At 52.0% G+C, this 66,772-nt stretch overlaps 3 protein-coding genes across 5 annotated transcripts; all 3 read right to left on the reverse strand.

Moving 5' to 3' along the window:
* Window positions 1–3,863: 3,863 nt before the first annotated feature.
* Window positions 3,864–6,986, reverse strand: Smim41 (small integral membrane protein 41). Its single transcript, XM_029470122.2, has 2 exons — window positions 6,536–6,986; window positions 3,864–4,262 (listed from the first exon to the last, which is right to left on the reverse strand). The coding sequence occupies exon 1, from the start codon at window positions 6,911–6,913 to the stop codon at window positions 6,644–6,646; it is 270 nt and encodes an 89-aa protein (XP_029325982.1). The 5' UTR covers window positions 6,914–6,986; the 3' UTR covers window positions 3,864–4,262; window positions 6,536–6,643.
* Window positions 6,987–9,719: 2,733 nt separating this feature from the next.
* Window positions 9,720–16,782, reverse strand: Atg101 (autophagy related 101). 2 transcript variants are annotated; one of them, XM_021183431.3, is made up of 3 exons: window positions 16,511–16,782; window positions 13,308–13,621; window positions 9,720–10,391 (listed from the first exon to the last, which is right to left on the reverse strand). In XM_021183431.3, the coding sequence occupies exons 2-3, from the start codon at window positions 13,557–13,559 to the stop codon at window positions 9,987–9,989; spliced, it is 657 nt and encodes a 218-aa protein (XP_021039090.1). In that variant the 5' UTR covers window positions 13,560–13,621; window positions 16,511–16,782; the 3' UTR covers window positions 9,720–9,986. The 2 variants fall into 2 exon arrangements, with proteins under 2 accessions (XP_021039090.1, XP_085687662.1); XM_085831536.1 differs by having other exon boundaries at window positions 16,630–16,779.
* An 8,891-nt stretch (window positions 16,783–25,673) lies between these two features.
* Window positions 25,674–46,127, reverse strand: Nr4a1 (nuclear receptor subfamily 4 group A member 1). Of its 2 annotated transcripts, XM_021183084.3 has the most exons (8): window positions 45,950–46,127; window positions 41,641–41,761; window positions 29,511–30,397; window positions 28,571–28,700; window positions 28,132–28,283; window positions 27,533–27,735; window positions 27,259–27,437; window positions 25,674–26,458 (listed from the first exon to the last, which is right to left on the reverse strand). In XM_021183084.3, exons 3-8 carry the CDS (start codon window positions 30,393–30,395, stop codon window positions 26,202–26,204), a joined length of 1,806 nt encoding a protein of 601 aa, XP_021038743.1. In that variant the 5' UTR covers window positions 30,396–30,397; window positions 41,641–41,761; window positions 45,950–46,127; the 3' UTR covers window positions 25,674–26,201. The 2 variants fall into 2 exon arrangements, with proteins under 2 accessions (XP_021038743.1, XP_021038742.1); XM_021183083.3 differs by lacking the exons at window positions 41,641–41,761; window positions 45,950–46,127 and adding an exon at window positions 33,253–33,390.
* Window positions 46,128–66,772: the final 20,645 nt, after the last annotated feature.

Here is a 66,772-nt window from a genome sequence, read left to right on the forward strand (position 1 = left end):
GCCTGGTCTATAAAGCAAATTCCGAGTCAGCCAGGCTACAGAGTGGGATATCTAAAGAAAAAAACACTAAACCACCATTACGTGTGCAGGCTCCTTTGTTTGAGGCCATGAGATAAGAGCTCAGATAGGCGGGAGCCTTCTGTACTGCCTCCCACAAAGCTGCAGTCTTTCCCAGACCTGCTGGGGATGTAGAGTCTACTGGCCAAGCCCCCAGTTTCCAAGATCCACTCTTTACCAACACAGAGCAGCCCCTCTCTCTACCCCAGTTCTCTAGCCCTCCCTCTTCTGCCTTCATTTAGGTGATGGTGCACTAGGCCTGATCCATGCAACCTTCATGTGTGACTCTAGCAACATGACAGCCCAGAATTCTCTACTAAGCTCCAACCCGGGAGTTGACTGTCCCTGAGGTGTCTCGGGGCTGTGTGTGACACCTTTGCCTGTGTCTCATCTGCAGCAGCCAAGAGCCTCTGCTTACCCAGGATTGAACCAGCCCAGATTTGATGGGAGACGTGCCCCTCGTGCCCCTGCTTTGCATCCAAGAGTCTGCGGTGTCTTGCAGCTTCAAGTCGAGCAGATCCTGTGACCAAGCTCTGGAACATTCTATACTCTCCGTTATCACAGTGATTCGGTTCATTCACGACAGAGACAGGGCTTGGCCTGCATCCCTTGGAGATGATTTCCCTCTGTCCTGATAGATTTGAAGCCAGAGCTGAGGCCACACGTGAAGGCAGCACACAGAGGGCATTCATTCCTTATCAGTGTGGACTTCCTTTTGTCCTCATAAAAATAGCATGAGCCACGTCCCATGTTCCTTGGTCTGAAGATGGGGGAGGGAAGGAGGGCAGTGCACTACAGAAGACAAAGAACCTCCTCAGGCCACATGTACTGCTGGAGCGCAGACCCAGACAGCATGGGCCCACCAGTGCTCTGACCGCTAGCCCACACCGCCCAAAGCTGACCTTGTGGCTGACTGAAGCAAACAGAGGAACAGATGAAGCTAGAAGGAGAAAGGCAAGCCTGTTCTCATGGCTCGGGCTCTAAATCAGCTAAGCTTGAGTTCAGACTCCTCAGCCTTGTCTCTCAAATGGGTTTTAAAATTCTCTTCTTCAGCTGGAGAGATGATGGGCTCAGTGGTTAAGAGCACCGGATGCTCTTCCTGAGGTCCTGAGTTCAATTCCCAGCAACCACATGGTGGCTCACAACCATCTGTAATGGGATCTGATGCCCTCTTCTGGTGTGCCTGAAGACAGCTATAGTGTACTCATATACATAAAATAAATAAATCTTTTTTAAAAAAAGAAAAAGAAGAAGAAGAAGAAGAAGAAGAAGAAGAAGAAGAAGAAGAAGAAGAAGAAGAAGAAGAAGAAGAAGAAGAAATTCTCTTCTCTGTAAGCCAAGCAGTTTGTTTTCTGTGGATTCAGGCCTGAAACGTCCTCATTGTGCAAGCCCATCGTCTGAGTGAGAGGCATAAGGCCACAAGCAGCATCCACCTCTCCTGTCTCCCCCATCCCTCACAAGCATCTGCAGACTGAAGCCTGAGATCCAAGCTCCGGCTCCGCCCACCTGGCTGGCTTATGACGTCACATGCTCCCACTGTTCCACCCTCAAAAGTGCTCCAGCCCGCTAAGGTCCAGACTCGCCCCCGCCCCCGTCCCCGCCCCCGCCCCCACCCCCGCCCATGCCCATGCCCATCACCCTTCTAGGGCCTCTCTGTGTGGCTGCGCCCTGCCCTCTCTCCACCCGGTGACCAATGCTGGTGAAGCACAGCTGCCCCTCCAACCCTAACCCTGAAGCGGCCCTCACCAGCCCCCTATCTGGGGACTCCTGCTTTCGGCACTCTCCACGACCTGAGCGTGGATCGTGGTCTATTTTATAACCTCAGTCTTTGGACCCCCACACTCAGTGACACTGAAAGCTCCCTGAAGCAGAACTTTCTCCTTTTCTCCTCACGTCCACTTTCCAGGGCACATCGAATGTCAGCACAGATCACTCACAAAAGACAAAAGATCACTCACAAAGAAATCAAGTGTGTCCCTAGGAGTCCAATGGCTCCTCCCCTCCCCTCCCCTTTCCTCCTCTTCCCTCCCATCCTTCTGCTTCCTTCCTCTCTGGCTTAGTTCCTTCTCTATTTCTAGGGTAAGTCACCATGACCAAGGCAACTTCGAAAAGAAGGCATTGTGGGGCTTACAGTTTCAGAGCGTGAGTCCGTGCCCGTCGGGATGGGGAGCCTGGCAGCAGGCAGACAGGCATGGTGCTAGAGCAGTAGCTGAGAGCTGACATCCTGTGACACATACACGAGGCAGATAGAGAGAGCTAACTGGTAGTGGCCTGAGTCTTCTGAAACCTCAAAGCCCGCCCCGCCCCCCCCAGTGGTATACCTCTTCCTCCTCCTCCTCCTCCTCCTCCTCCTCCTCCTCCTCCTCCTCCTCCTCCTCAAACAAGGCCACACCTCCTAATCCTTCCCAAAGAGTTCCACCAATGGGAACCAAGCACACAAACATATGAGCTTATGGGGTCCATTCTTATTCAAACCCTTGCCCTCTTTCCCTCTCCTCCTTTTTCTGGAAATGGTCAGTATGGTGATCTGGAGGAGATGTCCCCATGGTCCTGGACATTTAAATCCTTGGATCCCTAGTTGGTGGCACTGTTTTGGAGTCTTGGGAAGTGTGACCTTGTTGGAAGAAATATGTCAGAGGCAGGCTGCGAAAGTTTAAAAGTCTCCCACCATCTCTTTGCTTCTTGTTTGTGGTTCAGGACGTGAGCTCTCAACGCTGAGCTTCCAGCTGCACCTGCCATTCCAAGCTCGCAACCCCTGACATCCTGGACCCTAACCTTCTGAAACTGTAACCCCAAAATAAACATCTTCTGTAAGTTGCCTTGGTCATGATGCTTTATCGCAATAGAACAATAATTAACACAGCCAGGCTTGGGGAAACAGTGTCCCTTAGTAATTGTAGTATACAAAACCTTATATAGTGATGGGCAAACACATTACCTACTGGGTCCACACTCACACTGATGGTCTCACTTCTATTTCAAAGATGAGGGCAAGGTTTACAAAACCCACTCTCAGAGAAGTAACTACACACACACACATACACACACATTCACACACATGCATACATATACACACACTCACATTCACACACATACACACTCACATACATGCACACACACACATGCACACACACGTGCATGCACACTCACCTCACACATTCACACACATGCACACACATACACACACTCACACGTTCACACACATGTGTGCACACCACACAGGCTCACACACATGTGCACACACGCACACACACATGCATACACATACACATACAAAGCTGTGGTTGAATAAAGCCAAGCTCTTGGTCACATTGACCAGTGGGAATCACTCCCAGTGGGCATCACATCTACCCTCCATTCTAAACCAGCTTTGGCGGGCCTGACTATAATCCCTGAGAGGCTGAAGCAGGAGGATTGCCGTGATCTCAGGTCCATCTTAGAGTACACAACTAGTTTCAGGTCAGCTTGGGCTATTGTAAACCCTTTCCTTTTTTTTAGTATTATTTATTTAATGTATATGAGTATACCATAGCTGTCTTCAGACACACCAGAAGAGGGCATTGGCTCCCATTACAGATGGTTATGAGCCACCATGTGGTTACTAGGAATCAAATTCAGAACCCCTGGAAGAGCAGTCAGTGCTCTTAACTACTGAGCCATCTCTCCAGCTCCTTGTAAACCCTTTCTTTAAAAAAAAAAAATCTACTAGAAGCAGGCCAAATTGAGGGAAGATGAGGAAGGAAACCAAGATTCCCAAGGGTCAAGGGCTGGAAACAGACCACACACTCAGAACTGCGTTACTGGCCTATTTAATGGCAAAGCCATGGAAAGCGATGGTGTGTTGCTGGATGGCTGACGCAGTCTCCAGATGGGAAATAGTATCCCAGGTTCTCAACAGCAATAGGTCACTGGGTTGTCAGATACCGCATCAGGCAAAACAGGAGCTGCACTCGTGTCCACAGAGCTTGGTGTGCAGAGGGCACACTCGTGTCCACGCAGTTGGGGTGTAAAGCCAGTGCCCATGGCACAGGGCAGTCACCAAGCAGACTCACTTGTTCTGAGCGGGAGTCTCCTGCGCCCACCCCAGGAGTGTCGGGAGCAGCTCGGAGACAGGATGAGGAGTCACCGGTCTGGTGTCTTCAGTCCATCACCACAAGCACAAATAGGGTGCGGGTGGGCGGCAGGCGAGGGGAGATGTCCAGCACCTGTAAGACAGGGTGCCCCTATCTTGATTGGAGGGAGCAGTCAGCTGAGGAGACCAGATGGGTCCTGTACACAATGACCTCAGACCAATGGGTTAGCCCAGACTTTGCCAGGCAGGCTCAGGCCAATACAGTACAGTGAGATCCAAGATTTCTGTTTTCTCTGGTTCTCAGATACCCCTCCCCCAGCCCACACCTCTCAAGGAGGCAAGCACAACATCTCCTCTTCCATTTTCTGAATCCCTTCATCCTCACCCAAGCTTAACAGCCTTGACCAGAAATCTGTAGCAAGTTTTGAGTATAGTATTTTCCTTGCCTCCAACACGTAGGCCCCGGACACCACATAGCCATTGAGCCCAAGGGACATCAAAGGCAGGAAGTCTGATGAAGAAACTGGTGCCTCCCCCTCTCCCAGCTCTTAGTCCTGTGTGAGCAGACAAGATGATGCTGGAGACGCACCCTTCCTGCCACCACACGTCTCCAACGCCACAGGGACTTGGGTTTGGATCCTCCCCATCTGTGTCTACTCCAGCAATCCTCTGGGCCTCTCCCCAGTTCCCCAGGATCAAACCGGGCCCAGCTGGTGAGGAGCTGCTAGCTGCTGCCTGGCATCTGGAGACTGTTCTAGAAGCAAACGGTATCTGGCATGGTCACTGAGGAAGCAGGGACAAGAGTGGACAGTGACCGTGAGCCTTAGGGTTGCGGTCCCTGATTCAGCCTGTGCCTGGGTCGGTTCTCTGATGGGGATAGGAGGCCATGTTTTCTACCAGAATCTCAGACTGCCGGGAAAGCAGAAGGAAGCGTGAACCCAGGAGACTGAGCTTGGGATTGAGAGCCTACGGTTCTGCTCCCGATCTGCTTTTTTCTGAAGTGTGTCACCTGTTTGTCTCTTTGAGCTTCACCTTTTCTCAAAGTTTCTCTGGGCATACCGGATTGTCAGTGAGGAGGGTCAGGGAATCTAGATGCCCTCCGCCCCACTGAGGAGAGAGGGGGAAGGCACAGGGTGGGAGACTGCAGAATGTGGGGAGGAGCCAGTGCCCAAGACCAGAAAGTGAAGGAGGACAGTCCCTTGGGCCCCGCCCACCCCCCTCCATGCCAGCACACACACACACACACACACTCACACACACACACACACACACACACACACACACACACACTCACACTCACACACACACACACACACACACTGCCCTGCCCTGGCAGTGCACTCCCCGGCTGTAGAGGAGACATCTCAGATGTGAAATCTACCACTCTCGAGGCTAACATGGCACGGCTGCCCAGAACTGGTGCCAAACCCTTAGGTGCTAAGCAAGGATCACACATCGTCAGCTTCACAGCAGATTACCTCCAGCTACCCGCACCCTCAGCCCCTCACCAGGCTATCGTCATGGGCATCCTGCACCACCATATTCCTGGCGGTAACTTGAAAGTAGGAGCCTTGAGAATCGCCAAGAGACGGCCATTCACAGACGTCCCCAGCAGCCCCTACACACAGCTGAATATCAATGGGACAGTAAAGGCACCCCCTCCCCATTTCATGGTTCAGCCTGAGGTGGCCTTGGACTGGAGTTACTTTGTCCTTTGGGCCACCCAGACCCTTCTCTCCAGATGGTTCCTGTCCTTAGAGAGCTAGAGGCGGGAGACCCAGACGCAGCCCCCACAGCTGGGAGTACTCAGCCTTCTCCTTCCTCCGCATATGCTCCTGCATGAAACCTTGCTGTCCCCACCCCCAACACAGCACACAAAGCTTCTGGCTGAGCTACACGTGAGCGGGGAGCCAGGGGAGGAGTCTTTGGCACATCTCTCTGTCCCCACTGTTCACCCAAACAACCAGGGGTACCTCTAATGGGAGTGAAGAATCTCTCTCCTCTACCTTCACCTCCGGTGGGCCCCAGCCTGCCCACTCCCTCCCTGGACAGAAGCTTTGGGAAGGAGACAGCAGCAAGCTGAGAGCTCAGGCTGGGTTGTATTAGCCTCCAGAACAGAGGGTCCCGCTGAGTCCAGCAGACCACAAGTTGAGCTGGGCAGATGCAGAACACAGGGAAACATAGGTACACAAAGAGCTCCCATTCACAGAACTCTCCGGCCTCCCTCCTTTAGCATAGGGACACGAAGGCTGTCTGTGCCTCAGAGGCACAGGGAACCTCCAGCTCTACCCTGGCCTTGAGCAGCTGTCTGAACCCAATAATGTCCACCTAATGAGAACAGAGACCATCACTGTGCCCACCCCACGCAGCCCCAACCCCAGTCTCCCTGTGCCTCAAGGCTCTCACCTGTGCAGGAAACAAGAGCTTGTGGGTTGGACCTTCTGCTGTGCCTCACAGAAATGAACTCTGGATGGCGTGGCACAGAACGGGCTGAATCTCAAGAGCAGCTGACACCTAGGAGGCTTCATCCCCTCCACAGGCACCAGGCTCAGCCTCGGGGGTTGAATGCCTTTCTCGGGCCAGCAGGGCTATCAGGCCCTGAGCGCGGAGGAGTAGTCCACCACCCAGGAACAGGATCCCACAGAGCACCAAAAGTGACAGGACGCCCAGCACGACTGCCTGCACCATGCGTGGCCCCTCCGGGGGTCCGAGTGGCAGGCCGGACTGGTTGCAGCAGCTCAGCCAGGCAGCCTTGGCCGCAGCTCCCACCTGTGAGCCGTTCATGCTCCCACCAGCTGCCCAGATGTGCACACTACCCTTGAGAGTTGAGGCTGTGTCAGAAGTCCCTAAGGGGCGGGCCTCCCAGGGCCCTACCGCCCACTCTACCCAAGTGCGTGCTGAGCAGCGCTCAGGCCCCTCCTAGACAGGCTCCTCCAGAGTGGCCTCAAGGTCCTTCTCTGACAGGCTGGATCTTTAGGCCTAGCCTATCTGTTCTCCAAACCCATGTCCATCATTCAAAATTGCCAGGTAAGCCTAAAAGGCCCGTTTCCACGACTTTCCTCCATAGAAAAAGGCCAAGATTCTGCATCCTCGGGGCTTTCAGAGCATCTACGATTCTTGTTTGTTTGTTTTCAAGACAGGGTTTCTCAGTGTAGCCCTGGCAGTCCTGGAACTCACTCTGTAGACCAGGCTGGTCTCGAACTCAGAAATCCACCTGCCTCTGCCTCTCTGCCTCTGCCTCTCTGCCTCTCTGCCTCTGCCTCTCTGCCTCTGCCTCTCTGCCTCTCTGCCTCTCTGCCTCTGCCTCTCTGCCTCTCTGCCTCTCTGCCTCCCTGCCTCGCTGCCTCTCTGCCTCGCTGCGCCTCTGCCTCTGCGCCTCTGCCTCTCTGCCTCTCTGCCTCCCTGCCTCCCTGCCTCTCTGCCTCTCTGCCTCTCTGCCTCTCTGCCTCTCTGCCTCCCTGCCTCCCTGCCTCTCTGCCTCTCTGCCTCTCTGCCTCCCTGCCTCTCTGCCTCTCTGCCTCTCTGCCTCTGCGCCTCTGCCTCTGCCTCTCTGCCTCCCTGCCTCCCTGCCTCCCTGCCTCCCTGCCTCCCTGCCTCCCTGCCTCCCTGCCTCCCTGCCTCCGTGCCTCTGCCTCTGCCTCTGCCTCTGCCTCTGCCTCTGCCTCTGCCTCTGCCTCTGCCTCTGCCTCTGCCTCTGCCTCTGCCTCTGCCTCTGCCTCTGCCTCCCAAGTGTTGGGATTAAAGGTGGTCGCCATGACTGCCCGGCTGCGTCTACGATTCTTAGACCCCATCCCAAGTGCTGACCACTCTGAGCAAAGCACAGGACAAACAGCTTTCTGTTCCTGAACTACAAGTTCAACACTTCTCATGCACAGGACAGTCTGAATGGTGGAAAGTCTTCCCTCAGGACAGACAGGCAGAACACAGTACTCCACACCCCAGGGCAGAGAGAATGGCTTGAAGTACCCAGATAGCAAGGCCTACCTCCATTCCTTCTCTCCTGTCTTCTTGGCCAAGGAGTCCTCTTTACCAAGAACACAGCACAGATCTAGAGAGCAAAGAGGGGTGTAGGGACTGATGTAATTATGAACTAAAACAATCTAGAAAGGGAACAGAGATCTGGCCCACTGTCCTACCTCATGGGAATCATAATTCTACAGACAATGAACACATCACTGTCTTGGTGTCTACACAGCCACTGCCAGCTGGGTACCTGTCACACAGCCAGGGGTCAAGTCCAGTGCAATCTGCAGGCAGAGAAGCCTGCCCGGGTCTGCTGCAAGATCCTTTAGCAAATTTTAAGTTCCCATTTCAAGCATAAAGTCACTCTGGAGAGACTTGGGATACAGCCCAGTTGGTAGAATGCCTGCCTAGCAACTTGCCCAACAGGAAGCTTCAGGTTTTAAATCCCAGCCCAGCATAAAACAGGACAGAATAGCACCAACCTGCAGTCCCAGCTCTTGGAGGTAGGACGGAATCCCAAGGTCAGACTATAGAATGAGTTTGAGGCCAGCTAGGACTAACTAAAAACTTTGGACTCAAATAGAACACAGAGCCAGCTAGCAAGGTAGATCTGAGTTTGAGGCCAGCCTGGGCTACAAGTTCCAGGTCTGGACTATGTAGACCCTGCCTCAAAAACAAGACAAAACAAGAAAGGGTCACCTGTAACTTAAACCTCAACAAAAACAAAAGATAGGACACACCTAGACCAAAGCACACCATGGGAAACCTGTGAAGACACCTTCTTCAATGCCAAGCCAGAGCATCCGGAGGCTGAGCAGAAAACCTCACCCTGCCAGGAAAATAGCCAGACAATGCAGGCACATTTCTAACTGCCCTGCTCCAGGACCACGTCCAGGCCCCAGCCAGCATCAGCTTCAGCGTCCCTCCCCACAGGAGCTCACTCAGCAGTGCTCAGTGGTGAGCAAAGCTCAGAAGAGGTCACAGAGTAGATGGGACTGTGTAGATGGGGCTGTGTGGACAGGCCTGTGTAAACACCCCTGTGTAGACACCCCTGTGTGGATGGGGCTGTGTGGATAGGCCTGTGTGGATGGGGCTGTGTGGACAGGCCTGTGTAGACACCCCTGTGTAGATGGGGCTGTGTGGACACCCCTGTGTAGATTGATAGGCCTGTGTGGACAGGCCTGTGTAGACTGATAGGCCTGTGTGGACGGGCCTGTGCAGACACCCCTGTCTAGTTAACGCCTGTGTAGAAATGAGCTTGTTCCCAAGCATCCCCGGAACAGCAAGGGGTGGGCCAACCAAAGCAGTGTCACGGGACACGACAAACCCACGTCCTGCCTTCGCTTACATACCCATGCTAAACCGTTCTCTGTGTGCTCTATACAGACAAACCACCCACTGCCCCCATCCGCGGGACAAGTCAGGGTCACATCTGGCTGGGTAACAGCTATGCATATGAATGTCTAACAGAGCTCAGGCTACACCAGCTTTAACCTGTCTTCTACTGCATAAGCCCACTCCTCCTCGTAGCTTCGAATAATGCCCTCAACATACATGTGTGTCCTCAGGAGAATGCCACAAAGTGTTCACGTTTCGGGGCAGGACACAGGCCAAGAGAGCCGAGACAAACTGACACCTCAACTTTATTCAGCACCCCTACAGTACAGTACAGTGCAGAACTCGAACCCCACCAGAGGCAGGTGGAAAGGCTGCATCCAGGACCAGACCACTGCAAAGGTGACAGGGTCACCAGAGGCTGGCAACCACAAAACAAGGACACCACGAGCTTCTCTTCAAGTCTCACCAAGGATCTAGTGCAGGTTCCAGAGCCCCGAGACCCCAGCAACACGCTCCCAGAACCATTAAGGAGCTGCCATTAAGGCTTCAGCAAGGCCTACAGGGCAAGGGTGTCTTTGATGAGCCTGCGCATGGTGGTGGTGACTGAGGTGCCCAGGGCCTCGGTGATCTGAAAGGAGATCTTGTAGAGGTAGGGCTGCACGTCCCGCAGGCCCGTGTCAAACACGTTGTCCACCTCCGACTGTGTGGGCATCTTGGGCAGGTACTCATGCCGGCTCATCACCTCCACAATGTTGATGATCTTCTCGCACAGCTTCTCGCCCACCTTCTCCCTGCAGATCTGCCGTTCCTGCTCTGTGGCCAAGGCTACCACGTGCACCTTGACAGTCCACACCTCCCAGGGGATGCACTCATCCGAAAAAGGCCATCGAGACTTTTTCTTCTGATAGAATTCCAAGGACATCTGGCCCAGGCCATCACCACCTGAGTTCCGCAGTGCATCCTGGGGAAGACACGAGAGACGAGCAGGCTGTGGCCTTAGAAGGTTCTGATTCTCTGAGGCCTGATTCCCACAGCCCGGGGAACTCATTTTCACCTGTACCCACCCTGCCCACTAAACATGGCAGACAGACCTAGAGGAGGACTTGTGATGGTGACATCAAACACTGCCAGCCTGAATGGTTCCCTCCAACTGACCCTCCTTCCCACGCCCCGGATGTTTATATAACCTTGAAGGTGCACCCGAGAGCCAGGCTTCCCTGCTCAACTATAAACACGGAACACATTAAATGCTGCAATGACAAGAAACGAGCCTTTCCATGTGTGTATGCTCTTGTGCCCACTGCCTCGGGTCCCTGGTTTCCTGTTTCAGTTTTTTTCTACACCAATTAATTACCTCTCATGAGAACTATTTGGAATAGACAGGGGATGTGGCCTTATTGGAGGGGTGAACCCTGGTTGGAAGGGGTGTAGCCTTAGAGGAGGTGGGCTTTGAGGTTTCAAAAAACTTGTGCTATCCCCAGTTAGCTCTCTCCACCTCAACCTGCTATAAGCGCTCAACTACTGCCTAGGTACCACACCTGCTTGCCTGCTGCTGTACTCCCCACCCTGATGGTGACAAACTGATGCTCTCAAACTATAAGCCCAAACACATTCTTCTACTAGTTGCCTTGGTTACAGTGTTTTAATCACAGCAAGAGAAAAGTAAGCTAGAAGTTGGTACCAGGAGTGGGTACCTCCTGTGACAGGTCTGACCATGCTGTTTTAGGAAAGGTGGAGGACATAGGGAATCTGGACCAGAAAAGTAACTGAGTACTTTAAGTAGGGCTCAATGGGCCATCTGAGTACATGTTTGGAAGACAGTGGTGCTAGACAATGTGGACTATGGAGGCGCCGCACCATCACCACCACCCCAAGAGGCTTCAGAGGGCAACAATATTATCAACTGGGCTAGAGGCCAGTCCTATGGTGTTTATGCAAAGACCCTTGTCCCAAGAGTCTGCCTGAGGCTAGATTTAAAAGTAACAATTTTGCTGACAGAGGAGATACAAAACAGCCTAATACTGACTCTGTCATATGGTTAACAGTAACCACTGTTACACAGGTCTACAGCAAAAAAGCATTTTTAATGCTGGTGCCTCGGCCTGCACTGAGGGGAGCAGACTTTCTAAAGGCAAACAGCCATCTACAACCTTTGACACCAGACAGGAATTTGCCCTGCTGGGTTTTCAGTCCTGCTTTGGTCCAGTGTTTCCTGTGGGAATGGGAATGTAGTCTGTGTCACTGTATGTTGGAATTATGTGACAGGTTTTTGTATTTTATAGGGGGTTGCAAATAAGAGACTGACTTGAGTCTCAGAAGACTTTGGACTATAAAAATTGAATGTAGGTATGGTGATAACTTTAATTCCAGCATTTGGGATGATGCTTTGGGTGGTACAGCCCTCTGGAGCCCTGCAACAGCAGCAGACTCTATTCAACCCCTAGGCACATCCCAATCACTAAGGCACCACTGTCACCCCAAGTTCATTTCTGTGATGTCACCTGCCAAGGTCAGACTTATTGAGGAGGAGGGATGGCTCTAGTACCTAAAAGTCACCCATACACACTTGTTTTTTGAGACACAGTTTCACTATGCAGCTCTGTGTTGGAACTATGTAGACTAGGCTAGCCTCCATGCCCACAGAACCCTACTCTTTAAGCTCTCTTCTCTATGCCTGCCTGTCACCAGGAGATCAGAGGGACAGACACTGCATGTCTTAAAAGAGTCACTAAGAAAACCTCACAACCTCACCCTTTCCAAGCTCACAGGGACAGTGGTGCCGGAGCGCAATGTCAGAGCATAGGACAGCATCCACCTGGCTGTGTAAACCCTGCCACTGTGCCTGGGAAGAGACAGGCTCAAGGGACAGAGGAATGAAGGCAGGGAAAACAACAAGAAAGGGAAAGGATTTCCCTTCCATACTTTGAAACTAGACATCTCAATAAGACAAAGATAAAAAAATCACATCACATCATGAGTGGAGAATAGGGCAATGTGGAAGAAATAAAAACAACGTATCACACGCTGTCTCTCGTGCAGAATCTTGTGCAGATTAAATATATGCGGACACACGAGTGACATGAAAGGAACACTGGGGAGAAAGATCAAGAGAGGGGTAGATAAGAGCAAGGTACAATGGGGCATACATGTGTAACACGTCATAATGAAACCATTATTCTGTGCACTATCCAAAAAAAAAAAAAATGTTAAAAGTCCACAATGCCATTTCTATCACCAGAGAGAGATGACCAACATTAGTGGCCTTCTGTGTCCCTTACCCCTTTCTTCCTGCCTACAAAAGTGTACACAGGGGCTGGTGAGATGGCCCAGTGGGTAAGAGCACCCGACTGCTCTTCCAAAGGTCCAGAGTTCAAATCCCAGCAACCACATGGTGGCTCACAACCACCCGTAATGAGATCTGACTCCTTCTTCTGATGTGTCTGAAGACAGCTACAGTGTACTTACACATAATAAATAAATAAATCTTAAAAAAAAAAAAAAAAGTGTACACAGGCATGGGTCACAGTGCCCAAAGGGAAGCCACTCTCCCAAGCATGTTCCTCTCTTACAGAGTTTCAGCCCAGACTACGTGAGGAAGAAAGAAACAAATGAGAGGTCATCACAGACAGCTATGGAGCCAGGGAGGTCAGGACCACGGGGGCAGGGACCTCGCTGCTGAAGCTCGTCCTTCCTCCTAAGGAGCTGTGTATGTGCCCTCCCAGACACACAGAGCCTACCTCCCCCACAGAGCTCTCAACACATCTGTCCTTCTGAGCCTTAACTCTGCTCTTTGGAAAGGCAAGCCAGTCAGAACACAGCCAGGGTGAAGACATACATATTCCAGGTCCACCTGCCATTGGCTGGGCCAAGAACCTACCTTGAATTCCCCAACAACCTTGCGCAAGGCGCGGTCCAGCTCCTCTGAGGAGACACGCACATAGGTGAAGTCGATGAAGTCACAGTCTACATCCTGGATGCCCACGGTGCCTATGGAGTAAGTGCCCTCCTTCTTGTAGTGAAACTTGCCTGTGCTGCGGTGCAAGAGCACCGTGTGCAGCACCGCCAGCATGGCCTCCTCCACCTGCCGCCCCTCCACCGACACCTCCAGCACTTCTGATCGACAGTTCATCCTGCAGCTGGAGCCGGAGCAAAGGCGAGACACAGGACACTTCACCCCACCTAGGGGCCAACCTGTGAGAACCAAGTCAGATCATCTAGAAGGTCCTGTCCACTTCCTGCTCAACTGGGCTCTGCCCCTGCCTCTACCAGCCCTTCTGTGTTTTGGCAGCACATTTTAAGAGAAACCCACAGACCCTTGGGATCAGCAAGGGGCCGAGCTTCAAGGTCTTCAGTCCAAGTATCAAGTGAGGTGAGAGTCAAGACCCACTGTGCCGCAACAGGCAGCGGGAAGCTGCAGATGCAGGAAGGGAAAGGGTCCCACAACGGCAGACCCTGAGGCAGGAGCACAGTGAGAGCAGTCAGAGTCAATTCCCTTGGACCTTAGTAGCCTGGTTAAAGCAAGTGGACTCTGAGCCAAGGGCAACAAAGTTACAGAACCCTTGTGCCAACATCAACATCAGATCTCTGCATCAGAAAGCCAGCTCTTGCCCGGCATGGTGGCCCATGCCTTTAATCCCAGCACTTGGGAGGCAGAGGCAGGCGGGGGTTTCTGAGTTCGACAGAGAAACCCTGTCTCGAAAAACCAAAAAAAAAAAAAAAAAAAAAAAAGACAGAAAGCCAGCTCTTGTTGACTCCTTTGAGGTCACAAACCACTTTGGACAAACCAATGAAAGCTATAAAGGCTGGCTTTAAAACCTGTAATACATGCACCCAGGGCCATTTAATGCAGAAAGGTTGGGCAGCAAGATGAACAGAAGTGCAACTAGCAATGGGGCAGTGAGGTATGCAGTGTGGGAGCGCTCATGCAGATGTCCAACAGGGGGCAGTGAGGTGTGCAGTGTGGGAGCGCTCATGCAGATGTCCAACAGGGGGCAGTGAGGTGTGCAGTGTGGGAGCGCTCATGCAGATGTCCAACAGGGGGCAGTGAGGTGTGCAGTGTGGGAGCGCTCATGCAGATGTCCAACAGGGGGCAGTGAGGTGTGCAGTGTGGGAGCGCTCATGCAGATGTCCAACAGGGGGCAGTGAGGGATGCAGTGTGGGAACACTCATGCAGATGTCCAACAGGGGGCAGTGAGGGATGCAGTGTGGGATGCTTCTCATGTCCAGCAGTCCTGGGTCGATACCTAACAGAGCTCCTGCTTCTTATTCATTTGTAAGAGGAAAAGTCTGAGCTGGTTGTAGTGGCACACACCTTTAATTCCAGCACTCAAGAGACAAAGGCAGGTGGATCTCAGGGAGTTCAAGAATAGCCTAGACTACATAGTGAGCTCCAGGACAAAATAGAGACACTTGTATTTAAAAGCATGACCCCCTCACACATACAAAGAGACAGACAGACAAGATCTGTTCCTAGACTGACCTCTTTCCCAGTCCCTCCTAGACAGGTGGGACTACAGGGCGAGCTTGGCTCTGCTACTCATTCCTATAGGGAGTTTCAATCTTTTGTTTTGTTTTAGAGTCAAGGTTTCTCTGTGTAGCCCTGGCTGCCCTAGGCCTCCCTCCAAAGACCAAGCTGGCCTTCAACTCAAAGATCCTCTTTTTTTTTTTTTTTTTTGGTTTTTCGAGACAGGGTTTCTCTGTGTAGCCCCGGCTGTCCTGGAACTCACTTTGTAGACCAGGCTGGCCTTGAACTCAGAAATCCACCTGCCTCTGCCTCCCGAGTGCTGGGATTAAAGATGTGTACCAACACCGCCTGCAATCTCAGGTATTTTACAACAGAAACAGAAGAACTAAGACTCTTTCAGACCTTATGAAAACCACTCAGCCTTTGTAAACCTGTTTGCTACCTATAAATTGGGACTTCAGCAAAGATTTAGGATATTTTAATGTCAAACAGTCTACTAGTTAAAAACAATGACTCAAACTTCAGGCATCCAGGACCAGAGTGCATAGCTCTGCCCTACAGCTGTACAAGCTGAGGGTAGTAGTTCAGTGGTAGGGCGTTTGTCTTGCATGAGTGAGGGGTCCAATCTCCAGGACCCATAAAAAAGGGAGCTAGTAATAACCTTCAAATAACAGTCTCAAAGACTGAAAAGTTGGATGTGTATACCCCTTAAAACTGCCTGTCAGGTAGCAAGCACAAAGCGTTAGGTGCTAAATTTGTTATTATACTGTCACTACTGGGTAACCGTGCAAAGAACCACTGAAGAGGTGGGGTGACAAAGGGACCTAGGTAACAAACCGAGCCCACAGGGAGTGCAAGCAGTTACTTTTCCTAGATGTGTGTTCTACCTGTCCCTTTCTTGGTGACTTCTCACCACCTCCAACACATGCCATCTCATCTTTAGACAGTTCAACTATCTCTTCTACCAAAGGAATCCTCCTCGCCTTGTGTTTCAATCTGCCTTATTAGTGTTTTTCAGATGGGGGGGGGTGTTGATTTCTGAGACACCCCTTCATCTAATCCAGGCTGTCCTCCAACTCCTTGACTGAGGCAGCAAATGTTCTGCCTCAGCTTCCCAAGAGCTGGGCTTTGTCTCCATTCTGGGTGCAAGGCAACAGTGTGTGGACCGCTCTGCCATCAGCCTGGCTCCCCCTCTCATACCTGTCCCCACAGGGTGTTTTCTGCCTCTCACTATTCCTACAGCAGAGAGACTATTTGTCGCTATAAACTGGCTCCTATTATCCCCTCAGTATATCCTGGCCAGAATACCAGGTTCTTCCAAGAGTTCCTTTCTCATGGACCAAGGATGCGACGGCTCCCTTACTCGTTATTATTTATCCTCTTGTTTAATTCCATTCTGCATTTTCCCACCTAGAAATTCCCAACTTTGGTCCAGCCTTTCCAACTGTTTCTCCCTCTAACCAGCAACTTCCCTTGGTTTCAGCGTTACTCCAGGACCCACCCCCTTCCTTCCAGCCTCAGCCAGTTTTTACAGAGAGACAACATTTGCATTTCCCTCTGGTCCCCCTAACCATCAGGCTGAAGTCTATCCGATCCAGGACACGCCCATGCCCCACCTTGCTGGTAGAAATCCGAGCAGGAGCCACTCAGCCTCGGGTCCCCTTCTTCCCCAGCGCGGTAACACGCAGTGTTCGGGGACAGACCAAAAGCAAAAACAGGCTATTTGGATCCGCACCGAGAATTCTGACTGGACCGGACGTCAGGATCGCTGCCCGCGACCTCGCGCCGGCTCGGGACAGCAACGCAGACGACGAGGACAGAGTCCAGACCCTACAGACGCCAGTCCAGGCCTCCGCTTCCTCCGCCTGAGCGGCGCGCGGGCCGGAAGTTTTGCCCGTTCGGAGGGCAGAACCGGAAGGAACCATCCGCGCCCACGGCGGGTGCTGGCCAAGCTCGGCTCGACCCAGCCGGACGCCGCTGCAGCCACGGCGTCGGGAAGCTCGCACGAGCTACATACGCTCTCATGATGCCACGTAGCTTTAGTACTTGGGTGTTTTTTCTTGTTTGTCCTTCGGGCCCTAGGCTCGTTAAGAGGAACCCCCCCTCCTTTGGACGAGTCCATTCACTCCCACCACCGAGAATGTTGTTTGGGATGGGACAACTCACTTCCGCCATCGAGACGAGAGGGACAGAGGGGACGGATGGACTCTGCGCTGCCCCTGGTGGCCGGGCGGAGTCGGCGGCGGAGAGCCCTCCCCTGCGACCCATCGTGGGGCCCCCACTCGGAGCTGACAACCTTAAGACAAGAGGGATCCCGAGATCAAGGCCATACATCTGAGAGGCGCCTGGGGATGAGCGCACGCCGGTGTGCTGCAGGATACTGAGCGGATGGTGAATCTGTGTTGGCACAAAGTGCACAGCAGTCCGGGTTCACTGAACTCAGACCCACAGGAAGATTCTGAAAAGGGAGCTTAGTCTCCCTGAGTTACCTTCTTGCAGAAGCACTACCTGATGTTGTGTCATGACCGAGCAGGTTGCTCCTCTGACGTTACTTATCCTTTCCGAATCCCCATATAAACAGGGAGCTGCTGTGAGGGATCACAAGCGATACTTTTGTAATCTATAAGGCGCCCTATAAATATAAATGAAGTGTTCCTGCTGAATAATCTCTCGGAGCGTTTTTAGTTGTCTATGTTGTTGACAAGCCCAAGAGCGCACAGGTTCGGTCAGTTGCTCTTAGCGCCTAAAGAGCGCACACATCCCTAACTTCCAACAGGGGGCACTCCTGAGTTGTTTAATGTGAGCATTAATATGCTCGGTTTCCAAACACATTTCATCTCCAAAGCAGTGATTGGTTGTCTTGTATCTAGCAATCCTACAAGGTGGATGGAAATTTGACAATAAAAGAGGTTATGTCACTTACTTAGATAGATCACTAAGTAGCAGAACCTCCAGTTCAAACCGGTTCCTTTTACCAATACAGGGGCTCACCTGTCTGGCTTCTCCTGCACAACCGGCCGTACACACTACCATTCTTTAACACATCTCACCCACGGGAAGGAATGTGTCAGATGTACCGCACTTACTGTGTGGAAGAGAACCTCCTTGATTCATGGTATGTTTGCCAACTTCCAACGGTGTCAATTTCAAGCTACGGGACACTGCTGAATTCGGAGTCTAAAGTGGATAAAGAATTATACTACTAATTGATCTAAAGGAATACAATGGGCTCCTGAGGGTTAACACCAAAGGAGTCGGGTGTCGAACCCAGGACCTTGTGCATGCTAGGTGAATTCTCTCCCACTAAGCTACAACTCTAGCCCAAGCTCAAGCTGTCTCAATCTCTTTGCTGGCACTAACCAAAGGACACCATTCAGCCTTGATAGCCACCATGCAAGCACTTCAAAAGCCAGGCAGTGGTGACTTACCCACAACTGTGCCTTTCACGTGAGATAAAATGTTACTCAACAGCCCCAGTTACAGATAATGAAACTGTGACTCAGTGGTGTGCAGTACTTTACTGTTGGTTAACTGTATGTGACACCCCCAACTTGCCTGGAACATCCCCAGACACTTGTCAGACTAAAGGTGTTTCTGGGGAGAGCAACACTGAAAGTGGCAAACTCAGTAAAGGGGATGGTCCTCCCAGAGTGGTGGTCACCATCCACTCACATACACCTCTGCCTGAACACAAAGGTTCAGTCCCCTTTGAGGAGTGTTCTTTACTGCTTCAGGGCGGGGGTATTCGTCCTTTCTCCAGGCTCTGGACTGAAGCACTCAGACTCAACCTAAACCTTCTTCTCTCCTGGCTCTCGCATTGCTAACATCAGCTCTTGGGCTGTCTCTATAATGATATAAACTATCCCACATAATAAACTTGTAATAAATATGTCATCCCATGTGTGCGTCTGTGTCCGTGTATCCCACTGGTTCTGTGTCCCTGTACTGACACCTGCCAGGGCCACATAGCTGTTCTTGCCTCACTCTTCCGATGTTTTTACTCACTTTATTGTTACTTCGTTGCTGCTGCTGCTATTGTTGTTGTTATTGTTGCTAGTGTGCTGGTGACTTTGAGAGAGCCTCTTTCCAGGGCTGGCTTGTGATTCTTGGTTCCCCCCAATCTCCACCTCTGAGAGCTGGAGAATGAGCCTGTAGCCTGTCTTCCTTCATAGCTCTCTTCTCCCTATTCTTCAATCCGTCCTCCCCGTGCACCCTCTGCTGCCTGCCATTGAGGCTGAGTCCTTTCACCTCTCTGGCTTCCCATGCTGGCCAAGCCTCGCCTCCTCAGACCTTCCTGACTCTTTCCAGGACACCTCAAACTTTGGGTCCCATCCTTCTCTGATTATTACAGCCTTAGCCAAAATAAATAAATAAATAGGTGTGTGTGGCATGAGTTCTCTGGTCCTACGCCCTGACCCGTAATGATCAAGATGCAGTTGTTTAGTCAGGACATTATCTGACTGTAATTTCCACTGCTAAAAGCCATCCTGAGATACAGTGTGAGTTCAAGGCCAGCCTGAGCAGTGAGAGAAATGTGTGTAGAAATTAATAGTCTAAAGAGAGCTGGAGAAATGGCTCAGTGGTTAAGAGCACTGGCTGCTCTTTCAGAGAACCTGGGTTCAATTCTCAGCATCCACATGGCAGCTCACAACTCCAGGTCCAGGGGATGCAATGGCTTCTTACAGCCTCTAAGGGCACTAGGTACCAGACATTCTGCTGTACATACACACTTGAAGGAAAAAAAAAAGAGATATATGCAGAAAATAAAAAGAAAGAAATCTTTAAAAGCATAATAAAGTGAATTCTGGGACTATAGCTCAACATCCTCCAACCTGAGCCCCATGAAGTACCATACAGAGCAGATTAACCAGTCTAGCTGTTTGGAAGTGCCGAGGCTTACAACAGAGATGAGCCGGGAGACACACCTGGGCAAGAAGCATCAAGAAATGGTCTGAAGGCTGAAGAGATGCCTCTGTGGTTAAAAGCACTTGCTCTTGCACAGGACCCAGGTTTGATACTCAGCACCCACATGGCAGATCCCAACTGTCCACTGGCACTCTCTTTGAGCCATCAGGTGGTCCAAGACATGCATACAAGCCAAATACTCGTGCATGCAAAATAAAATAAATGAGCCTTTTAAAATGGGAAGAAAATAAGTGGTTTGGGAAAAGTTGCATCAGGAGTGAGGAGGGCAGTTGCTGCTGTCATCCTCGAAGACACCAGTCTTCTGGGAAGAAAAGGGATACACTCAGAGTCAAGAGGAAACCAGGCCTGGTAGTTCAGTCCTCTATTCCAGCCTTGGGAGCCCAAAGATGAAAAATTCAAGGCCAGCCTGGGCTACAGAGTAAGTAAAAGGCCAGCCTGGGCTACAGAGTAAGTAAGAGGCCAGCTTGGATCACACGGCAAGAAAGACCCCATCTCAAAACAAAACAAGAAATCCACCATCGTTAAGAGAAGTAACCAGTCACATTCTCAGAAAGGTGGGAAGTGACATGAGAAGAAAAGCCAGCCCTCTGCGAAGAACACAGGACAGCAACTTAAGCAGCTGGGCAATGGGGGATGGGGTGTGGAGGGTGGGGGGCTGCTAGGAAGCCATGGAGATACCGAGTTTTCTGGAGAAGGGGACAATGAGGCTGGCAGAGTGGACTTACTGACGATTAAGAGTGGAGCTCTGAGGCAGGATAGGCGAGGACAGAAGAGAGAGTCCTGTGTCCCAGCAGCCAGGCAGCCAGGCTGCTGACTAGGGTGCTATCAGTCGTGCATGCTGCAAAGGTCTGGGGAGAGACCTTGAAGACCAACCCAAGTCCTTGGAAGCAGGCAGCTGGCGTTGCCTGATGAATGTGGCCTCGGATGGCCCCATTTCATCCTGGGGTATACCCGGGGGGAGCGTTGAGCTCTGAAGCTGGGCCCCTGAAGGCCACTCCGGCTGCTGCAGAGCTGACCCCAGTGGCGTCACAGGGCGTGACTCAAGCCCCAACAACATCTCCGAGTGGGACTGACGTCAGCCTGGGGGCTCCTGACGGAGGCCAGCCTTGCAGGAGAGCCAGAACCCTGTCTGCTGACCCTCTAGCTAGGCCACGGGGTGCAAAGGAGACCAGCTGTCCCCTTCTGACATCTGTCCCCTGGGATCCAAGGCAAGGATTCCTCCACCTCCCACCCTTTCTGAGATGTCACGTCCCACCTCCGCCCTCTGTGGCAGACAAAGTGACTGAGCGGAGGAGAGAGTGGAAAGTCATGTGGGAGAGAGTAGCAGAGATGGTGGCAAACTTGCCAGCTTCATCAGGATGTGTGTTTGTGTCTTCTGTCTGACCTCAAGACTTTAGAGGATCAGCTCCCCTTGAGTTTCAAGAGCTGTGTGTCCATTCACTGTAAAGGCCTATATGTCTGGCCAAGTGGAGTGTGAGTGGGGCTTTATTTCTGTGCATTTGTCCCTCAGTGAGAGAGTATCCTTCCTCCCTGCAAATGTTGTGAATTTGTTTCTTTGAGAGCATGTGTCTATCTATCTATCACTCCTGGGGAAGAAGTCTAGTGACCGTCTTTGAGAAAAATCCTAGGATTCAGGTCAGGGTCTATATCTCTCCTTGGGGACTGGTTCTCTGGACCAGGTTTCATGCTAAACAGGGACAATCTATCTTTATGGTATTCCAGCTCCCTGAGACACTGGGAAAAGATCCAGGTTTCCTACTTGGTTACCCCCAAGGCTGGCCTCCTGGGGGGCCTCAGGCTGGATGAGCAGGGCCAGTCAGCACCAGGCCTGCCTGGCTTGCAGCTGGGCACCGCTCCCTGCTAACACAGCATGTACCAACGAGGACAGGCCCCCCCCCAACACCCTCCCCTAACTGGCTCAGCTGCCACCCCCAACCCCCACAGCCAGAGAGAGCCTGATTTATGGTCATGGGTGGAGGAAGACATTGCCAGTGTCTGGGTCAGACCTTGAAGAGACCTCAAGTGGCTCCCCCCAGCCTGCCAGGTTCAGGACCCAGCAAGACAAGAAAGGAGCCGGAGTGGTGAGGAAGATGAGCAGACAAGAGTGTAGGGGAGGCAGGCCCATGTAAGAGGCCAAGGCCAAAGGTGATGGGGGTGTGCCTGGAATGCAGGGCCAGGCTGGAATCCAGCTGGGGAGCCTGGAATGGGCCTCCTGCTCTCAGAAGGGACAGCAAATAGGCCTTTTTTTTTTTTCTCACCTGACTCTGAAGTTTTAAATCCTGACAGCCATCAAGGCCTTCACCAGGTAGCCCCCCAAACTTGGGGCTAGCGAAAGGCATAGGAAGCATCCTGAGAGCCTGCACTTAGCACAGAGCTAGAGACAGAGCCTGGGGGTGAACACGGGTTCAGGGAAGAGAGTTGCTAGCTGAGCTATGGGGCCATAAGTCCAAGCCTGGACATAAGTGGAAATGAAGCAGGCAGGAGGCTTGCCTGCCGTTCTCACACTCTGAGAAAGTCCATTGGTCCTGGGCTCTCTAAAGTCAGCGGTGTGTTGGAGAGGGACTGGGGTCACTCACACATTGAAGCTAAAGCCCTCTAGGACCCCTAGCTCAGCTCTCATGGGAGGCCATCCAGAACCACCCTTGTCCAGGACACAACCTTGACATGCATCCTACGGCTGCTCACTGCCCAGGACCACAACAGGGCCTCCTGCCTCACAGGCCCTCACATGCGTCCATCCGCAGGATCGGGGCCACTACCGTGGAACAGCATATGTAGGATAAGAGCAGATCTGTAGTCAGCTCAACTCAGCAACAGCACAGACAAGCCCCTGATCTCCTCAAGGCGTGACCTCCAATACCTCCCTCCAACGGAGACTGGGTGGGCAGGACCAGATGTGAGGCACCCTCACCCACCCAGATCTAAAGGAAAAATGAGCTGCTGCTGCTGTGCTCACCTGAGAGCCCACCCTCCCCAAGGCACAGTCATCTCAGGGTTGGGGAGGGGGACAGGGCCTCTGGGCACTGAGCCCAGCGTGGGTGGGGGGCAACTGGGAGGCAGGTTTCCTGGGTCTCCCATGAGGACAAACAGTAGGCTTTGAGGCCTTGGAAAATCCCGCCCGGGATTCCAGGCCCTGCCAGCGTCACTGCCTTTTGACTATTGTCCCCATCGGAAACGGGCCCAGCCCCCGACCAACAGGGACAGAGCCGCCATTGTGAGGCCCCAATAGGCTCAATGCCCCCTTGTTCGCCCTCTCAGCCCCTAGCAAGACTTGGAGGCCAGTTCTTCCAGTTGCTGGTGGAAAAGAAAGGGCTTGCCTGCAGGCTCCAGCCTTCGGGTGGGGCAGGGCAGGAGTCGAAGATCAGCCCCCACCCTGTGCCTCAAGTGCAAAAAAGTCCGGGAAAGGAATTGCTGTCATTGGAGAGTCTTTTATTTGCAAAGAATGGGCTGGACAGCCCAATGGTCCAGAGACTGCACACACCCAGCACAGCCACTTAATTAATAAAGCCCCAGGGAAGTCACTTCTCTCATCTGAAGGGGATTAACTTCTCATGAAAATAGAGTGACTAATGTTTATCTAGGTACAGGCCTACAATCCCAGCACTGGGAGGACGGGACAGAAAGAACTGTTGTGAGTTCAAGGGCAGCCTTGCCACACTGCAAATCTGTCTCTAAACCAATAGAAAAGCAGGTGATGGTGCGGAATGCCTTCTGTGAAAAGGATCTAGTAGGTAAAGGACCAAATATACAGCAGCTGTCAACATGCTAGCTTAGAGTCTGGTAAGGGCTAAGGTTTTCCCTTCTCTCTCTCTCTCTCTCTCTCTCTCTCTCTCTCTCTCTCTCTCTCTCTCACACACACACACACACACACACACACACACACACGTAACTTGGGGGTATGAATTCTTTTGCCTGTCCCAAGGTACAAGGAAAACAAGAGGGAACTAGTCTGGACATTAGCTACTACCATTCTGCTCCCAGACTGCGTCATCAAAGAGATGGGGAAACTGAGTCTGGATGAAGCACTGGCTTCTCTTAACAGCAAAGGGAAGTGGGCCGGGTGCTAGGGTTGCTGGGAAAGCTCACTTGGAATGAGGTGTTGTCCCAAGATGCATTCTTGGACCATGCTAGGCAGGGTCTGCCCGAGCCCATAGACCTTTCTTAGGACTGAGGCTGAAATGCACTCCCAGATCTCAAATAAGGAGGCACAGCTGGAGATACTTAGGGAATCTTTCATGCTGAGTTAGAGCCTAGAAGCGCTTATGTCTTCCTGACTGTAGAGCAGAACCCCATTTGGTCCGCTCTGATCCAGTTCCTCTCATCCAGAGGCCACGGAGATGTTGCCTTGGGTCCTGAAGCCAAGGGTACTGAGAAATGACTGTGAAGGCCATGCCTTCAGGGCTCCTGTGAAATTCTGGAAAAAGAGCTGAAGCTAAGCACCATGAAGGTGGATGGCCCCTGCCTCTTGCCAGCCTGTCACAGGCCTAAGGATGCTCTCCGTTTAGATTCATGTTTCTTTGGTCATCTTCACCTCCAGTTCTGGGTATCAAATCTGGAACTCAACCATTTAAGGCAAATATTCCTTCACTGAGGTATAGTGCCAGAACCTTGCCTCTAAACCCCCAAGGGAGAGGCAGATAAACACAGGAGCTAGAGAGTTTGGTAGGACCCTTGGGTACTGGTAATCACTTCAGAACAATGTACCCGCCAAGAATCCAAGGACTGTTGGCTGCATAGATCCTGCTCCTGGGGTTGGCAGAGAGTCAGGGGACTCTAAGAATATAGATCCAACAAAACTTACATGAACATCAGCTAGTAGTTTTTAGACTCACCACACATCAAAACTCTCTCTGATACTAAAAGGCTAGGTCTATTCCTCTTTCTGTTCTTACAAATGTGCAAACCAAGAAGTGAGAAGTCTGGCCTAGTGGTAGAGTGCTTGTGGGGTGTCTGTGAGACCTCAACATCACCCCTCCCACTCCATCACCCCCAAATAAAATGGAACTGGTGAGGGGACTCGGGAGGTGAACGTGCTTACCACCGAGCTGGATAATCTAACGTCTATCTCAAAGCAGGACAGACCTGCCTTCTACAACTTGTCCTTTAACTTCCACACGCATGCAATGGCATGTGTGCACACACATACACACACACATGTACTTGAGTACACTATTTTTTTCAACACAGGGTTTCTCCATGTAGCCTTGGTTGGCCTGGAACTCTGTTTGTAGATCAGGCTAGCCACAAACTCAGAGATGTGCCTGCCTCTGCCTTCCGAGTACTGGGATTAAAGATGTGTGCCAATAGATATTTTTTTAAATACTTAAAAAATAGTTCCAATTCATAAATTGTCCTTTACTTATCCCCGGGTCAGAACGCTAAGAGACAGACCTGAGACCCAAGGACAGGTCTATCTTGCTGCTCTAGTCCCTGGGTTAGCCGCTGTTCACTGAGGTCCAGCAGCCAGCGGTAACCAGAGGCTTCCCCCATTAGGAACTAGCTCCTGATGCATGTGTAGGGTGAACATCTATAATCCCAACACTCGGGAAGTGGAGATAGGAAGATTGACAGCTTGAAACTAGCCAAGCTACACAGCAAGTCTAAACCATCCGGCACCATGGTGAGACAGGTGTTTGTGTGAGAAAGGCAAGCTAGTCCCAGAGTTCTCCTAAATGGCTGCATGAAGCAGGCTTCATCATGACCTACCACCTACAGGTGAGTAACCCAGGCTGACCAGATCACTGGCAACAGCTAAGATTTGCCCAGGGCTACTGCTGTCTCTTATATAATCATGGCAGAATGTCTAGTGCTGTCAGAAAAAAGACTCAATTTCAACTACATGTCTATTTTTTATTCAATATATTAAATATATTAATCAGAAAAGTCACATCCTATAAATCCAGGAAAATACACAAATATAAATCAGAATCTGTCAATCACCTTCTTGAGTGACAGTTATGTACACATGGAAGGAGAGCGGAAGAGATCTCAAGTTGGAGGCTCGAAAGGCTTGCCCAGCTGGTGGGAGCCCCACCCCTTCCTCCCAACCCCCATCTCAACCTCTTCCTTTCTGTATTTACAGTAGCGTCAGCTTATTTACAACAGAGTGGCATGTGTTAAAAATGGTTTATCTTACAAAAACACACGAAGACCAGGACTGAGCTGGAGGAATAAGACAAATAGTGGGGTCACCCCCGTGAATACACACCCTCCCCCAGGTCTTGAGCTCTCTGTCCATCTTCTGAAGTGAGGAGGTATGTCAGTCTTAGCTCAAAACCAGGCTGGGGGTAGGGCAGTCTGGGGGTCCGTGGGCTATAGGCTTAAAGGCACATGGGTGACAGAAGAGCACGCACGTGTGCGCACACATGTTCAGGGCAGGGGTCAGAAAGACAATGTGTCCATAAAGATCTTGTCCACAATAGGTGGAGGGGGTACCAAGTCCTCCAACTTGAGGCAAAAGATGCGCTGCAGGCCTTGAGTGCACAGGGTCCGAAGCTCAGGCAGTTTGCCCAGCAGACGTGACAGGCAGCTGGCCGGCTGCGGGTCTCCTGCCACAGTAGCCATGTGTTCCTTCAGACAGCTAGCAATGCGATTCTGCAGCTCTTCCACCCGACGAGGGTCCTGGAGCCCATGTCGATCTGCAGCAGGGAAGATAGAGTCATCCACTCAGTTGACGCCTTCTTCCTGACAAGTTTCCCCAGCCCTCTAGCACATCCCACAGGAGCCCACTGTCCAGACTGGTCAATATTTGAAACCACTGAATGGCTGGCCGAGGCAAAACCCTAATCCAGGTTTTCTGGGGGTCCAGGCTCCACACTGTTCTAAAATCCTGGAGTCTCGCAGGACAGACTAAGGACGAGCTGGGTGTAGATATCACTCCCTACCCTTTCAAGCTCCAGCTCCTGGTCTTGATCTACTCAGGAGGATCCCCTAAGAAATTTAAGTGGAAATGGGCGTGGAAGCAGAAGGGACCCAGAAGCCTCTACATTTAACACCAGAGTCCATACCCTGTGATATGCACAGTAAAATCCATGACAGGAGTGCCACTGAGGCTGGCAGAGTGGCTACCTCTTACAGAGACAATAAGGAGGGAGCCCAACAGAGCTGAAGTTGGTCCTGTTTCTGGACCATGGCGATAGCTATCTAAGCACAGAATATGTAAAATTCATGTGTGCACTTTCCTGTGTCTTGTGAGGTTGACAGGAAGGTTTTTAAACAAACGGAATCCCTAAGCTAGATGCCCAGCACCTACAGTCGTACCTGAGGAATCTGGGGTCATTCGGAGGTTGATTTAAGCTTTAGGGGCAAATAGAGCTGAGTCCCTTTGCAGGTCCTAACATCCCAATGTTGCAGGCACTCTAGGGGTCCCCAAAGTGTTAGATGCTACCTACCCAATGGTCCTGCAACCCTTGGGCCCAGTCTGGTTCCTGCCACTCACCAGTGATGAGGACCAGAGCGGACAGGCAAGCAAAGGCAGGAACATCAACACCCAAGCTGTGCAGGGACCGTGAGAAGGCCAGGATGTTGTCAATCCAGTCACCAAAGCCACGGGCACACTGCAGCCGGTGTAGTACCAGGCCCGAGCAGAAGATGAGCTTCCCCTCACCGGGCTTAGATCTGGCAGGAAGCAGAGAACAGTCAGGACTCAGGGTCCAGGCAGGCCGGGGCCTCGGGGCTGCGGCCAGGGACAAGGAGGATGGTGAGCAGCTTACCGGTAGGCTAGGCGGAGGATGAAGAGTTCCAGGAAGGCAGACTCTAGCAACAGGTCTTGGTCTCCTGGGCAAAGCTCAATGAAGCCAGGGATTTTTTCTGCCCACTTTCGGATAACGTCCAGGGAACCAGAGAGCAAGTCATAAAATTGTTGCACGTCACCGGCATCTTCCTTCCCGAAGCGGGGCAGCACCAGTTCCTGGAACTGAAAGGAACGCAGGTAAGTTCCACACAGCTGTGTCACGCACTGGCTCCACGGCAAGGCCTGCATCGCACAGCTGTGTCCTGCATTGGCTCCACAGCAAAGCCTACACAAGCTGCATTACAGAGCTCTCCTGCACTGGGACACCAGATCCAGGTGTGCAAAAGAGCCCTATTCTGGGCCCATGTGCTTGTCAATTCCCACAGGAAAACAGGGCTACGGCAGCTGTTTGTAACTGGCTCCCCGACCCCACGCCCACCCCCATGCATTTCTCCAACTAGCCCGTACACAGAGGATGCTGGTTTTCTGATGTTGCCCTGGAGGGAGAGCCTTTCCTAACAGGCACAAAGGCATTGCATATGTTCTCAGGGCAGGGCAAATGGGCGGGCAAGACCTCACCTTGGAATAGTCCAATTTGGCAGTGCTAGGCCCGGAGTCCAAGTGTGCCCGGATGAGGGAAGTAAGAAGATTGGTAGGGGAGGCATCTGGAGGTTGCTTGGGTTTTGAAGGTAGCCGGCCCCGCCGCCCTTTTAGGCTGTCTGTCCGTACAACTGCAGAGAGACGGGCATTATTGAGAAAGGAGACCTGGAGAAGGGGGGTCTTCAGGGCACACTATACACCCCACTTCTGAGAAGACAGAGACAGAGAACTCAGACCATGATGGGGACCCCACAAGGCCCTCCTCACCCCACCCTTTCCAGAAAGCAGGTGGAAACTACACCTGCATTTAGGGGCTGGAATCTAGAGGTGGGGGTGGGAATTAGGTGCAGAACCTGGTGAGCCCAGCTGTCCCACCCCATCAGGTCGCCTATGCCGTGGGCACCATCTTGCCACCCACCTTCCTTCACCATGCCCACAGCCAGGCACTTCTGGAAGCGGCAGAACTGGCAGCGGTTTCGCCGCCTCTTGTCCACAGGGCAATCCTTGTTTGCCAGGCAGATGTACTTGGCGCTTTTCTGTACTGTGCGCTGGAGGGAGGGGGGACACGGAACAGGCTGTCAGAGCATGGGGTTGGGGGGGGGTGGAGAGCCCAGGGGAGGGGACCGTCCAGATCCTGTGGCCAACACAGACAAAAGCGCTCTCTGTTCATAGCTATTTTCCTAACATTTGGATGTAGGGGAGGGAGAAACGGAGGGCCAGAGCGCAAAGAGAAGTCTGGGAGTTACTGGAGGAGGTTTCAACCTCACAGGGAAGATCCCAGAACCCAAGACCAGGGTCTAGGAACTCCCAAGGCCGTCCAGACACCTGTTCTAACAGGTGTCAGCTTGTGTCCACCTGCCCTTTTCCTGGCGCAGAGGAGAGGGCTAAGGGGGTGGAGGTGGGGGAAGCCAAGCAGGCACCCAGCACTGGGACAAACACACAGCCTGTTCCCAAGTCCACCCCCAGCAAGAACCAAACCCTCTGCCTGTGTCCTTTCATCCAGTGCCAGAAACACAAGTGCCTGTGGCCCCCTCGCCCCCAGGATGGGGGCGGGGGAGAACCAGAAGCTGCCCACTAGGTTTTCTGTTCCTGAGCAGCACTGCTGGCCACACACACACACACACACACACACACACACCTTCTGCCCCCTTCCCCAGCTTTCTGCAGCCCTAGAGAGATGTGTGCCCTGCTGAATAAAAAGTCCCAGCCTCTAAGATGGCACACACCTGTCCCCTGTCCTGCAGGACAGAACCAGCTGGGAAGAAACCTCAGGAGAGGTCACTACAGATCCCAACGGGTGACCCACTCCACCCCCACCTCCAACATGACATCATCGTCACCCAGAACCACCAAAATACCTTGAAGAAGCCCTTGCAGCCCTCACAGGTGCGGACTCCATAATGCTGACACGAAGCATTGTCACCACAGACAGCACAGCGGCCCTCGCTGCCACCTGAAGCCCCACTCCGGGGCTTGGTGGAGGTCACGGGTGCGTCCAGAATGCCGGAAGTGTCACGGTTCGGAGAGGTGGGTGCCAAGCCGGGGAAAGCTGCTGGCATGGAATAGCTCTCCCCCTCCCCAAGCTGGTGGGTGGCTGGTGGTGGGAACAATTTCAGGGAACTCTGGGCCAGGCTGGGGCTGGGGCCAGTGGGAGGACTGAAGGAGAAGAAGGTTGGAGGTGGAGGAGGCCCTGAGGAAGCCTTAGGCAACTGCTCTGTCCATGCCCAGAGGCCTTCATAAGTCTGGCTGGGGGAGAAGTGGCCAAATGAGCCGTCCCAGGGAGAAAGCTGGGACGGCTGGAAGTTGGGTGTAGATGGCGAGGGGGCTGAGCAGGGACTGCCATAGTACTCAGAGCCGCTGGAGGACAGGGTCTCATCTAACGGGCCGCTCAGGGTGCCCGGGTAGCAGCCGTACACCTGGAAGTCCTCAAACTTGAAGGATGCCGAAGCGGGGGAGGTGGCTGAGGATGAGGAAGAAGACGTGGAGGAGGCAGAGGAACAAGCTGAGGAGCACGGCTGGGTCGTCCCCGGCAGCTGGTAGAGGAAGGTGTCAAACTCTCCGGCGTACCCGTCCATGAAGGTGCTGAAGCTGGGCAGTGTAGCAGGTGCGGTGGGTGCTGTCTCGGGGCTGGCCAGGTCCATGGTAGGTTTGCCGAACTCAAGGGCCAGGGGATCACCGGTCAGGTGGTCACGCGGTCCTGGGCTCGTTGCTGGTGTTCCATATTGAGCTTGAATACAGGGCATCTCTGGAGAGGGAGGAGACAAAAGGGAGGGAGGAGGAGGGGTCAGTAAGGGAAGCAAGAAACTTGGTAGGCCGGGGGTTGGTGGGGAGAGCCAGGTGGCAGACCTAGACAAGGACCACAGAACATAAGACTCCCAATCCCTCAGCCCAAATGCTATCTCAACAAGCCACAAAGCTCACAGGCAGAGACCAGGTCCAAAAGAGCTCAGTCAGAAGACCAGCTACACCCCAGTGGGCCCGGGGGGCTAGGAAAGGCTGTCCAGCATGTCCCCCCAGGAACAGGGGGAAGCTGTGTTCCTCCAACCCCCAGCCTCCCTGTTCACAGGTCAGGGCTGAGAAAGGCAACCCACAGAGCTTCAGCCCACCCCCCTATCCCCCCAGGAGATCTGCTGACTTTTCAACCAGTCACTTCCTGGGAGTACATTCCCAGGCACACCTAGGCTCTGTATACCCCTTCCTCACCTCCCCCATACGTCTGCGGAGACTGACATCCTGGAAATGGGGTAGAGGCTGCCAGCCAAGGTACAACTGTCTATCACGGTAGCCTCAGGAGAAAGCAGCCCCACACCTCACCCCCCACATGCTGATCCCACAGGCACCCACTCTGTACTTTCTGACATGTTTCCAGGAGTTGGGGGGAACTAGGCCACCTCACCATCCCCGGCTCCACAATGGGTTGGGTGGCATTGCTATAGAGTTTTAAATACCGTATACTGGGGGGCTGAGGAAGTTGCTCAGTGGTTAAGAGCATGTACTGCTCTTCCGCAGGAACTAAATCCAGTCCCCAGCAAGTACATCAGGTGGCTCACAACCACCTGTAACTCCAGCTCCAGGACATCTGATGTCTCTAGCCTTGTAGGACACCCATACTCATGTGCACACACAGAGACACATATAAATACAATGAAAAACAACTGAAAACGCCAAAAAGTAAAACCTTAAATACCATATATTGAAGGGAGGCGAGGAACTGAGCAGGAAGATCCCGAGAGTAGTCTCTGGACTGAAGAAAAGACATCTCTCAAAAGGAATTTCTCAGCTAACCCGGTCATTTATTTTCAATGTTCCATGCCCATAGGTGTTTTGCCTGCATGTATGTCCCTGTGAGGGTGTCAGATCCCCCCCTGGAACAGGAGTTACAGACAGCTGCAAACTGCCACGTGGATGCTCTTAGCCCCCGAGCCATCTCTCCAGCCCCCTAACCTTGTCATTTTGTAAGAGAACACTCAGAACCCAGCAGCAGAGGAAGCTAATTGGACAGAGCGGAGGATCCTACCAGCGGATGCACGGAGACAAGCTGTCCCTCTGCTAAAGCAGATGTCTGTTTGCTGCAGCATCCAGGCTCTCAGCAAAGGTCACAAACCTGAAGCACCTGAATGACCAGGGATAGCTGGAGGAGGCCCTTACGTTCTCATCTGGTCAAAAAAAGCCCACAGAGGAGGCTCCAGGACCTAGTGTCCCTTTCCACCTCCAACTCTGGGATCTGTACAGTTCTAGACTTTCTAGTTGAGAAGACAAGTCACACAGGAACACAAGCTGGAGCAGAGGGTGGGGTGGAGAAAAAGACTGTCACCACCTGTTGGCCCTTGAGACCCTCTAGTTCCAGTATTCCTCCCATTCCACACCACCTCTGGGTACCTAGACAGGACAGCTCCACCGCTTCCCATAAAACAGCACCCCCCCCAACCAGTTCCCACCCCACCTGCCGCGTGTCAAGTCCCTAGGGCATACAGCACCTGGGAGAAAGAAAGAAATATGGCCACTTCTGCCTCTGTTTGCAAGAAGCCTGGGAAGGGATGGGTTGGGGGTGGAGGAAGAAGGGTGGCAGCCAGTCAGGACTGGGCATTTGTTCCAGCTCCATTCAAATCCTGTTTCTCCACTTGGACATCCTACATCCGGATCAACCCCCACCAATCTACCCTGCTTCAGGCCGATAGTCAGCAACACAAGATACAGACCTGCATCTAGCCTCCTGAGGGGGTGGGGGTGTCTCAAGGAGGAGGAAGAGGCGGGGTTGAAAGAGGGAGTGGGAGAATCCGGCTTGGGGCAGGTCCTGGCAACAACACCTGTTAGGTGACCAAGCCCGCAGGCTGCACCCTACCTAACAGATTCAAAAGACCACTGGGGTATACAAACCTGTCTGAGATGACAGAAGGGTTCTCCCCCCTAGTCAGTACTACATCGAGACTCTATCGTGAGCAACTTCCACCCAGGTTCCACGTGTCGCTTTCAGTAGCTGCACCAGGTTACAGCGCCTATGTTTCTAGATATTCTGACAACTTAATCTAACACAACCATTACCCAGCCGACCTAGCTAGCCATTTCCTTCAGCAATCCCCAGGTCTTCCAGCACCGTTCAGAAATAAAGTTCGGTAAGGGAATCAGAAAATCTAAGTACAGCCTATGAAGTATTAAGTAAACACTGGGAAAGGGGGCTGAGAGCCTGGGAAGGAGACCCATGGAAATCCAATCTTACTTGTACTTGGATGGATCCCAGCAACGCCGAAGCTCTGAGTACCTTCTCCCCGTCCATGCTCAGACAACCCCCTACCCCGCAATCAACACCCAAACCCAGAGTACAGAGTGCCTCACACTGGAGATCCTAGCGGGGAAACCTCCTAAACAAGCCCCCACTACCTACTAAAACCAAGCACCTTGCAGACCCTTCTCCCGCTTCCTAAACCTCAAGCCCGCGCTCACCCTACTCCAAGAGCTATCATTTAATACCAAAAATGCACCCTACACACCCCTCCTCGTAAGCCGACCCGAAAACACCCTTCCTTTTCGCCCGCGCGTACACCCCATCTCTTTCATGCACTGTCCCTAGAAACAGAAACACGCTCCCTGCGGGGTACCTACCCAGCCGGCTCCCACTCCCTGTGGCCGGGACCAGCGACCCAGTCGCAGCCTGGTCCCGCGTGCGCTCCGCTCCGCAGTCCTTCTAGCACACTCCCCCAACTTTCGCAGCCTCCTGCACTGGGGCTCCCCTGGCGAGCCCGACCCACATCTTAAGCGCTCCGTGACGCATGGAGAGGGGCGGGGGCGCCACTGACGCACACGGCCCGGCGAGCTTTGGCCATACAAGGGCGCGGGGGGCGGCGCGGTTCCGGCGGGAGGCGGCCAGGAGGAGGCGCGGGGACGGGGAGCCCGAGGGGGCGGGGCGAAGAGGGGGGGCCTGGAATGTCTGCGCGCGTGACGCACGCGGGGTTCCATTGACGCAGGGAGCGCGGATTGTTTGATCTATAAATAGTTTTCCTCTCGCCCGCTGCGCCGGCTAAATATAGTAGCTTCCAGACCCACTAGGCTCACCAAGCCGGACCCGGGATCGGGTCCCGGGGTCCGAAATAACCGACCAGGAGGAGGGGGTGTTGTAAAGCCGTGCCCGCAGGGCTTCCCCAGAACAGGATCTCCTCCTCTCCTGCTGTTCCTTGTGCCAACAGCGCCCTCTCCCTCCTGCCCACCCCTACCCCAGGCCCTGCTCCGCTTTTGTCCCTTTCCCAGTCTGTCCTGGACACTTGGGGTATCACTCTCTGCCACTCTGAGCAGCCAGGGCAGTTCAGGGCTGAGGCAAGCCATTCTGGGACACACCCAGAAGATAGGAGGAGGGCTGGACCCGTGCCTCAGCCTTGGCAATGTGCAGGGTCTCTAGCCCCAGGACTGAGGACAGGCACTCTGGCCTTCAAGGTTCCTTCCGAAAGAGCATAGCTTTGCCAGGCTGGGTCAACGGGCTCTGCTCCACACCGATGCTGGTTTCTCAGCGATGGCCTCTTAACCCCTCGCAGGATGGATGCACCCTAGTTGAGAAATTGCCGAATTTCAGAACCGGGTGGAGCCTGAGAAATCTTTCCAAACTCTTGCCAACTCTTCCCCATTTTATAAATAGACTCAGAGACATAATGGTACTACTTGTTCAAGGTCACTAAGCTAGGTAGTAGCACACTGGGGTCTCGAACCCAGGGCCATGACCTCCATCTCCTTTTCACACTCTTCTGTCAATTCCCTGGTCCCAGTCCCTGATGGAGACCCACCTGCCTCCCCACTACCTGCTCCAGCAGTGAAGAGAGCAGCGGTAACCAGTTACTGCTTGCAGGGAAGGGTCTGGTCAGGGCTGTACTCAAAGTTCAGACCAGGCTGCAGCCACCTGGAGCTGTCACCCTGCAGGTCATATCTCCACCCCAGTTTAAGCTTAAGGAACCCTCATTTGTAGTCAGGTAAGAGAAAGGAAGGGGTGTGGAGAAAAGATTCAGTGGTTAGCTTTCCCTACTAGGGATTCTCTTTGCAGTATCTCTATCCCATCCTTGACCCCCACCCTCCACCCCCACCCCCTGGTCCCCGATTTCTGCTGCCAGCCCACCAGTGCAGCAGACTAACCGAGACTATCCAGTGACGACCTATTCTGGCCATAACCATTTTTTTTAATGGGCTAAGGGCATAGCTCAGTGGTAGAGTTCTTGCTTGCCTAGCATTTGTAACCTGGATTCCATCCCATCACCACAAAAGACACCCCCCCCCCAACCAGCCTGCTACTTCTTTCAAATCACTGTCCCCTGCATACGGAACAGCTTTCATACACTGCTAATGTCATTCGGTGATATGTTCAGAAGTTACCAGCACACCCCCCCCCCCCAGGCTAACGTGTAGTCTCTTTGCGGCTGAGTCCATAGCTCTGGACTTTCCCAAGCCACCTTCCAAAGGACACAAAGCCACCTAGGAAAAGAAGAAGAAGTGTGGACAGGATGATGTCCACTGGAGCCATCCTGGATTCTCCCACCCCCACATCATCCATAGTTGGATCTTTCTTTCCTTGGGCCATTGCACAAAAGTTTACTTGGGCCCTTGTTTAAATACGGAAGCCACTACTATTATTTATGCCCCCCGCACACACTTGAAGACAGGACCCAGGGGTTCCATGAGGAGGTATGCCTTTGCTTTAAAGGACATATAATCTTAGCCCTGGTTATGTCACATCTGGCCCCCCACTTTACCTCTCCACCCAGTCCCCGCCCCTGCCTCCCCTCTACTCCCAAGATGTGTTTAAATATGCGAGCAAGACAAGCCAGGACACTCCCTCCCTCCAGCAGAAGCAGGTGCAGGTCCTGCCTTCACCAGGGTGTGCCATCCTAGTTCTAGCATTCCTCACCATTCTGCCTTTGCAAAAAAAAAAAAAATAGCACAGACCACTTCTCCTGAGGGAGAAGCTGAAGGATAAGCAGCAGAGGACAGCCCAAGAGCACACTCTCACCCAGGCCAACCTCCTTGAGCCACTACACACTACAAACAAAGGTTCTTGCTGCCTCAGGGCTAGAGGGGGACAAGGAACAGCAGCTGCTGCTCGGAAGTGTCAGGCAGAGAAAGAGTCCCTCTGTGGCAACATAGCTAGGGCCACTCGTACAAGCACCAATGTGGAGCATGGACCCTAGCACAGACAGAAGAAAGGCATAAAGGACTTGGGGGCATCCCACACTTCATCCTTGCAGGCCAGAGGCTGCCCAACAACACTAGCCCAAGACTCTACAAGGTGGAAGCAGGTATATAATTGATGCAAGCTTTGGGAGACCTAGAGCCAACCTGGTCCCAGCCTGGGCAGAAGCCTCTCAGTGAACCACCAAGTCCTGCTCTTAAGACTCAAACCAGGTACAACTGCTCACTGCGGTAGGGGGTGGGGGAAGAACAGAGAATGAATAATTCTGGGAGCCCTGTGTCCAAAACTAGAGCTGAATGCCCAAAACGCACCAAGGGCAGGGAGAAGAGCTAACATACTGCAGATACAAACCAGTGCTATCCAGTCAGGCCCTACACCAGGGTCCAGCCTACCAATGTACCCTAGGGTAAGGTCCTTCAGCTAATTCCTACCCTCTCTGCAGTGCAATGTCAGCCACAGGCCCACCCCGCATCCTCCTCCCCTCTGCTGGAATCACAACTGGCCTCCTTCAGCTCCCGGTCGGCCGGATTCCTGAGAAGTCTTTTCTCACTGGTATGGGGAAGAAAGTCCAGAAGCAAGACACTAAGGGCCAGACTTTGTGCCAAGGTACCACACTTGAATTCAATCCATTCAGCCCTCTTCCTGCCCACCCCGAGCTTGAAATTACAACCTGCATCTTATAAACAAGATCCTCTAACTCCCGTTTCACGCTGACCCTGCTGCTTTGACTGCAGTGGTTGTAAATGCAACTGCAGAAGTAGATCAGACGGCAGTGTGTTATAGGGGTTTCTGGGGGAGTCTTGGGCGGGGCGGTTCGTGATTTGGGTGATTGGAACTCCAGAGCCTCGAGTGTGTTGGCTCTAGAGAGGTTGGTCATCGGACTACATCCCAAGGTTTTAGCCTAGGACAAAGGTTCTCAACCTGTAGGTCACGACACCCTGGGGGGGGTCAAACTACCCTCTTCCAGGGGTCACTTAAGACCATCTGAAAATGCAGATATTTTCATTACGATTCACAACCAGAAAAATTACAGTTATGAAGTACCAACGAAATTAATTGTACGGTTGGGGGTCACCACAACATGAGGAACTCTGTGAGAGTTGCAGTATTAGGAAGGTTGCCGATTTAAGGGAATGCAGATGCAGCCGGACTTGACTGAGTTCAATTCTTTCAAGTGTATGTTTGTGATATCAGAGCAGTAGCTGATTCTCCATAAACATCTGTTCTATCGACAGTTACTCAACGCAGGGAGTTAGGAGGAGGTGCAACAGGACATTGGGAAAACATGGTGGCACGCCTCTGCAGTCCTAGCACTAAGGCAGGAGGATCGCTGAAAGTTCAGGGGCAACCTGAAACACAGACTCAGTCTCAGAAAACGGGGTTAGCAGGGAGGGAACCCGGGATGATAGGGATTCCAGACTCCCGCTCAGACCCGTGCGTGAGGAACATGAGGGTAGCTCACTGTCTCCCCTTCCTGCAGAGAGCCTTTTTCTGTTGTGGCCTTGACTCTTCAACAGTAAGTAGCCTGAGCTAGCAATGCCCACCTTCATTCCTCTGCAGAGTTGGGTAAACAGGGAATAGGGGAAGTGGACTCACACAGCCCTTTCCCACGATGCCCAAGCGGGCTGGGCCCCATCCTGTAAAGCAGAGGGCAGGAACCTCCCTCCTTTTACTAAGACTGTCCCCACCCACAACCCCCATGCTCTTCCCATGGGGTGGGTCAAGGGAGTGAGCCTTGTTTCCTCCACTGAGAAGTAGCTCCGGGAGCTTCCCCTGCTCAGCCCCAGAGCCTGCAGCCAGCCCTGACCAGGCCACTTCCGCTTCCTGCCCTGGCAGTGGGCATGGGGATTTGTGTTGTGGGCAGGGAAGTGCTACCTGCTGCCTCGGGGGCTTCCCATGGCAGCTCTGGGAACCCAGGTGAAGGGTCAAGACCAGGTCTCTGGCCCTAATTTCCTGGTCCTTCTCCAGGCCCTGCACTGATCATGTATTTTTACGTCCCTCCCGCCCCCCCGCAAAAAAAAAAAAAAAAAAAATCAGGTTTCCAGTTTGAGTTCCCAGGTTAGCCCATGAGCCCTGTTCACCCCCGCCCCTCATTCAATATGGGCAAGCTGTGGAAGAGCTACCACAGGTATCTTGCTCCAGGCCAGCAAATCTCTATGTAGTGAAATCTGGCCAGGTCCCATGGCCCCCTGGGGAGACCCTAAGTTCCACGGTGGGGAGTTCAGTTCACTAAGGGGAGAGAAAAGCTAAACCCCAGAACAGAGCGCTGAGATATGAATGCCGGGAACTGGTAGCAGAAACCTGAGAGTGGCAAGGGACAAGCAGGGACAGACCAGGGACCAGGGTTACACTGTCCCTGTCTGAGACCTGAACAGTAACCCCATCCCCTCTGAGGGGCTGAGTGAGAGAAAACAAGAGCACTTAAGCAGCTCTGACCAGAAGCTCTCTCCACAGAAAGTGCTCCATAATACAGGGGTGGGGGTGGGGAGAGTGGGGGGCGGTTATTACCAAAGGAAGTCAGCAGAGCCACAGAAGCTACCTTCAATCCAGTGATTTTCCCACCCCATCTATCTCCCGGGCAGAAGAAAGTAATACACAGTATATAGGAATAAGGTTAGACCTCAGGAGGAACTGGCAAGGAGAGCAGGAAAGCACAGAAGAGCTCAAAGTTCCCAGGGAAAGGCTACCTCATGTCTCCCTCCCTACAAGCTTGTTGGGTGCATCTCTACTGGCCAGTTCTCCACCCCACAGGGTCTTCCACCACCTGACAGAATGCCCACACCCACCAAATTTCCTTAGCCCTGCCCAAGGTTTCCCCACCCAGCCTCTTCAGCGCAAAGTCAAATTCCAAAATAAAACCTCCCCGATAAAGGAGCCTCAGCCGGAAGTCTGCCACACTTTCCTATTGTTAAAGTATTTTTAGTGGCAGGATCTGGATTCAGTTAGAGACTCATGTTCAGAAAGGGGGAGCTTTTTTTTTTTTTTTAAGAACGGAGGAGGAGAACATAGGAGCCTCCCACGAAAGAGGCTGCCTCTCTGGCCCAGGTCCCGGGAGCGTGTTTGAGGCAAGCCGGCTTCACTATGGCCCTGCTTCTCAGCACCCAAAGCACCTGGGTCAGACAGAAAGGAGAGCAGGCTAGAGGAGGATTAAGTCTACCGGCAGCCCAGCCGCAGGCTCCTACAGGACAGGGAGCCTGGGGCTGTACTCAGAGAGCAACCTTGAGATAAGCCAATAGACACCCAGCTTGCTCTTTTCTTTCACTGCTTGAGCACCAGGCCATAAAGACAATCTATGGGCAGCCTCTGAGGAAAGAGAGGGCAAGTCTGTCCCCGTGTCCCCAGTCAGTCTTGAAGGGTTCTTAAGTCTGACTTCCACCACCAGGTGCAGCCAAGCTACATTCTCTGTTTCCAGACCTTACCGCCCCTCTATTCCTCTCCCTTCCCCTCGTCTCAAGAATCTAGCCTGCTACTCACAGTGGAGAACATCTGGCAAGATGGACAGAGTGGGGGAAAAATCCAAACAGCTCAGCTTTTTTTTTTTTTTTTGTGCCTCGGTGTCTCCAGTCACCTAAACTTACCAGCATGTGTCCTCACAGACCCAGGGGGCAAAAGAGGAATCCGGGGTTAGTGGAGGGTCTTTCCACAGCCTCAGGAAACTCCGTGGGGATCTGTGGTGACAGCTGGCCCGCCTGTCCTTCCCAGCTGAGGCCATGCACTGACGGAGCAGACTCTGGATGGGAACTGTCTCCAAGCCAATGCGTCCTCTTCTGTTTATATAGCAGAAACCAGAGCTGGCCTCTGGGGACCGGGAGAGCCGCCTCAAGGCTCTCTTGGCTAGGGCCTGACTTTGGCCCAGGTCAGCAAGAGCCTAAAATAGTCAGCTGACGGGAGCCCCAGAGTGAGCATGACCCTGGGCCCATGCCCAGGCCTGGCAAACAGGTGCCCACGTCACAAGACTTGCAGCTCTAACACTCACGGGGCCCTGGCTGGCAGCCCCTCAGGGTGGCATTGGCAATATATTTGACATGGGAATTCCACCCAGTCACATCACCCAGACAACAGAGCAAACATGAATGCTGCTGGGTCTTCAGGAAGCCAGGAGTGGGCTGCGGGGTAGAAACATGGGTCAAGAGGAGGGAGACACCTGGCCACTGCTGTCATCCTGACTCACGTGCTCCCTAAGTCCAGATCTCTACTGACCAGGGCCACCTGCCCCTTCCACGTACAGTAATTCTCCCTCCCTGTCCCCAACCCAAGTTGGTGTTATGGACCCTGTTGCCAGCACGAAGCTGACTCCCAGGTGTACACACTCAGCCCAGCAGCTACCAGGAGCTGGGTTTCCCAGGCACCTCCTGCTTCCCTCCAGACTGACTGCACACTCACTGTCTTTCCTAGTCTAGCTACGTCCATGAAACTCTGCACCCTGATCACCAAGATCCACAGGACTGAAGATTCTGAGTGAGACCATGAGCGGTCTCCCAGTTATACAGAGCCGTGGTTCTCAACCTGTGGGTGGAGACCCCTTTGGGTCTAACCTTTTAAATAACCCTTTTAAAACCCTTTTTGAATAACCCTTTTCTGGGAGTCGTCTAGGAGCACTGGAAAACAGGGATATTTACCTTATGGTTCGTAACAGTAACAAACTCACAGTTAAGAAGTAGCAACAAGGGCTGGTGAGATGGCTCAGTGGGTAAGAGCACCCGACTGCTCTTCCGAAGGTCCAGAGATCAAATCCCAGCAACCACATACATGGTGGCTCACAACCATCTGTAACGAGATCTGACTCCCTCTTCTGGTGTGTCTGAAGACAGCTACAGTGTACTTACATATAATCAATAAATAAATCTTTAAAAAAAAAAAAAGAAGTAGCAACAAAATTAATTGTATGGTTGGGGGTCACCACAACATAAGGAACTGTATTAAAGGGTCGCAGCATCAGGAAGGTCCAAGAAATTGTTGCTTGAAGATGGTCCTATGTCCCAAAGAAAGAGGAAGAGAGTACTGGGGCCGACATCCAGGGTGCTAGATTGAATCCCAGCTCCCCTAGGCATGCTGACCAAACCTTGGGTGCCCTTAATCTGAGAGACCCTGTAAGAAAGTCCTTCCCCTTCCCTACAGATCTCCCATCTGGAGAAGGGTGTCCTGAACCATTGGACAGCCTCTAGGCTCTCCAGGAGCCCCACAGACCTGGATTCTCCAGTTCAGCCCACACTGCCTCCCTCCTGGTGGGACCATGAGAAGCCATCTTCCCTGTAACACCGTAAGTGGAGAAGCAAATCAAGGATACCCTGGGGTTGGTCACAGGTTAGGGACTTTCCTTCTTGAGAATACTAGATGAACACTACCATGGTGACAGGGTGGTCCCCATGCCTGGCAGGTATAATCCAGGACTTGCACCTCCCCAGTGCAGTACCTACACCCTGGAAACAGGCCAAGCCTCAAACCCACATGCCCCCGCTACGCTCCCAAGCCCTCAGTCACCCACCCCACCCTTCGGCTTCCTGGAACCGTGCACAGGTTGGCCCCAAGAGCAGCTGTCACCTCACCCAGCCATGAGACCAGGACCCAGAGCCCCAGCCTAAGCTGTTAAGAACATAAGGCTTCCCCGTCCCCACCCCCGCATCATCACCCCACGTCTGAAGAAATCAGATGTTCCCATGCTTAGCCACCTAGCTCGCCCGCCACCTCGCCTCGGCAGGGCTTCCCCCTCCAGCCCCCAGACCACATCCTCTCCAGGCAGCCCTGCCTGCACCCACCTCTGCCTCCATCATACCCCACCTGCTCGAGGGCCCCAGGGGTGCACCAAGGACAGCAGCAATACTCACCCACTCTGGGTGAACCAAAAGGACTGTCAACAACTCACAGCATCTCCTCACCCTTCAGGGCACAGCAACAAGTAGCCAAGTCACCAGGGAGGAGCAGGGGCTGGTCTCTGTCCATGGTGGCCTGTGGAGGAATTGGAATTAGTGAGGAGCAAACAGCCATCAGGGGCTCATGGAGACAATGTGACTGGGAACCAAGGAGTCAGAACTGGGGTAGGATCCAGGTCACAAGGGGAACAAGACAACCTGGGCAATGGATTCTGAGGGACTTGATAGTGGTCAGGACATCTGGGTGTCTCAGAGCTAGGAAGCATCCTGTCTCTGCCAACATGCTTGTTTCCTTCTTGCCTGAAGCCCCTGGGAATACGGGGATGTGTAGCAGCGAGAAAGCAGCCCCTGCTAGGACAGACAGAGCACCTGTCCTTCCTTACAGGGCTCCAGCTTAGCCCTAGAACCCAGAGGTCCCCAGAGGGCAAGACCCTATGTGGGCCTCTCTGATCTTAGGGAGCTGAGTCTTCTAACCCAAGCAAGGAGACTGTTCTGAACTCCTACAATGGGAACCCAGACCCTGATCAGGAAGTGAGGTGAAGGGTATCAGACAACCTAGGTCCCAATCGTGGCTCCAGCCCACAGTCCCTCAACAAATGACACAGTCTCTCCCTGCTTCTTTTTTTTTTTTTTTTTGGTTTTCCGAGACAGGGTTTTTCTGTGACCCTGGCTGTCCTGGAACTCACTCTGTAGACCAGGCTGGCCTCAAACTCAGAAATCCACCTGCCTCTGCCTCCCGAGTGCTGGGATTAAAGGTGTGCGCCACCACGCCCGGCTAGTCTCCCTGCTTCTTTATCAGGGAAGAAATCACAATGTATATTTGATAGCTCTAAAAGCAGCAGCTGCAGGCCATTATAAGGCTTAAAACACAGAGGGTTTATAACAGGACTGGAGGCATGGGCAGGGGGAGCTCTGTGAGTTCAAAGCTAGTCAAGGCTACCTGGTGAGACCTCTTTCAGAAAAAAAACAGAGCCAAGCACACATGTTGCATCATCATTGGGAGGTCTTAAATAAACACATGCGAATGTCAGACCTCTTAACAAAGCCTGTAATCCCAGTGTGTCAGGAGACCAAGGCAGGAGGATTACAACTTCAGGGCCTGTCTGGACTATAGAAGGAGGTCAAGGTTACTCTGGGAAAATCAGTGAAAACCTACCCTAAAATAGAATGGATAGAGACAACAGGAAAGTGCTTGCTTGCCAGGGGACAAGGTCCTAAGTTCAATCCCCAGCAGAGGAACCAGGGAGAGGTGCAAGGGGGGAGGAGGCAGAGGTAAAACAAGAAGAAAAAGAAGAAAGAAAAGGCTAACTCCAGATTCTGGTTCCTTCCTGGACACGTCTGGGCACCTGGCCTCTGAGGTACCCGACCCTCTAACCTTTAGCTCTCCTCTAGCTCCGGCCACGGCCCCTGACCATACCTCCCCCTCCCTTCTCCCACTCCATCATTCTCCCTTCCCCTCTTGAGCCCAGAGATAGGGTAGAACCAGGGCAGTGCCTTCAAGCTATTGGACTGTGTTGCAGGCCAAAGGGGTGGGAAAGGAGAAGTGGGTATTTCCACAACAGTAGGTGGAAGGACCGAGGTAGGGGAAGGCCCATGGGTGGCTCACATGCTCCTGACCTCTGCCCCAAGGGCACCAGCTAAGGGATGCCCTTGTGGCTCAGATACCCAGATTTTCCTCCACCTGTGATAGAGCACCTGCCTAGCCCGCACAAGGCCCTGGGCTTGATTCTCTAGCATCCCTCACAGCCAGAAGTGAAGGCCATGAGTGAAGCACAGGACAGGGAAACCTAATGGGACAGGTGAGGCACCTCTAGCCAGAAACAGAAGGCAAGCAGGAGTCAAACCTGCTATCCAGAGGGAGCGTGCCATCGTCCTCCCGTGCACCAGAGACAGGACAAACACTGCCTGTCATCACAAGGTGGACTGACCCGCTCCCACCAGGTCTGTATCTCCTGTTGACACAGGGGCCAGAGCCTGGCACCTTGTCCCCAGAAAGTGACTGACAGCTCTGAAGAATAGGTGTCTTATCTCATCGCTGTCCCTAGATCAAAACTCCCTCCTAACAGTCACATGTTCAGCATTCCTGAACTACTGTGAACAAGGCAGTGTGCCCAAGACAGGGGAAGACCCGGGAGCCCTTGAGATCTTGAGCAAGCCAACACCGGGGCCCAGCTGCAAACGAGACTGTACCAGTTGCTGTGTAGAGGGCAAACCCAAGGCTGAGGTGACTCAAAAAAGGGAAGGTGGTCTCTAAAGGGGCTTGAGCGTCTGCCCCAACTTCAGTACCTGCTACTACTGCTCTCCCCACCCACACCTCCCCCTTGTCACAAGAGCCTTTCTTCACCACCCACAACCTTGGCACTGGCTGTTCCCTCCACTGGGGAAGTCACTGTTCCTCATATGCCTGCCTTTTTGTCTGTCTGCTTCCTCCCGGTGTATCAGGTTTCTATTTCATCTAACCTTCTCAAAGACCTATTCCTATCACCCTACACCCACGCTAACCTGTTTTTGCCCCACCCAGAACTGGCTACCCTCTTGTCAATCCTCTATCTCCCTACTAGAAAACAATGTCTGCCCAGCACCACAGCCTACAGTTTGAAACAGATGGGCAGAAACTAGGGCCTGTGGGGGTGAGGGGCAAGGATTGACCAATACAAGCTTACATTTGAGCTGGGTCAGAAAGACCAGCTAGATGAGGGAGACATCCGAGCTAAGGAGCTGTCCCTTCCATCTGGGGACAGATCCAACAGAATCACAAATATTCCTTTCGGTTGAATCATAATTTGTTTGTTTGTTTTGTTTTGTTTTTTTGAGACAGGGTTTCTCTGTGTAGCCCTGGCTGTCCTGCCTCTGCCTCCCAAGTGCTAGGAACAAAAGCATGCGTGCCACCACTGCCCGGCATGAATTGTAATTTTGAATCAGAAAAATCTGACCTCTAGGACTTCCCAGCTCCTGCAAGGACCTGCCAGACACCTGCTTAGGAATGCATTCAAGCATTTTCTTAACTAAAATTTCCACTTGCAGGGACATCAGGGCTCCTGAAGCCCTGATGGATCTGACACAGCTCCACATTGGACACCAGGCACACAATAAAAGCAACAACTAAGAACTTTACTGACTGGCTGGAGAGATGGCTCAGCGGTTAAGAGCACTGACTGCTCTTCCAGAGGTCCCGAGTTCAAGTCCCAGCACCCACATGGTGGCTCACAACCATCTATAATGGGATCTGATGTTCCCTGATGTGTGTCTGAAGACAGCAACTGTGTACTCATAAATAAAATAAATTAAAAAACAAACAAACAAAAAACAAAAAACTTTACTGACATCTCACCTCACAGTGAAACACGAAAGGGATGGTTTTTATTATTCCATGAGAAAGGCCAGGCCTAAACATGGTTTAAAAACAAGCAAAGCTATGTGCTTAGAACCCAGATCCCCACATCTGGAAGTCTGTGGCCAGGCATCCTTTCTGAGGCTACTTAGCCCTGCGTAATGGGAACCCGCCTCTATTGCATGGAGTAGTCTGAGCCCATCTTAAGGAACAGGTGCGAAGCTCTGTGGCTGTGTAGGTGAGCTGAGTCAGGCATGGGGCCTGAACGCCTGAGCTGGCAGTCTTACCTCCAGCCAAGCCCTTTACCATTTCTCATCAGAGCCATTCACCTCACCGGCGTGGGCCCCACAAACACCATCTTTAAAAAAATCATGACCTTACAGCACCGTACACTGTCTTTCTTCTGAGCCCCTGCTCACGACAAAGCTTGGCTTCCTTATCAAGTCTTTGCCCAAATCAGTAATCTGAACGCTCCCCCCTTGGAGGTGATGCCCCCGTGCAGGTAGACAGAGCTCCAGGTCCATCAGTATCTTTGGACACAAGTCGGGGACCTGCCTACCAGAGCATGCCCATTACACTAGCCCCAAACCCAGGTCATTTGCCTTAAAACTACCTCTAGTCCCTCCGGTCACTTATCAATAAACAGACGCGGGAGGAGGGAGGAATGTGTCCAAGTGAGGGGGCTGAGGCATGCATCCATGCAGACCACCCTCTGGCGCCACCGCTGTCCCCAAGCCCGAATGGATGGACAGCATTTCCCTCACTGGGTGGCCTGGGCTGCTGGCTCCCGCACATCGGGACGTGGAGGCAATGTCTAGGACCTGGCCGAGCCCAGCGCCGCCCACCCGTCCCGCCGCCCCCGGGGCGGGTAGGAGGGGACCATGTTGACCCGCAGATCGGCAAACGCAGGTCCCCGCAGCTCCAGCCCCTCACCTGGCCCAGCGGGCTGCGCTCGCGTCTCTGCCCGCGCCTTCCGGGCTCGAGCCCCGCTCGGGCCTGCAGGGTCGCCCATGCCCGGTCGCCGCCGCCTCCCGCTCCCGCCGCGTCGGGCGCCCCCGCACGCGGTTCCGGCCGCGCCTGCACCCCGTGCCCCCCGCCCCCGACTCCTCCCCCGGCGGGAGGCCGGGCGGGGACCGTGACGCGCGCCCATTGACGTCTCCGGAATCCCGGCGGCGGCAGCCGACGCAGCCTCATCAATGGGCTAAAAATAGCGGCGCCCGGAATAGCCTCGAGCGCCCCGCCCCGCGTCCCCCGCCTCCCAAAGCGCTCTCGCTGCACACCCCGTTACATAACGCGCCCCTCCCGCGGCCAGGGTAGGGTTGCTGTTTCCAGGTGAGCCCTCTCCAACCTCCAGGACATCACCCGGACATCCAATTCATGAATAAATCTACCCAGGGACTTCCCCTGAACACTAGGTGGAAAAAGTGAGGCCCAGAGGGGTTTGGCTGCTACCCAAAGTCACACAGCAATTAGGCTAGGGAAGTCAGGACCCCAGCCTACCTCTGAGCCCGTGGGTATGTCAAGGTGGCATGAGTCTTTCAGCCCGTGAGACTGTGTAACACCCAAGGGCAAGGAACAAGGTAGCAGGGCACAGGACTTCCACGGGAGAAGACACTTTACAAAGAGGACTTCTGAGATGTGAGATGGTGCAATGTCTCGTGAAAAAGCTTTTGAGGCAGGGGTATTCACTGATCTGCCTGCTCACATAGGCCTGTGTGACCTAAGGCAAGTGAACTAACCTCCCTCGGGCTTAGCATTTTTCCTAAGGAGTCATTTAGCCTTTTGTAGTGACCAGACCAGAGACACTGTGCAGTAAATAGTCTTGCACATAGTAGGCACTCAGACTTGGTCTGTCCTGTTCTTTTATGGACCTTGTGGTCTACAGTGTAACTGCCTCCTATGACTACCGTGCCTAAGCAGTACTCCCTGCAAGACCTTTGGGATGAAGGGGTCTAGGTAGTCCTAGGCTTCTGAAAATGAGAGGACCATCCTGTCCTGAGCAAGCCCTTCGCCCCAACAGCTGCCCATCCCAACAGGTCACACTGGGAGCCTGATGTGTGACAGCACATCTACACTCCCCAGACACAGACCCCAAGACGGACCAAAGTACAGATACCACCAAAGTCCAACTTGGTGAACCAATGAGTTTTATTGGAGTTATTTACAGGCATATGGGTGAGGGGTTTCTTACAGGAGCATCCATGACCCAAAGACAGCTCCATGACCAAAGCCCACCCTGCATAGATGACAGCTCACAAAGCTGGATCTGGGAGTACACTGTACAGCCTGCAGGCAGCTCAGTTGGTTGGAGAGAGTCCTTCTAGGTGTCTTGCTGGTCTGAACCTCTTCTAGGCATCCAGGCAGCTCGTCTGATTTCAGAGTCTTCATTACAGCTTGTGTGAATCTTCTCGGGAGCTCAGATTCACTTCCTCTGAGAGGGACTCAGCTTTGTTTACTCTGGTAGAGAGGCTCCTAGTGAATCTGGTCGGTTTCAGGTACTTCCTGGAGCTATTTTGAGTTGTTCCTGTTCCTTATAGAGCTTCCCTGCAGGACAGAACTTTTCACTCTCAGAGGAAGCAGTTATGTAACACTCTAGCTAAGGCTCCCGCTTTCTGCCCCCTCTTCTGTAATGATCCAGAGCCTTGGACAGACTATAGATGTCCACCTATGGCTAAGAGAGAGGCGCCGTGCCACAGTAACAGTCCCTTATTCAGTTGTTTCACCAGTGACTGAGTTCAGGCTGATAACAAATGCCCTAGGAGGCCAACACACACAGGCAGTTTGACAGGCCCATCCCAGCATTTAGGAAAACAGTATTAGCTCCTTCCCCATTAGGACTTTTGATCTCCCCCAGACTGAGGATTTGTCCTGGCTTTTGTAGCAAATGTGCACTCTCTCTTGGGGAGAGGGCCTTCAATCAGATTGGGAGGCTTAATTAGTCCTGTACCCCTTAGCCGTGCTCTGGGAACCATTATATTTCTATATCCTGGAGCTCTTCCATGGAACCGCCCTTCATTTCTTCACACCTGGTAAACTCAGTGGGCCTGTACTTAATTTGTTCATACTCAGGGCCAAGTGGGAGAAAGGCCATGGCTCTCTCTGCTGTACCTGCTGGCTCCCTGGGACAGAGCTGCTCTGGGTTAGCACTGTGGATATAGTCGTACATGCTGACTCTCCATCCACCATACCTAATTGTTGGAGGCGTTCGTGACTGAGCAAACCATCTCTATCTACCTCTATTAACCTTTTGATGGAGGTAAATGTACCCTCCTTGGTCTGGAGGAATAATTACTGTGATAGGTTCGTATATGCTTGGCCCAAGGAGTGGCACCATTAGAAGGTGTGGCCCCATTGGAGTAGGTGTGTCACTGTGGGTATGGGCTGTCAGACCCTCATCCTAGATGCCTGGAAGTGGGTATTCTGCTAGTGGCCTTCAGATGAGGAGATAGAACTCTCAGCTCCTCATGTACCATGCTTGCCAAGATGCTGCCATGTTCTCACCTTGATGATAATGGACTGAACCTCTGAACCTGTAAGCCAGCCCCAATTAAATGCTGTCCTTATAAGAGTTGCCTTGGTCATGGTGCCTGTTCGCAGCAGTAAAACCATGACTAAGTCAGTTGCCCACCCCTGGAACAGGCTTGATCTGTATTGATCTGCACCTGTATTGTTCTGTCACGGGTATCTTCTCTGCGCTGCTCCTCAGGCTCCTTAGACTTAGACACAATTTGGCTTCCTATCAATTTTCTCCTTAGGAGAAACTCCTTAGGAACTCCAGCCCCATACAAATCTTGTGACACCTGTCTTCAGCGTAACCCAGGCAAACCTTGTCCTCTGTTTCACCTTTCTCCTTTCACCTCTAGGATGCTCTTTCAGTTCACAAACTCTCTTTACCAGCTGGCCTAAGCCACCGAGAACCACCAAAGCCTTTCCTATGTTGTAAAGATCTTGCTCTGCACCAATGAACTCAGCAAAGCCACTAAAGCTCCACGCTAGCCTCGAGGTCCCTCCTGAGTCAGCCTTTCCTCGACCTCCTCTGTGAACAGTTCTCTCTCACCCAGTGAACGGGGGGGGGGGGTGTTAAACACAGCTCCTTATTCCTACTTCCTTCCATAGTGTCTGTTCCTCGTCTGTGATCCTCCTCCAGGCCCCGTGATTTGTGGGGACCTCAGACAGACAAACATGTGTCCCCAATGGCTTTGATAAGCTTGTCCATCACAGTCTGACTTCCCTCACACTGTCTCAGGTCGTGCAGCCTTTGCCTTCAGGGGGCTTGAATTATATCACCCAGTTTTCCAGCCAAGCTCCTCCGGCTGATTCTGTTTGTTCCCATGTTCCACAGGCTCACAAGTCAGGCTGGGACAGGGTCATCCTCTGCTTACTTAAGGTTCTTCCCTAATTCTGACAGTTCAAGGGCTGAGTATCCCCTGATCACACTAGATTCTGGCTTTGTACCACGGCTCATGCCCCCATCCGCATGCTGGCTTAGATCTCCTCTTGTTTCCTACTGGCAGTTGGACTTGAGAGGCATCTTTTAATGTTTCTGTTCTCTCTCTTGTCCTCTTGTATCTAACTTACTTGCCAGATCAAAAGCTAAGGCAGGGATGCTACCACATCTCTTACTTTCTTTCTACAACAAACAAGCTCTTGTTTGGCTGCCACCATGGCCTCAGATGCATTTCTAACTACACACACCCTCCGCTCTTGTTTGCCAACAGTCTTGACTCTTGTATGCAAATCTCAGAGATGGCCAATTTTCCTCTAAACCTTTAACTTCCTCAGGACATCTCCATATTCACACAGTGGAGCCTACTCATCAAGCAGGCATGCCATGTGACACAGGTGTTGGCTGCCGTGCTGGGACACCTCCCACAAACTCCCACAAACACTCCCAGTGGCTCAGCCTTAGGTGCGTATCCCATAGCCACTGCAAGAAACAAGCAACTGCTGTCACAGCACAAAGGAACACCAACGCACAGAGGAAGGACGCCTCCGTGCACAACTCTATCAGGATTTCCTCTGCAGACGCTCCTTCCTCAGGCTGCCCAGCCTCAGTTGTCTGCCTAGCCACCCATAGCCAGAACTATGAGCTAACTTCTCCCCAGTATGTCTTTGGTTGTATACTGCTCAGGTGCCAACTACGTTGTATAATAAAACTTTTCCTGGGGGACACAACACACATGGCTATTCATCCCAGACAAGGAACCCATGACAGACTAAAGTACAGATACCACCAACATCCAACTTGGTGAACCAATGAGGGTGTTGTTGTTGTTACTATTATTGTTGTTACTGTTTGGTTTGGTTTGGTTTTGGGCGGGGGCGGGGTGGGGGCGGGGCAGGGGCGGGGCGGGGGGCGGGGGGCGGGGCGGGGGAGTTGAGTTTAGGGTCTGTGTAGTCTTGGCTGTCCTTGAATTCCCTCTGTAAACTAGGTTGGCCTTGAACTCACAGAGATCCACTTGCCTCTGTCTCCCAAATGTGCCACCGCCACCCAGCTGAACCAATGAGTTTTATTAAGATTTCTTACAGGCATATGGTTGAGGGGCTACTTGCAGAAGCAGAAACAACTCAAAGACAGCTGCATCATCAAAGCCCACCCCTGCATAGATGATAGCTCACAAAGCTGAGAACCCAGAGAATACTGCACAGCCTACAGGCGGCTCAACATGTTGTAAAGTGTCCTTCCAGGTGCCTCTGTTGGTCTAAACCTTTTCCAGGTACCTTGTGCTGGTTTCTGCTTCTGTCAGGCAGTAGGCTTTGCAGCTCAGTTTCACTTCTTCTAAGAAGGAGGGAGGGGCCTAGTGAATCTGGTTGGTTTCAGGGACTTCCTGAAGCTATTTTGAATTGTTCTTTCTTCCTACTTAAGGACAGCTCTCTATAGGATGAAATGTTTCAATTTCAGAAGAAACAATTACACAACAAAGCCCCAGGCCAAGAAAGAGAGGCCAAGAATAATTAAAAGGTGAGTTCTCAATCTATAATTAACGTTTTTTTTTTTTTTTTATTCTATCCCTACCCTGCTAGACTGGGAGATGGCTAGGGAGAACCCATTTGGGAGTGAGGATCCATTCCTAGCCGTCCTATCCTGTGCCTGTTTCACCTGCAGCTAGCCTAGCCCGGACCCACATGGCCAAGAATCCCTTCAGCATCCAGGGGTTTCCTCAGGAGGCCCCACACTCCAGAGCACTCTCTCCTGACCAGCATTCACATTCTTCTTCCACACCCAGAAGTCCTTATCTGGAGCTGCCTGACACTCCAGCAACAACAAAATCTCTTTCTCCACCCCCTGCTTCATAGCCAACTCTAGAACTTCTGGTTTGTCTTTAAAATCCCAGAATCAGTCCCGTTCTTTCCCACATTCAAATAGTACATCCATCTGTAGACACTGAGGCACAGCAGCAGCCAGGAGTTAGGGAACCTCAAACGGGCCTCCCCTCCTGCCCTAGCAGCTCTTTCCAACAGGCTCTGGAAAGAACGCGCTGCCCTGCTCCCTTTTTTATTTTTCCACGAGTCTTTTTGAAAATACATTCTAAAATATTTGCCTGTGTAGGAGAAATACATTTATTTAGACAGGAATGGAAAACGAAAAAAAAAAAATGCTGCTAGCAGTTTTTCCATGGAGACTTCCAACTCACAGAGGTCTCTCTCTCTATAAATACTCTCAGCCAAACCTGCCTCAATTATCTACTCTATAATAAAGAAGATAGCAACATGTGACATGCTAACACTGGGACAGCTTAAAGAGACTGGCTGAGATGGAAGAGGGGCCTGAGGCCCAAGTGGCATGTGATGGATGCTGGTGACTGGGTGATCTGAACAGCTGTGGAGGAACTCTGGACACAGACACCACCCAGGGATTCTTGCCTCTCCTGGCTCTTTCCCAGCTGTGGACTCCAGGGGAGTGACTGGCCTACTCTGAGCTCCTGTTTCCTCCTTGGAGACACACACATGGTAACATACTTGTCCCACACAGCAGCAGCGTTGTGAAGACAGTGTCTTTGATAGCACACATAGAGCATGTACCAGGAGGATGACAGGCAGTGGTGGATCTGCCTTTTCTATTCAGGGGAACCTGAGGGAGAGCCAGGGATGGGATGCTTGTCTTGGAGCTGTCCTTGAAAAAATGCTTAGCCTGGCTTTGCCCAGCTGGTGTTTACTTGTGCTTTGGGGGGAGGGGGGGACTGCACAGATAGGGCATGGCGACCTCTGTGTCACAACAGAGCTCCTATAAATAGCCCCACTGTGGTTCCCTTAACTGGCTTCCTCAGCTAGTCAGTGGCCAAGCAGCCCCACAGCCTGGCTTTCTAATTCCCAGAAGGCACTCACCAAGGTGTCCCCTGCTCCCTGCCCAAATCCCAGGAGCACTTCCCAGTTCCTCCTGCAGACAGGAGAGTGGAGAGGGCAGATAAACCACTCAGTCCTTTGTAAGGCTGGGCTTCTAGGAACAGTTAGGGATGCAGTCCTCATGAGTTCCTAAGACAGGGAGAGATGGCTCAGTGGTTAAGAGCACCGACTGCTCTTCCTGAGGTCCTGAGTTCAAATCCCAGCAACCACATGGCGGCTCACAACCATCTGTAATGGGATCCGATGCCCCCTTCTGGTGTGTCTGAAAAGAGCTACAGTGTACTCATATACATAAAATAAATAAATAAATCTTAAAAAAAAAAAAAAAAGAAGAAGACACGGAGACTAAAAGCCCTGCAGCTAGTTTTACTATGAGGGGTATCTACATAGTCAAGACAGGTTAAGATTAGTAAGGAGGGATATGTGAGGGAAGAGGGGCCACCCTAAAGAAAAAGAATGTGGGGTACAGTGTGGAAAAAGGCCTAGAAATGGAAAGAACTCCCCATGGAGGTTAGGCTGTCCCGAGGGTATGAGACAGGGACAGGATGGAAGTCCCAAGGGTGGAAAACAGTAAGCCACGTTGAGCCACAAGGCCCAAGGCCATCTAGCATACTTGGTGACCTGGATTCGGCTGCTTATAGTGGAGGAGCCAGTATGTTACCTCACATCCTCCCTGCCTGGGTTAGAGGATGTGGAGGGGTTAACTAACCCACTGGGCCCAGAGGGACTCCCCTGCCTGGGACTGCAAAGGGGATTCCCTTCATAAGTCCCTTCCTCAGCCTTAGGATCAATAACTACTTGGCTGGGGTCCCCCCGCCTCTCCCCACATTTAAGCATACACTCAAAGGCAAAAAATAAAAAAAAAAATAATAAACGGGGTCACCCAAGACTATTGCAAGGACTGCAGAGTTCTAGAAGGCCACTGGATTGGAGGTGGAGAGGCCATCTTCCCTTCCTGTGCTTCACTGAGTGTTTCCACATCTGTTGTCCTTTTGTTCTTGCTACTGAGGATCATCTGGGTCAACATGAGAAAGTGGCCCAGGTCACCAGGCCGGAAATGGGCGAAGTTTAAAGAAAGATTTCCCACAAATCAAAACCAGGGCTCTTGATTAAAAACACATCAAAACCCTCTGTAACTTTAGAGTTACAAAATCACTTTCCCCGCGCCGCCCGCCCCCCGCCCCCCCACACACCCGCAGACAACAGCAAAGGCTGCAGAGCTGCGTGGCTGACAAAGTGCGAAGTCCGTAATTGCACTCCCAGAGGAGCCGGAGCTCAGTCATCCTCCGGTGTCAGATTCCAAATTTCTGTCACCTCGCCCGAGACCGGATTTGGCCCGAGCTTCCCTTCCCAGGTCCCGCCACCGGAACACCAAGCCGGAAGGAACGCGACGGGCGGCGGAGCAGCACCGAGCCCCGGGCGAGCCATGCCCCTACGGCCCGCGCCAGGCCCTGCACGCCGGGTGCGGTCGGGGAAGCCGCTACGTCACCGCGCAGTCCGCAGGGAGCTCGGCTGGCGAGCCAGGATTCCATTACATCACCCAAGCCGCGCTGTAAACACCGCTGCAGCCATTGGCTGCGGCGCCGCCCTCGTAGCCAATAGCGTGAGAGCATGCAAATCGTCGTTGAGCCAACGCTTCCTTTGGCGCTGGTGCATGCAAATAGACGTCATTGCCCGGGTGGGGGTGGCCTGGCCCAGGCAGGAGGTGGGTGGGGGTGTGTGGAAACTTGTAGCGCGGCTGGCTTGGAGACTTGGCATCCAAATCTGTTCCAGCCAGTCCCGAGGGGCACGGAGTGCGATTAAAGGTGAATGTCCTCAATTCTTAGGCCCTTTTCCGTTAGACCCACACAAGCAATGGTGCAAAAATGAAGTTAATTGCTGGGCGTGGTAGCCCAGGCCTGTAATCTCAGCATTTGGGAGTTGGCCAGCCTGAGCTACAAGAAGCCCTGCCCCGAATAAAAGCAAAACAGAAGGGCTGGAGAAATGGTTCGGCTGTCCAGAGCTCCAGCTGCTCTAAGAGGACCCAGATTTGGACCATCATTAACTCCAGTCTCGGGGTTCCAACGCCCTCTTCTAACCTCAGTGGGTACCCGGCATGCACGGGGTGCACATACATACACAGAGGCAAAAATTTACAGACATAAAATAAGTAGATGTTTAAGGTTCGGATTTGTTTGTTTGGGGTTTGTTTGTTTTTTAAACAATAACAAAAAATAAGCCCACTTGGAGGTAGGAGGGGAGAGTAAAAAAAAGGAGAGATAGGGAGTTTGCTGAACCATGCTTCCCAGATGGCTCAGGTCAAACCCGGAGAAGGTGCCCGCGGAGAAGTCAGAGCTCAGGGAGCTTTTGGTGTCCTGACCAGGCTTCTCCAGAAATAAATGTCATTTTCAGGGGTGGATTCCAATGTTTCAGGAAAACAAGACAAAACTACATCTGCACTGGACTTATCTAGGTTTTGTTCTTGTCACTAATGCCTAAATAATTCAGCGTTATAATAACACACATAACATTCACCACACTAAACACTAACCCTAGTGCAGAGCTTTACAGTGTAGAGCAGAGCCAGGTATGGCGTCTTGTATTTATAACCCCAGCACTCAAGAGGCTAGGATTAAGAGAATCTTGAATTTGAGGCCAGCCTGACCTATAAAATAAGACTTTTTTTTTTTTTTTTGAGACAGGGTTTCTCTGTGTAGCCCTGGCTGTCCTGGAACTCACTTTGTAGTCCAGGCTGGCCTCAAACCCAGAAATCCACCTGCCTCTGCCTCTGCCTCCCGAGTGCTGGGATTAAAGGCGTGCGCCACCACCGCCCGACAAAGTAAGCCTATCTTAAAACTTAAATAAGTAATTATAGTGAATAATATGTGCAACTTATATGTGAAGATTATAAGCGTTCTGCACAAAGAACTTGAATTCCTTGGATGCTGGCATTCTGGGGAGTCCTGGAGTATCCAAGATGGATAAGAAAGATCACTCAGTGGAGTATAGAGGTGTAGAGACATATCTCAGGAAAGTGGGGAGCAGAGATGCCCATAATCTGCTCTATGCAACGGAGGCCCAGAGAAGTCCGGCTTGCATGTCAATGTGAGCCTGAAGGACCAGGAACTCCATGTGAAATGAATGCCCCGTTCAAGATGAAAGAGAACTCCAGTTCCCCCGCATGCTTTTGCTCTACCTGGGCTCTCTGTGGATCGTACATTTAACTGGAGGTTGTAATTTAGAGAGGGATACAACAGTGCCCCACTAATGAAACAGTGTTTTGCTTTTGTTTTTGAAACAGAATATCGCTATGTAGCCCTGGCTGTTTTGGAACTCACTCTGTAGACCAAACTAGCCTCAAATTCACAGAGATCTGCCTCCCTCTGCCTCCTGGGTGCTAGGATTAAAGGTATGCACTACCATGTCCAGCATGAAGTAGTTTTTAAACAGAGGGGAAAGATTCCAAACAGAAGAAATGGTACATGGGAAAGCCAGAGCTGGGCCAGAGCATGGCTCCTTAAAGCAGCAGACTAAGATACGTGGCTAGAGAGGGGTGTGGTGGAGACCCCGCTGGAGAGGAGACACTGCTGCATCCATCGTGCAGGGCCTTGGGCCAGGCTCTGTGCTTAAGCTTTCCTCGGCTTTGTCTCTTCTTTCACCGGCCCTGTAAGGTAAGCACTGCTTTGGTATTTAGGAAACTGTGACCCCAAGAAGCTGTCACATGCTGAGAAGAAACAAGGCAGGGTTCCCATCTGGGGCCCTGCGGCCTCACAGGCACACTGTGGCCGCAGGGTTCACATGCTGCCCCTGTGGCCTCACAAGAACATTGTGGCTGCTGTTGCCTCCCAGAGAGGAAGCTGAAGTGGTTTCCTCTGACTTCCACATCTTACTACAGAGTTGGGGCCAAAAAAATTAAATAATTGTAATTTTTGCGTAATGGATTTCAACATGTTATAAAAACAAAACCTTGGGCTGGAGAGATGGCTCAGTGGTTAAGAGCACTGACTGCTCTTCCAGAGGTCCTGAGTTCAATTCCCAGCAGCCACATGATGGCTCACAACCACCAGTAATGAGATATGATGCCCTCTTCTGGTGTGTCTGAAGACAGTGACAGTGTAGTCATATATATATAAAATAAAATCTTTTAAAAATAATCAAAAAAGCAAGAGCTCTGGATGGCTGGAGGGATGGCTCAGTCATAAGAGCTGGCTACTAGTTTCAAATCCTAGCCTCTGCATAGGTTGCATGCACACACATTCAAACTGTCTTGGAGTTTCTCTTGCTGTGATAAAACACTGTGACCCAAAGCAACTCAAGGAGGAACCCAGAGGAACAAGCTGATGCAGATGCCATGAAGGAGTTCTGCTTACTGGCTGCTCCTCATGGCTTGCTCTGCATGCTTTTTTATAACACCCAGGACCACCAGCCCAAGGATAATATTACCCACAAAACCCTGGCCTCCCACATCAATCCCTAATTAAGGAGACAGAGACAGACCACAAGCGTATAGACCAATCTGGAGGGAGCATTTTCTCAGTTGAGGTTCCTCCTTCCAAAATGACACTAGCCTATGTCAAATTGACATAAAAAAAACTACCCACCACCTCAGGCAAACACACACACACACACACAAATTAAAACTTGAAAGAAAGCCCCAATGGTGGTGGGACGTGCCTTTAATCCCCAGCACGCAGGAGGCAGAAATAGGTAGATCTTTGTGAGTTTGAGGTCAACCTGGTCAACAGAGTGAGTTCCAGGACAGCCAGGGTAACACAGAGAAACCCTGTCTTGAAAAACAAAACATACAAACACATTGGTATGCAAGGCTCAGCGCACACACACACACACACACAGATGGAATACATATATCACACAATATATTTTGTATATTATATATTAATAATATTTTATATATCATACAAAAAAGCACCGATTATATTTTTACTATTTATTTTTATTTATTTTTATTTATTTTTATTTATTTATTTATTTGTTTGTTTATTTATTTATTTATTTATTTATTTATTTATTTATTTATTTATTTATTTATTTATTTATTTTTGAGGAAACAGGAAACAAGGGAAAAGAGCCTCTAGCTTGGGCTAGAACCTTAGGTGTGCTAGGGTAGAAACGATTCATGCCTCTGGCCAGCAGGGGCCGCTCTGGAGGCTGTGGGAGGACTGACCTGCTGGCTCAGGTGATTAACTGGATCTTGTAAGCTGTCCCTGGTTGCCAAGAAACGGTGTTCCTACTGCTCTCAGCCACGGAGCCAGCTCTGGTTACTGCTGACAGGCCCCACAGGGGAGTGCCTGGAGAGTCAGGCAGGCAGAGGGTGCCAGAGGAGACTAAGTCCTTCCCTGTGCAGGCAGCGTGGTGGTTCCCTTTAGAGAACCTGGGTTACCTTTGGGGCCCCTGTCCTCTGGGCCTTGAGCTGTACTCGGAAAATCCAGGACCCATAAACTGCCAAGGAAGGTGCAGAGTACTGCGCAGGACCTGAGCCTGGACAGGCTCTGGGAGTGGGGGGGAGGGGTGCGGGAGGTGGGAGAGGGTCCTGCAGGCTCCCCTGTCCCCCAGCCTTTATTCGTTTATTTTCTGTGGCTTTGGGAATGGAACCTGGGCCTCTCACCTTGTAGGCCAACACTCTACCGCTAAGCGTTAGCCACAGTCTTTTTATTTTTCACTTTGAAACAGAGTTTATACAAGATCTGGAAACCAGGATAGAACTCACCCTGTAGCCCAGGCAAGCCTTGAATTTCCAATCCCCCTGCCTCAGCTCCACGAGTAACTGGGATTACAAGCATGCATCCCCAGGCTTGATAGATATTAAGAGATACGGAAATGGGTGGTCATACTCATCAAAATCATGATTATCATGATGCCCAAACACAGGGCCGCGTTAAGACTTTTCCTGTAGACCAGGCAGGGCCACTTCCCAGGAAGGGCTGGGGAACCTGAGCTATGGCAGGCACTCAGGTCACTTCAGAAGCAGCTGGCCGTCAGCTGATGGTCCTAAGGACCATTCATCATGCCCCCAAGTCCATTCTGCTGAGCCGTGGTTATTTCCGAGTGTGGACAGAGCGCAGGTTGTATAACAGGCTAGAAGCTAGGAGATGGTTTGAGGGGAGCTTGTGGCAGGGTTGGGGTTGTTCTCACCTTCTCCAGTCAGAGTAGCACCTCAGAGCGTAGGAGGAGCCGAGGCTTGAAAGGGAAAAAGGGAATCCATCACTGAGGAGAGCGACACAGCTTGTCAGCCTGCTTCCTCCTTCTGGATCCAGAAGATAGGCCATCCTCCCTTCCCACGCATTCATCCCTCTCCCCCAAGCTCTGCCTTTGCTCGAATCTGCCCTTTTGCTGGGGGGCGGGGAACCCCGTGCCAGTTCCCACTGCTCTCCATTCTCCAGTGGGTAGTCTGGACTCAAATACACCTTTATGGTGTGTTTCCAGTGGCTTTACTATAAGGAAATGCAAGAATATCTTCTTTGAGGTGTGGTCGTGACTTCAGAGTCCATGACAGGGGACAAATCGCTGTGGTTTGAATGCCAGCCCCATTTGCATGAGCCGGTCTACAAACCAACTACTTCATGCCTCACCTTCCTGACTGGAAAAACGTATCAGGGGTACCACCTTCTCCCCTGAGTCACGAGGATCTGAGCAGTTTTATGCATGAGGCACTTAAACAGCTCCTGGCCCAAGGTCAGCCCTGTGTAAGTGTTGGCTATAATTAGACAAAATTTTCGGATCACTTTCCTCGGCCTTGGCTCCTAATAAGCACTTGGTGAAAGGCACTTGTTATTTTTATCTTCCTTCTCCCTCGCTAACTTAATCCCTTCCACAAACCCACCTTCAGTTAGCCTCCCAGCAGTGAAAGTGTGTGTATGTTACATTTCTCTAACGTTTACACTTACAAAACACTTTTGTTCCGACCTCACGGCAAACCCGGGAGCTAGCAGCGCACTCAAATGATCGCTGTCATGTTGCAGAGCCAGGAACAGGGTGTGATCTGTCTAGAGGCATCAGCTGCTAAGGGGTGTGTCCAAGCCACCAAGCAGGGTATTCTGACCTCAGGCACCGGGTGCTTGCTTCTGGCCCGGGGCATGCCAGCTCCAGGCTGCCAGGACAGATTCGCTGGGGGAGGGAGGAGAGCCCCTACTGGTTCCAGAACTGGGAGCGCTCCCAGAGTGGGAAGAGAAGAGCCTATGGGCTTTATAATTATCTCTCATAGCACCCAGAAGCTTACCAGGAGCTGTGTGGCAGTGCCCTCCACTGGCCATAAGTGGTACTGTCGGCTTTTAGAGGACAGAAAGGCAGCTCTATCTACACATAGTTATAGAAAATACCCAAGGCCTATGGAGTGCCAAGTCCTCTTTTAGGAACCACAGAGGTCTAACGAAACTCTCAAAAAGCCTTGGGCATGGGGCAACTAATTGAGAAAGAGACCCAACATTGACCTCTGGTTTCCACATATTCACACACACAGGTATATCCACAGGCATGTACACACATGAACTTAGACATATACAATGCACTGGGCATGGTGACACATATCTGTAATCCTAGTGCTCAAGAGATGTGCGGATCTGTGGAAGTTCAAGTTTAGCCTGCTCTACCTATCGATTTCCAGGCCGGCCAGAGACCTTTTCAGAACAGAACAAAATAAAAATAAAAACAAAAACAAAACAAATTGAAGTCACCTTGTGCTATCTATTGAATTCCAGGTGAGTCTGGGATACATAACAAGATCCAGTCTTTAAAAGCGCTAGCCTTATGCCAGGGCCTAGCAAACACAGAAGTGGATGCTCACAGTCAGCTATTGGATGGATTACAGGGCTCCCAATGGAGAAGCTAGAGAAAGTACCCAAGGAGCTAAAGGGATCTGCAACCCTATAGGTGGAACAACAATATGAACTAACCAGTACCCCGGAGCTCGTGTCTCTAGCTGCATATGTATCAAAAGATGGCCTAGTCGGCCATTAGTGGAAAGAGAGGCCCATAGGTCGTGCAAACTTTATATGCCTCAGTACAGGGGAACGCCAGGGCCAAGAAGTGGGAGTGGGTAGGTAGGGGAGGGGGGGGGAGGGTATGGGGGACTTTTGGGATAGCATTGGAAATGTAAATGAGGAAAATACCTAATAAAAAATTTTTTTAAAAGATTGCTTAGCATTTAATTGTGAAAGAATTATTATTTCAATAAATAATTCACAGGAATTATCAAAAAAAAAAGCTCTAGTCTTTTGTGAAAACACATCATTCTACTTAAAGAATCTAGAATATATATATGTGTATATACACACACATATACATATACATATATACACATATATGTATATGTATACACACACACATGCTCGGGTGCGCGCATGGTGGGGAAATGCCAGGTGCCCAGAAAAAAACAATGAGGCCATGCAGGGCTGGGAAGAGAGCCCAGTCAAAGAGGCAACAGCCTCTGCCCCTTTCTTTCCTTGATGGCACAGGAGGCGAAGCACCATGTGGGCTCCAAGGGTCAGGTGGCTGGAGACCCATCCTGCTCAGGACAATGGGCTGGAATGGCACACATGTGGCGCCGGTACAGAGCTTCACCTCAGCCTGCCTGCACCAGGTTCTCAGGGGCAGACATAATGGTTTCACAGGACAAGGACTCGAACCTGACTTTTCCTGGCTCCAGAGTCTAGGCTCTTAACCAAAAGTCATCTCTTGAAGAATAAAAGAAAAAGGCAGGACACAAATATAATACGAATGAGCCCCACTTACCTTACTTATATGCTTAGAAAACAGGCTGTAGGGACTGGTGGGATGACCACCCGTGGGGAAGGGCCCTTGCCACCAAGCATGGCAACGGAAATTTGATTCCTAGGACCCACAACCGGGTAGGAGAGAACTGTCTCCCATAGGCTGTCCTGTGGCCTAGACACACATACTAAACAAATAAATAAAACATAATAAAAAAATTTTAAAAAAAGAGACTGAAGTCTATATATTCTTTGGTAGTGTGCTAAGACCCGCTCTCAAAACAAAACAAAACAAACAAACAAACAAGAAAGGGCTGAAGCCCAGAAGTCCCCTAGGTGACAAGGTGATCAGGCGACAGTGCCCGAGTTTGGCAGCAGAGGGCGACGCCGCTCCGCCGCTCTGCCAAGAGGTGGGGACCACAACCCTCGCCTGCATCTCCCTCCCCAGTAGGGAGAGACTTGTCCTTCCTGGCTGGAGCTTGGAAGTGGGAGGGAGGCTCTCCCCACAGGGGAAAGCGATGCCTCTGAGGTGGGAGGCCAAGCCGGAGGGGTGGGGTGGGGTGGGGTGGGGTGGGGTGGACGTGGGCAAAGAGGGCCCAGGTGTGCAAGAAGGGCCCGGGTTGTGCGAGGGCCCGGGTGTGCAAGAGCCCAGCAAAGGCGGAGAGGGCCTTGTCGCATCTCCCGGATTTCTGAGCCACTGAGATTGGCTGCTGTGGGACGGCGGTTACTCACTTGGGCGCCGCCACCTGCTTCCCTCCCAGCTCCCTATGGAACACTAGGCAGAGTCCCCATGTCCACCCACACCCTGCTCGTGGCGGCTCCACCTCCAGGAGAAAGACTGCCTCTGCAATTCAGCCGTCAGCCTGAGTCTTAGAGCAGGCGAAGGTGGTGAGAGCAAAGCCCAGCTGACTCTACTGGGCTGTCTTCTCTCCATTCCAACCCACTTCAACCAGGTCCAGAACTTGCATGTCAGCCCTGCAGTCTCTCCCTCAGCTGTTGGGGCAACTGGAGTCTGATTTCCTACTTCCGTCGCTTAATTGTTGATCTAAGGACAGAGCCCAACCTGCTGTGTGCTTCTGCTCCAGTGTCCACCTCCCCCCCCCCCCAGCCAGAACTCTGGCAGCCCCCAACCCCCCTGCAGGTCCCACGTATAGGTTCTGACCAGCTAGCCTCCAACTGGTTGGGGACTGGGCATCTCCAAGGGTATCTTCACCTTACACACATTTCACCCAAAAGTATGGAGGGGTTCCGGACCAATGAGAGGCATAGATCCCCTTGGTCTCCCACTCCCAAGGGAAGCTAGACCTCAGTAGCTCTATCAATACTTACAGTTCACGGTTCTGGTGGGAATGGATTCTAGATCAAGGATATATATCTAGAGTAATCTATATTCAAAATCCTACCAATACATCCTTACCATAATATCTGGTGGTTTTTTTTTTCTTCTTGGTTTTGATTTTTGTACCTTTCTTGCTTTCTGAGACAGGGTCTCAATAGGCAGCTCTGACTGGTCTAAAACTTGAGATTCTCCTGCCTCAGCCTCTAAAGTACTGGGATTATAAGCAGCCCTGGTCTTTCTCCTTCTCCTCCCCAACCCCACCACCGGGGCTCTTTCTATATTGCCCAAGCTGACTCCCATGCTCCAGAGCCCTCAAAGTAGCTGCCTTTGCAGCCTTCAAAGTAGCTGGAACGACATGGGCACACTACTCTACTCAGCTTTAGGGTACTTGGGGAAAAATCGGATGCCCTGGAGCTAGCACAGAGCACCTGGACAGTAGCAAGGGGAATGAAAGGGGAGGGGCCATTGGCGCTGTTAATTGTTCTCTGTGTCAGCCCTGTTCTGTTCACTACGTACAGAGAGTATAGGGTTGGAGCTGACCGTCCGTCCATAAGAAAGGAATCTGGAGAATTCCATACCGGACTGTGGTTGCTGTACAGTTGGGGGTTGTCACCCTAAGAGCTTGAGTTTTTTTGGGGGGGTTGTTGTTTTTTTTTTTTTAAGATTTATTTATCTTATGTATGTGAGTACACTGTAGCTGTCTTCAGACACACCAGAAGAGGGCATCGGATCCCATCACAGATGGTTGTGAACCACCGTGTGGTTGCTGGGAATTGAACTCAGGACCTTTGGAAGGGCAGTCAGTGCTCTTAACCACTGAGCCATCTGTCCTGCCCCAACCTTAAGAGTGTTTTGAGGGAACCTGAGAAACTGGGCAATACACACTGACCTGGAGCTTCCAACAGGAGTTGTTGGGAAAGAGGCCCAAAGGCAACATTTGTATAACTTTTACTTTTTGTATAAATTTGCATATTCTCTCTTGAAGAGCCAGCCTCCAGGAAGGGAAGACTGGCTGAGGCTGAGGTTTCTCCTAGAAATCGCAGTGTCTGGCAGGTTAGCAAGCGTCCCTTCTCCCCTGTCCAGTGAAGTCTGGGGACTCTCAGGCTCCAACCATGTTGGTGGAAATCAAGTGAGTTCAATATCTTGGATTTATCTGTTTTGTCTCCACAGGGACAAAGCTGCTCCAATCTCCCACTCAATGCCAGGCCCTGAGCTAGCTGGCAGAGGAGAATGGGGTGGGGCTTCCTTCCTTGATCACCTGTAAGCTGTGAGACATAAGGAGAGGCAATGGGGAGTGATTCCAATAAAAGACTAGGGGACAAGAAAGGCTCCAGATTCTTGGAGTGTGGAGCAGAACACAGGGGAGGTCGTGGAGGGCAGGACCTAGAGGTGCAATGCTCTGGGACGCCACCAGGGGTCAGCACTCTGCTCTGTTATCTCTGAGTGCACCATCTCCCCCTTGGGTCCTTCCTTCTCTTCAATGCAGGACCAAGGCAGCCTCCCAGCCAGACAACTTGACATCTCTCTTGACCTTGGGAAATCCCGTATCTCTTTCATCTCTCCAGCAGGCTGGTAAGCAGAAAATGCCTCCCAGGTCTCACCTCTCTGGCTGTCCCCCAGCTTATGTTCTCTGGTGTGGTTTTACTGGGGGAACAGAAAGTATTGTGGAGCCAGTTCTTCCAGCAGATATATTTTTATGTGCCCATAAAGCCCCTTCCCATGCCTAGGACATTTTCATGTGCCCCAGAACTAAGTTTTAAGAGCCCACCCCTCTCCCCTACCTTGACAGGCATGTTCTCATTCACAGGGAAATTTGATCCTCCTTCTGTGATCAGGCGCCTCTCAGACCCCGCCTGCTCTTTCAAATCTACCTTCCGTCTACCTCTCCTACCCTCATTCTCCTCCCACAAGTGACACTTACCCGTTTACAGTTTCAACCCAGTCCTCACCGACTCTTTGACCCTGACTTCATACCCGTCTCCACCAGGAACCTTTCCTTCTCTGCCCCAAGGTGAAGGGGGGCAGGATGAGGAGATGGGACAGGTGCCCAGCTCTATGGGGACCTCAGATAGAATCCCATCTGGAGGGTTGTATCTTTTCCCACCATGTGTGCACCTGCAGTGGCGCTCACTTTCGTCCCTGGAATTTCTGGGGGCCCCTCCTGGCCTGGGCAGAGCAGAAGGCTGGTAGAAAGGGGAGGGAGTCAGGACAGGGGAATACCGACCACACAATACTGCAGTCCCCGCTCCTTCCCCACACACCCCCACCCCCTCCGCCAAACACGATCCCTGGGTTAATTTTTAGCAACAGAGCTGGCACATTAGTCACTCCCTGTCACCCACCTACACGGCAGGAGGCTGGTGCCGTCATCCATCAGCTGAGAGGTGGGATCCGGCCCCACCCTGGACCACTCTCCCCCTCTCTTGAGTGTATAAGTCCAGCTGTATAGGAGCCCTTTCAGCCTGGGCGAGGGGCACTGACATCACACTCAAGACCAGCTGCATGGCAGAGCGGTAGGAACAGACTGGGGTTGGGAACCTGCCCAGGGAACAGAAAGCAAGAGAAACTCAGGGAGTCTGTATACCCCACAAGGGCTGACCTGTGCCAGGCAGCTGGTCTCCTGGCAGCCTTGGCCTCTGGGAACAAAGCTGTGAGAGTCTTCCTCCCCTAGACATGAGCCTAAGGATGCTCGGCCTCAAGGCAGAGCAGCTGTTCAAACACAAGAGCTCGGAGAAGCAGAAAAGGCACAGAGGCAAGCTGCAGGTGCCACCACGGGAGCCACCACCCAGCCCCAAGGGACATTGAAAGAGGAGCTCATAGATGCCAGGTGCAGGTGAAACAGAGGAGAGGCTGCCTCTCCTCACCCTACCCCCGGGGTCTCACAGGTGGAGAGACTGTGCTTGCCCCATCCAGCTGTGAGCCCACGAACCACGTGATCCTCGGACCCTCTTGTGAGCTTTTATTGAGCACTTGCTGTGGGGGGTGGGGAGAGCGCTGGGGGGTGGGGAGCATGGGTGAACCCCCTCAGGGGCTTTACTGACTCACAGTTGGTTTTCATCTTCATTTATTTTTACCGTGCTGAGGACAGAACCCAGGACCTCACACACATGAAGTCTCTGGCACTGAGCCACACCCCAACCCTGAGCTGCAACTTGATAAAAGGCTTTGTACCTACTCCAAGCCAGGCAAAAGACAGAGTCCAGAATATATCAATACAGGAAGTGAATATAATTACCAAGCCAGAGAAAGAACTATAAAGAAGATAAACAAATGGGCTTGAGGTCTAGAATAAAGCAACAGGAACCATTTCCAGTGGGCTTTGAAGAAACCATGGTGGAGGTGATGTTACGCCGGGACCTCAGGACACTGAATCGATCCAGAAAAGTATTCCAGGCAGACGGGATAGCATAGACAAAGCCACCAGAGCCAGAAGCCAAAGACAGCCTGGCATCGCTGGGGAACTGGAACACAAAGAGCAGTTTGGTATTTTTCTGTGGCATGAGAAGAGAAAGAGTTAGAGATGGTAGAGAGACCTCGGGAGAAGATTCCGTGAGGTCTAATGCAGGCCATCCCAACGTCGTGTGGACGGGTTTGTGGACCACACAAGGGTTCCAGCGGCAGAGTGACTGGGCCCACAGCTTTCTGTAATGTCACGGCTTAGAGTGAGGTGACAGACAGACAGACAGGTCTCACTACAAAGTTTTAGCTTTGTGTTTCTAATTCCACAGGGCTGCAGTGATGGGTTTGAAGCAGAGGGCAGAGATTTGATTCAGGCAGGAAAAAAAAAATGATGAGGCCAGGCATTGTGGCAGATCTCTGTGAGTTCAAGACCAGGCTGGTCTACAGAGTGAGTTCTAGGACAGCCAGGGCTACACAGAGAAATTGTGTCTTGAAAAACTAAAAACAAACAAAAACAAAAAAAGTACACACCTTTAATCCTAGCACTCAGGAGGCAAAGGCAGGAGGGTTCTGAGTTCCAGGTTAGCCAGGGCTATGTAGAAAGCCCTACCTCAAAAAAAAAATTTTTTTTTGATTCAAAAATGATGTATTTATTATTGTGTGTGGTTTCTGTACTTCACACCGTTGCGCGTGTGCCCTAGCCCCCATGGGGTGTCACAGAACGAACTTTAGGAGTTGGTTCTTTTCTTCCACTGTGACCCGGCCTAGGGGTCAGACACAGGTCACTCATTAGGCTCCTGCGTGTGTTTTTATCTGCTGAGAGGCATTTTACTACGGGACCTTTTTTTTTTTTTTTTTTTTGTGAAACAAACTAGGTCTACTCCTGTAGCCCGGGCTGACCTCAAACTTACTGTGTAGTCAGCTGAGGTTAGTCTTAAACTCCTGACCCTTTCTGCCTCCACCTCCCAA

This window comes from Mus caroli, unplaced genomic scaffold (assembly GCF_978045245.1).
Source record: "Mus caroli unplaced genomic scaffold, Mus_caroli_1 scaffold_16, whole genome shotgun sequence".
In the NCBI taxonomy this organism is placed as follows: Eukaryota; Metazoa; Chordata; class Mammalia; order Rodentia; family Muridae; genus Mus; species Mus caroli.

Excerpts from the sequence above, each read along its gene's own strand:
- Smim41 (XM_029470122.2), bottom strand. The coding sequence starts at position 6,913 with ATGAACGGCTCACAGGTGGGAGCTGCGGCCAAGGCTGCCTGGCTGAGC.
- Atg101 (XM_021183431.3), bottom strand. The coding sequence starts at position 13,559 with ATGAACTGTCGATCAGAAGTGCTGGAGGTGTCGGTGGAGGGGCGGCAG. Across the intron at positions 10,392-13,307 it reads AGGTTGTTGGGGAATTCAAG|GATGCACTGCGGAACTCAGG; the intron begins GTAGGTTCTTGG and ends TGTCTTCCCCAG.
- Nr4a1 (XM_021183084.3), bottom strand. The coding sequence starts at position 30,395 with ATGCCCTGTATTCAAGCTCAATATGGAACACCAGCAACGAGCCCAGGA. Across the intron at positions 27,736-28,131 it reads CCAAATTGGACTATTCCAAG|TTCCAGGAACTGGTGCTGCC; the intron begins GTGAGGTCTTGC and ends CGTTCCTTTCAG. Across the intron at positions 27,438-27,532 it reads ATCCTCCGCCTAGCCTACCG|ATCTAAGCCCGGTGAGGGGA; the intron begins GTAAGCTGCTCA and ends GCTTCCTGCCAG.